Source organism: Triticum aestivum, chromosome 5D (genome assembly GCF_018294505.1).
Source record: "Triticum aestivum cultivar Chinese Spring chromosome 5D, IWGSC CS RefSeq v2.1, whole genome shotgun sequence".
NCBI classification, from domain to species: domain Eukaryota; kingdom Viridiplantae; phylum Streptophyta; class Magnoliopsida; order Poales; family Poaceae; genus Triticum; species Triticum aestivum.
The window spans coordinates 351,702,066-351,774,154 of record NC_057808.1 but is presented as its reverse complement, the minus strand read 5'-3'; the positions used below and the strand labels follow the sequence as shown (position 1 = coordinate 351,774,154).

Below are 72,089 nucleotides of genomic sequence, written 5' to 3'. Positions count from 1 at the left end.
GCGTAATACTTTGCTTTAATAACTTGTAGATTTTTGCAATAAATATATGAGTTCTTTATGACTAATGTTGAGTCCATGGATTATACGCACTCTCTTCCTTCCACCATTGCTAGCCTCCCTAATACCGCGCACTTTTCGCCGGTATCATACACCCACCATATACCTTCCTCAAAACAGCCACCATATCTACCTATTATGGCATTTCCATAGCCATTCTGAGATATATTGCCATGCAACTTACCACCGTTCTGTCTATTATGACACGCTCCATCATTGTCATATTGCTTCGCATGATCATGTAGTTGACATCGTATTTGTGGCAAAGCCACCGTTCACAATTCTTTCATACATGTCACTCTTGATTCATTGCATATCCCGGTACACCGCCAGAGGCATTCACATAGAGTCATATTTTGTTCTAAGTATTGAGTTGTAATTGTTGAGTTGTAAGTAAATAAAAGTATGACGATCATCATTTTTAGAGCATTGTCCCATGTGAGGAAAGGATGATGGAGACTATGATTCCCCCACAAGTCGGGTTGAGACTCCGGACTAAAAAAAGAGGCCATAAAAAAGGAGAAAAAGGCCCAAACAAAAAAAAGAGAGAGAAAAAGAGAGAAGGGACAATGCTACTATCCTTTTACCACACTTGTGCGTCAAAATAGCACCATGATCTTCATGATAGAGAGTCTCCTATGATATCACTTTCATATACTAGTGGGAATTTTTCATTATAGAACTTGGCTTGTATATTCCAATGATGGGCTTCCTCAAAATGCCCTAGGTCTTCGTGAGCAAGCGAGTTGGATGCACAGCCACTTAGTTTCTTTTGTTGAGCTTTCATATACCTATAGCTCTAGTGCATCTGTTGCTTGGCAATCCCTACTCACTCACATTGATATCTATTAATGGGCATCTCCATAGCCCGTTGATACGCGTAGTTGATGTGAGACTATCTTCTCCCTTTTTTGTCTTCTACACAACCACCATTCTATTCCACATATAGTGCTATATCCATGGCTCACGCTCATGTATTGCGTGAAGATTGAAAAAGTTTGAGAACACCAAAAGTATGAAACAATTGCTTGGCTTGTCATCGGGATTGTGCATGATTTAAACACTTTGTGTGGTGAAGATAGAGCATAGCCAGACTATATGATTTTGTAGGGATAACTTTCTTTGGCCATGTTATTTTGAGAAGACATAATTGCTTAGTTAGTATGCTTGAAGTATTATTATTTCTATGTCAAGATTAAACATTTGTCTTGAATCTTTCGGATCTGAATATTCATACCACAATTAAGAGAATTACATTGAAAATTATGCTAAGTAGCATTCCACATCAAAAATTCTGTTTTTATCATTTACCTACTCGAGGACGAGCAGGAATTAAGCTTGGGGATGCTTGATACGTCTCCAATGTATCTATAATTTTTGATTGTTCCATGCTATATTATATTCTATTTTGGATGTTAATTGGCTTTATTATACACTTTTATATTATTTTTGGGACTAACCTATTAACCTGAGGCCCAGCCCAAATTGCTGTTTTTTGCCTATTTTAGTGTTTCGCAGAAAAAGGATATCAAATGGAGTCCAAACGGAATGAAACCTTCGGGAATATGATTTTCAGAACAAACATGATCCAGAGGACTTGGACCCTATGTCAAGAAAGCAACCAAGAGAGCACGAGGCAGGGGGCGCGCCTACCCCCCTGGGCGCGCCCTCCACCCTCGTGGGACCCACGTTGCTCCACCGACGTACTTCTTCCTCCTATATATACCTACGTACCCCCAAACTACCAGATACGGAGCCAAAAACCTAATTCCACCGCCCGCAACCTTCTGTACCCGTGAGATCCCATCTTGGGGCCTTTTCCGGCGCTCCACCGGAGGGGGCATTGATCACGGAGGGCTTCTACATCAACACCATAGCCTCTCCGATGATGTGTGAGTAGTTTACCTCAGACCTTCGGGTCCATAGTTATTAGCTAGATGGCTTCTTCTCTCTCTTTGGATCTCAATACATTGTTCTCCCCCTCTCTTGTGGAGATCTATTCGATGTAACCTTCTTTTGCGGTGTGTTTGTTGAGACCGATGAATTGTGGGTTTATGATCAAGTTTATCTATGAACAATATTTGAATCTTCTCTGAATTATTTTATGTATGATTGGTTATCTTTGCAAGTCTCTTTGAATTATCAGTTTGGTTTGGCCTACTAGATTGATCTTTCTTGCAATGGGAGAAGTGCTTAGCTTTGGGTTCAATCTTGCGGTGTCCTTTCCGAGTGACAGCAGGGGCAGCAAGGCACGTATTGTATTGTTTCCATCGAGGATAAAAAGATGGGGTTTATTTCATATTGCATGAGTTTATCCCTCTACATCATGTCATCTTGCTTAAAGCGTTACTCTGTTCTTATGAACTTAATACTCTAGATGCATGCTGGATAGCGGTCGATGTGTGGAGTAATAGTAGTAGATGCAGGCAGGAGTCGGTCTACTTGTCATGGACGTGATGCCTATATACATGATCATACCTAGATATTCTCATAACTATTCTCAATTCTATCAATTGCTCAACAGTAATTTGTTCACCCACTATAATACTTATGCTCTTGAGAGAAGCCACTAGTGAAACCTATGGCCCTCGGGTCTATTTTCCATCATATTAATCTTCCAACAGTTAGTTATTTCTTTTGCCTTTTACTTTACTTTGCATCTTTATTTCTCTTTATCATAAAAATACCAAAAATATTATCTTATCATTTCTATCAGATCTCACTCTCGTAAGTGACCATTGAGGGATTGACAACCCCTTTATCGCGTTGGTTGCGAGGTTCTTATTTGTTTGTGTAGGTACGAGGGACTCGTGCGTGATCTCCTACTGGATTGATACCTTGGTTCTCAAAAACTGAGGGAAATACTTACGCTACTTTACTGCATCACCCTTTCCTCTTCAAGGGAAAACCAACGCAGTGCTCAAGAGGTAGCAAGGGTTTTGGAGCAATATCACTAAGCATTTGTGCAAGCAAGCCATTAAGCAACACCACATCCCCTTTTAATAGTATTGGCTTTCCTATGGACTCAATGTGATCTTGGATCACTAAAATAAAGATGAAGAGTCTTGAGCTTTTGCCAATATTTGTCCTTAGCACCTTGAAGGGGTTCCACTCTTGTCCTTTCCACACCATTGTTGAACTTGTCTGAAATACACTAGATAAAACTATTAGTCCAACAAGAGAGATATGTTGACATTAATTACCAAAATCACCCAGGGAGCACTTGTGCTTTCACATATACTTCTTCCTCAAGCTTACCATTGAGGAATGCACTTTTCACATCCATTTGATAAAAGAGAATATTTTGATGGTTAGCATATGCAAGCAGTATACGAATAGCTTGAAGCCTAGCAAACAGGTGCAAATGTTTCACCAAAATCAATACCCTCAACCTGTGTGTAGCCTTGTGCTACAAGACGAGCCTTATTTCTTACCACTTGGCCATTTTCATCTTGCTTGTTGCGGTAGATACACTTAGTGCCAATGATATTGTGCTTGCGTGGATCAGATCAATTCACAAGCTCCCACACATTGTTGAGCTCGAATTGTTGCAATTCTTCTTGCATGGCTTGAATCCACTCAGGCTCTAGAAGTGCTTCATCAACTTTGGTGGGCTATGTGATTGAGACAAAAGCATAATGCCCACAAAAGTTAGCTAGATGTGAAACCCTTGAGTGGGTGAGGGGACCAGGTGCATTGATGTTGTCGAGGATCTTCTCAATCTGCACTTCATTCGCCACTCGTGGATGAGCTGGACGAGGGCCTTGTTGAGGTTGAGCATTTTCCTCATAATCATTTTCTTTAGGAGCAGCAGTTTCTTCGGGGCGAGGAATGAATACTTCTTCTTCAGCTATTTCTTCACTGGGCACTATTTCACCAGTGCCCATCAGCTTGATAGATTCCTCAGGAGGCATTTCATCTAGCACAGGAGGCAGGTGCTCTCTTTGCGAGCCGTTAGTTTCATCAAACCGCACATCTACAGTTTCAACAACCTTGTTGTGATAGGTGTTGAAGACTCTGTAGGCATGCAAGTCCTTTCCATAACCAAGCATAAAACCCTCATGTGCTTTTGGTGCAAATTTAGAATTGTGATGAGGATCTCTAATCCAACATTTAGCACCGAAGACTTTGAAATAACTTACATTGGGCTTTTTTTGTCAGTGAGAAGCTCATATGAAGTTTTCTTGAGGAATTTGTGAAGATATACCTGATTGATGATGTGACAAGCAATGTCAATTGCTTCAGGCCACCACCGACGAGGTGTCTTGTATTCATCAAGCATAGTGTGGGCCATCTCATTGAGAGTCCTGTTCTTGCGCTCAGCAATTCCATTCTGCTGAGGAGTATAAGGAGCAGAGAGCTCATGAGAAATACCAAGTTCATCAAGATAGTCATCAAGGCCTGTGTTTTTGAACTCGGTGCCGTTGTCGCTTCTGATATGCTTGATCTTGATGCCATAATTCATCATGGCACGGTTAGCGAATCGTTTGAAGACACCCTGCACTTCAGTCTTGAAGGTAATGATATGCACCTAGTGTAACGAGAATAGTCATCCACAATGACGAATCCATAGAGTGATGCTGCATTGGTTAGTGTGGCATAATGAGTGGGACCAAAGAGATCCATGTGAAGTAATTCAAAGGGACGGGAAGTGGTCATGATTGTCTTCGCGGAGTGCTTGGATCTGGTCATCTTTCCAGCTTCACAAGCACCGCAAAGGTGATCTTTGATGAATTTGACGCCCTCGACGCCAATGATATGCTTCTTCTTGACAAGTGTGCTCAAATTCCTCATGCCAGCATGTCCAAGTCGTCGATGCCATAGCCAGCATTCTGAAGCTTTTGCCAGTAGGCATGTGGCTGGTTGAGGACCTAGAGAGAACTCTACAATATACAAATCACCTCTCCTAAAGCCTTCCAAGACTTTGGACTTGTCAGATTCCATTAGCACAATGCATCTATATTTGCCAAAGATGACAATCATACCAAGATCGCAAAGCATTGAGACAGACATGAGGTTGTACCCTAAGGACTCGACAAGCATCACTTTTTCCATGTGTCGACCCTTTGAGATAATAACTTTACCTAGACCCAATACCTTGCTTTTTTCCTTTGTCAGCGTAGGTGATATGCTTCAGATAAGACGGAGTAAAGGGAGCATTGGTGAGGAGATTCCTATCACCAGTCATATGATTTGTGCAGCCACTGTCCAGAACCCATTCAATAGCTTTTGGAGTATCATCATGTAGAAGCATTAATCTCACTTACAAATTTATATACTTTAGTTGAAGAATATGATGATCAATTTTGTCAGTGAATTTCATTAGTAAGCATATAACAAGCAGCATGGGGATGTGTGAAACGAGGAATTCATCTCATCATGATTAGCTTGCATCCCAACAAGCATTTATGTCAGGCCTTCAGTAAATTCATCACACATTTATTGTGTCTGAAGACCTGACCCTGCAGAAGAGATTAGTTCTTCTTCTTAACCACCCACATCTGAATGGGTGGCTGAGAAGCAATGTAGCGCAAGGCATTGATAGAGAACTTAGGCATTGAATAGTATGCATTTCTATTCACAGGAGGAGTATAGTACTTACAAGAATATGCAGAGGAATTCTTAGCAGTTTTGTGCACATATCGATTTGAAGAATAATGCACATATTCATTAGATTGTTGTTTGTTTCCCTGCATTGAAGTGTTAGTACGAGCATGGGTTGACTTGCGTCCATTTGACGACTTTGGTCCATGTGAAGAATTTGCCCTGGGATGGTTCCTTTTCTTCGGTGGTTTCATGATGACATTCACCTGAAGATTTTGAAGAGCAGTTTTGGGCACCCAGATTTTTCTTCACGGGGGAACCATTCCTGCAGTTAGTACCAACAAATCTAGCAAATACTTCACCATTCTGATTTTTGAATAGCTTATAGTTGGAGTCAAATGACTCATCAGAAGAATGTGGAGTATCAAAGTTAAAGCCAGATAGAGTGGATGGATCAATTGGAGGTCCTTTCGCAGAAACCCATGTGGTTTTGGGATACTGCTCAAGTTTCCAATAAGAACTATCAGCATTCAGCTTTCTCTCAAAAGCAATACTCGCTTTCCTAGGGTTCCTGTTGAGAATCTGTTTCTTGAGCACATCACAAAGAGTGTGGTGCCCTTTGAGGCTTTTGTACATGTTTGTGACGTACAATTCCTTTAGACCTGCATTTTCGTCAGTAAAACTTGTGGTTTCTTCAGAAGAGGGAATTGAAACCACAGAGACAGTTGAAGATATAGCCGCAGTCAAAGCATTTGAACATTCAACTATAGAATTTGCATTATCACGTTCAAGGCATGTTAAGCATGGAGCAACAAATTCTTCCTGAGAAGCGTTGATCTGTTGAGTGAGTAAGAATCTTTGTCTTTTTGAAGATCATCATGAGATGCTCTCAGCTTCTCAAGTTCCTGCTTCCTTTGAAGAAATTCATAGGACAGATTCTCGTGCTCGGCAGAGAGGGACACATGACGACTTTCAAGTTCGTCATATTGCGACTTTAGGCGTCTGAGATCCTCGGAAAAACCTTGATTGTGATCCATTTCCTCATCTAACAGATCATCACTTTTGTCTAGCAGTTTTTGAATCTTTTCCATGGCATTTTGTTGTTCAGTTACAATTTTAACAAGATTCTTGTAGCTAGGTTTTGCTTCACATTCAGAGTCATCGTCACTGGAAGTATTAAAATAAGCTTCTCGTGAGGTTACCTTGGCACCTCTTTGAAGGAAATATGCCCTAGAGGCAATAATAAAGTTGTTATTTATATTTCCTTATATCATGATAAATGTTTATTATTCATGCTAGAATTGTATTAACCGGAAACTTAGTACATGTGTGAATACATAGACAAAACTGAGTGTCCCTAGTGTGCCTCTACTTGACTAGCTCGTTAATCAAAGATGGTTAAGTTTCCTAACCATAGACATGTGTTGTCATTTGATGAACGAGATCACATCATTATAGAATGATGTGATGGACAAGACCCATCCATTAGCTTAGCATAATGATTCTTTAGTTTTATTGCTATTGCTTTCTTCATGACTTATACATGTTCCTCTGACTATGAGATTATGCAACTCCCAAATACCGGATGAACACCTTGTGTGCTATCAAACGTCACAACGTAACTGGGTGATTATAAAGATGCTCTACAGGTGTCTCCGAAGGTGTTTGTTGAGTTGGCACAGATCAAGATTAGGATTTGTCACTCCATGTATCGGAGAGGTATCTCTGGGCCCTCTCGGTAATGCGCATCACTATAAAGCCTTGCAAGCAATGTGACTAATGAGTTAGTTACGGGGTGATGCATTACGGAACAAGTAAAGAGACTTGCCGGTAACGAGATTGAACTAGGTATGATGATACCGATGATCGAATCCCGGGCAAGTAACATACCGATGACAAAGGGAATGACGAATGTTGTTATGCGGTTTGACCGATAAAGATCTTCATAGAATATGTAGAAGCCAATATGAGCATCCAGGTTCCGCTATTGGTTATTGACCGGAGATGTGTCTCGGTCATGTCTACATAGTTCTCGAACCCGTAGGGTCCGCACGCTTAACGTTCGATGACGATTTGAATTATGAGTTATGTGTTTTGGTGACCGAAGTTTGTTCGGAGTCCCGGATGAGATCACGGACATGACGAGGAGTCTCAAAATGGTCAAGAGGTGAAGATTGATATATTGGAAGGTTATATACGGACACCAGAATGGTTCCGATAAGGTTCGGGGATTTTTCGGAGTACCGGGAGGCTACCGGAACCCCCCGGGAAACTTAATGGGCCTATTAGGCCATAGTGGAGGAGAGGAGGCAGGCCGCGGGAGGTGGAGCCCCCCACCCCTTGCCCAATCCGAATTGGACAAGGGGAGGGGGCGCGGCCCCCCTCTTTCCTTCTCCCTCTCTCTCATTTCCCCTTTCCCTCTCTCCGTTGGAAGGAAAAGGGGGGGCCGAATCCTACTACGAACAGAGTCCTAGTAGGACTCCCCCCTCTTGGTGCGCCCCCCTTGGGCTGGCCTCCTCCTCCCCCCTCCTTTATATACGTGGGCAAGGGGGCACCCCAAAGACACAACAGTTGTTTCTTAGCCGTGTGCGGTGCCCCCCTCCACAGTTTACCACCTCGGTCATATTGTCGTAGTGCTTAGGCGAAGCCCTGTGATCACATCACCAACATCGTCGCCATGCTGTCATGCTGACGGAACTCTCCGTCGACCCTCTACTAGATCAAGAGCTCGAGGGACGTCATCGATCTGAACGTGTGCTGAACACGGAGGTGCCGTACGTTTGGTACTTGGATCGATTGGATCGTGAAGACGTTCGACTACATCAACCGTGTTAACTAAATGCTTCCGCTTTCGGTCTATGAGGGTACGTGGACACACTCTCCCCGCTTGTTGTTGTGCTTCTCCTAGATAGATCTTGCGTGATCGTAGGAATTTTTTTGAATTACTACGTTCCCCAACAGTGGCATCCGAGCCAGGTCTATGCGTAGATGATATGCACGAGTAGAACACAAAGAGTAGTTGGCGATAATAGTCATACTGCTTACCACCAACGTCTTACTTTGATTCGGCGGTATTGTTGGATGAAGCGGCCCAGACCGACATTACATGACCGCGTTCATGAGACCGGTTCTACCGACGTGCTTTGCACACAGGTGGCTGGCGGGTGTCTGTTTCTCCAACTTTAGTTGAATCGAGTTTGACTACAGCCGGTCCTTCTTGAAGGTTAAAACAGCACACTTAACGAAAAATCATTGTGGTTTTGATGCATAGGTAAGAACGGTTCTTGCTAGAAGCCCGTAGCAGCCACGTAAAACTTGCAACAACAAAGTAGAGGACGTCTAACTTGTTTTTGCAGGGCATGTTGTGATGTGATATGGTCAAGACGTGATGAGATATAAATTGTTGTATGAGATGATCATGTTTTGTAAAAGTTATCGGCAACTGGCTGGAGCCTTATGGTTGTTGCTTTATTGTATGAAATGCAATCACCATGTAATTGATTTACTTTATCACTAAGCGGTAGCGGTAGTCGTAGAACCAATAGTTGGCGAGACGACAACGACGCTACAATGGAGATCAAGGTGTCAAGCCGGTGACGATGGAGATCATGACGGTGCTTTGGAGATGGAGATCAAAGGCACAAGATGATGATGGCCATATCATGTGATGAGGACATCCCAACCATGGGCACCACACCACCAACCATCAACGGTACAATCACAAGAAGTCGCGCAATGCAAATACATGATCAGGTGAACGCTAACTTAAGTCTATCATTTGACCTTGAAAACATGGTTGTGCCTTCACCTCCTTTGTTGTTGGTTGAACTCAGGTGCGATGTCGAAGAAGGCCAAACACATTTCAGTCCGTGCAAAACAATGTTTTATGGCGATGAAACAAAGTTAGGAATTCATGAAGAATGAGTTGTCTGCTGAAGAAACATTGTTCTGATTCTGATGAAACAATGTTTTGCACGAGTTTGGATATCCCAACTTGCGGAAGGTTCCCAGAAATTGAGTCTTCTGCTGAAGGAAACATTGTTCGACCCTAGTGAACAATGTTTGGTCAGGAACTGCCAACCACCTCCAACGAGAGTTTTCCAGAAGCTACCTCATTAAGTCTTGAAGCCATTTAGTCAAACAAAGCTAATTCACTTTCACACCTAAGATGGTTCCAGAAGCTAATTCTCTTTCACACCTATCCAGGGGGGTTGTCCCGATTATAAATAGGCTAGCTCTTCCCTTCGTTGGGGACTTTTGCCTTTTCTATCAAAGACAAAAAACATAGACTACTCCTGAGATTGGAGAGCTCTTGTTATCCTTATTCTCGTGATTCCTTGAGAAATTGCTCCTAATTCGTGCTTCACGACTAGATCGTGTTGTGTGGGTTAGAGTTTGTGGTTTCCCTTGCGGATTGCACCTATCCCGTGCTCCATGACTTGAGCGTGGTTGTGTGGGGTAGTATTCCGGGTTGTGGATCGGCAAATGTTCGGATTGTAAGCTTCGGTGAGCACCCTCCTCGTCGGGTCATAATCTCTTATTTTTCATTTCCCGGCTGCTTGCAGCTAGTTATCCCCATCCATTTATCGATCCTACACCATGAAGATCAGACCTCCCCGTGTACTCCCTCTTCTCCAAAGACGGGGTCGCATCTGGTATTCAGAGCAAGGTTTACACGGTAGGGTCTGTATCTTTGTTGCTAGATCTATCCTTTTTAGTTTGGTTTTCCCCGTCCTAGAGTCCAAAGCCAAAAAGCCACACAAAAATCCAAGCCTTTGTTTGCTGAGATATAGTTGTTTGCTTTCCTCTTTGTGTTTGCACCAAGTTCTATCCAAAGTTGCTGCTATTTTTCTTTGAGTATTGTTGTTGGATCTTTTGTGCTAGAGAGAGAGAGAGAGAGAAAGCAAAAAAAGAGTGAAAAAAAGAGCAAAAAAGAGAGAGAAAAAAGTGTGAAAAAAAGAGCAAAAAAAGAGAAGAGAAAGTGTTGAGCAACTGTGCAATCATATTCAGTTTGGTGAGAAATTTCAGAAGTTGAAGTGGCAAGTGTTGCAGCTCAAACATGGTACAAGGATCTACAATTTTTTTCTTGTTCATTTGGTTTGCATCGATTGGATCTCAGCACTAGCCCTCCCTTTTTACCCCACCCAGATCCACCTAGAAACCGTCAGCTTCCTTCCTTTCATTCGCCCGTCCACTCCTGATTTGCTACTTCCGCACAGCCGCCAAGGAATCATTAGAATTTGGGTAAGCAAGAAGGTGAGCTGAGTGTTTTCCACATATATTTTTCTATTGTCCACTTGTTTCCAAGAGTTAACATGACAAGATCCAACTCGAGTGTACATGGACATCAACATGTGGAAGATGATCTCCAAAAAACTCGCGCAACACTTGGTGATACGATTGAGGAGAGTATAGTTGTAGCTATGCGAAGGATGTTCGGTGGTCGTCTTCCTATCGGGGGTAATGGGGATCAACATCAACACAGCCCCGCTGCCTCGCTGGTTGCCGACAACCGGCAACGTCAAGGAAACAACGATCACCATGTTGATCGTGGAAGAGAGACAGGAGCTGCTGCCCACGGCGCCCCTGCTGTTGGTGCTGAACGGAGGCGTGGCAACTTTGCTGCCCCCCGTGAGGGTGGGCTGCATGGAGGAGAAGCTCGTGGGCGAGGCCATGACCCCCGCGGGTTTGCTGCTGATCACCAGCGACGAGCAGCACATGATGATGATGCCATCTTCCTTGAAGATCTCTCCGAGCATGGTAACGAAGATGAAGGCATGGGGGACTATGAACCCTACTCCCCGCCTCGCCGTGGTGCTGTTTTTGGTCGCAATGGTCATCATTGCGACCGTCGTGATCAGGATGATCGTGACAACCAAGCGAGAGTGAAGCTACATGTGCCATCATTCACGGGAAAAGAGGATCCGGATGCATATATTGAGTGGGAAGAGAAGTGTGATCAAATATTTTGCATCCATGGTTTTTCTGAAGCCAAGAGAGTTGATCTTGCTGTTATGGAGTTCTCTGGTTATGCTCTTACATGGTGGAATCAGCTGCAAAACGATCGGTTGATGTCAGGAAATAATCATATCCGCAACTGGACTTTGATGAAGGAAGTCATGAGGCGCCATTTTGTTCCATCATACTATGAGAGGCAATTGTACAAGCGGTTGCAGGGGCTCACTCAAGGTTCCCGCACTGTTGAGGAGTACTATAAAGAGATGGAGGTGCTGCTAATTCGGACAAGAACCCGTGAAAGTGATGAAGCAAAGATGGCGAGATTTTTACATGGGTTGAATGATGAAATATCAGATTTTGTGGAGATGTTTCCTTATGATACATTACAAGATGTGGTACATCAAGCTATAAGAGTTGAGAAGAAGAATATGCATAATGGTCATACTCATGCTTTCCAAGGCCGCACCACCACACGCTCATGGCAGCGAGCACAACAGCCATATGGTTCTCAGTTTGAGGGTGCACCACCTAGACATCCACATGCCTCGACGGCTTCCTCACCTACTATTCACAATCAAGATAAGAGGTCCTCAGCTACACCAGGAGTATCCTCTGCTCCACTTACAGAAAATAGTTCTACACGCAGCAGCAACAGAGGGTATGTAAGAGAAAATCTTTCTCCTTGTGCTGTTCCCATACTTTTTAGTTCCAAAGAAAGATGGTACCATGCGCATGTGCACTGATTGTAGATCCATTAACAACATAATTGTGAGATATCGACACCCTATTCCTAGGCTCGATGAACTTTGTGGTTCCACCATATTTTCCAAAATTGATTTGCAAAGTGGTTACCACCAAATAAGAATGAAAGAGGGTGACGAATGGAAACTGCATTTAAGACAAAATTTGGCTTGTATGAATGGTTGGTTATGCCTTTTGGATTAACAAATGCACCTAGTACTTTCATGAGATTGATGAATCATGTGCTTCGATCCTTCATTGGCAAGTTTGTAGTGGTTTACTTTGATGACATATTGATTTATAGCAAAACTTTGGAGGATCATGTTGTACATATAAAATGTGTGCTTGCTGTCCTACGGGAGGAAAAGTTGTATGCTAACGTGGAAAAGTGCACATTTTGCACAAACAAGGTTGTGTTTCTTGGCTTTGTTGTTTCAGCAAAAGATATGGAGGTCGATGAAGAGAAGATCAAGGCTATTCGTGAGTGGATGCCTCCACAAAATGTGAGCCAAGTACGTAGCTTCCTCGGACTTGCAGGTTTCTACCGCCGGTTCGTGAAGGATTTCAGCACCATTGCTGCACCAATGAATGAGTTAACGAAGAAAGACACTCCATTCCAATGGGGTGATGCCCAAGACAAGTCCTTCCAAGAACTGAAGATGAGATTGACATCGGCCCCATTGCTTTCACTTCCTGTTTTGGTAAGACATTTGAGATTGAATGTGATGCAAGTGGTGTTGGCATAGGTGGAGTACTAATGCAAGAAGGTAAACCCATCCCCTATTTTAGTGAGAAGCTTAATGGTCCAACTCTTAATTATTCTGTCTATGATAAAGAATTGTATGCACTTGTTCGATCTTTGGAAACATGGCAGCATTACTTGTGGCCAAAAGAGTTGTAATACATTCTGACCATGAATCTTTAAAACATCTAATGGGCCAACTAAAACTGAACCGTAGACATGCAAAATGGAGTGAGTTCATAGAGTCTTTTCCTTATATTGTCAAGTACAAGAAAGGGAAGGATAACGTTGTTGCCGACGCATTGTCTAGGCATCACATTTTACTTTCTCAACTTGATGTTAAAATCCTTGGTTTGGAAAGCATCAAAGAATTGTATGCTAACGACTCATACTTTGCTGAACCACTTTCAAAGTGTAACAAGGGAAAAGGATGGGAGAAGTTTCACTTGTATGATGGAATTCTATTTTGAGCTAACAAATTGTGCATCCCAGATTGTTCTGTTCGTTTGTTGCTCTTGTAGGAGGCTCACGCTGGTGGTCTCATGGGACATTTTGGAGCCAAGAAAATTGAAAGTGTGCTCGTTGATCACTTCTTTTGGCCGCGCATGAGACGTACGTGGAACGCTACGTGATGAGATGCGAGATTTATCACAAAGCTAAGTCACGCTTGAATCCTCATGGTTTACATACTCCTCTATCTATCCCGAATACTCCGTGGGAAGATATTTCTATGGATTTTGTTCTTGATTTACCACGGACTAAGAGGGGGAGTGACTCGGTGTTTGTGGTAGTTGATCGATTTAGCAAAATGGCACATTTTATCCCATGTCATAAGAGTGATGATGCTTCACACATTGCTGATCTGTTTTTCATGGAAGTTGTGCGGCTACATGGAGTACCACGCACGATTGTGTCAGACCGTGACACCAAATTTCTGAGCTACTTTTGGAAGACCTTGTGGGGAAAACTCGGCACCAAGCTCCTATTTTCCACGACATGCCACCCACAAACTGATGGACAGACTGAAGTTGTCAACCGGACGTTGTCCATGATGCTGCGAGCAGTCCTGAAGAAGAATTTGAAGATGTGGGAAGATTGCCTACCTCATGTGGAGTTCGCGTATAACAGGGCGGTACATTCGACCACTAAACTTTGCCCATTTGAACTTGTTTATGGCTTCAAACCTATTGCTCCCATCGATCTTTTGCCTTTGCCACTGCAGGAACGAACTAGCCTTGATGCCAGTAAGCGTGCTGATTTCTTCAAGAAACTTCATGCCTAAGCAAAGGAGAACATTGAGAAAATGACTGAACACTATGCGAAGCGGGTAAACAAGACCAGGAAGAAGCTGGTGTTCGAGCAAGGCGATTTGGTATGGGTACACCTTCGGAAGGACCATTTTCCTGAGCAACGCAAGTGCAAGTTGCAGCCACACGGTGATGGACCATTTGCGGTGCTCGAGCGAATCAACGACAATGCTTACAAGATCAATCTTCCAGAAGAATATGGTGTTAGCCCAACCTTCAATGTCTCTGATCTTTCCCCATACTTTGGGCCTTTAGAGTCGAGGACGACTCCTTCTCAAGAGGGGGAGGATGATGAGGACATCCCAACCATGGGCACCACACCACCAACCATCAATGGTCCAATCACAAGAAGTCACACAATGCAAATACATGATCAAGTGAACGCTAACTTAAGTCTATCATTTGACCTTGAAATCATGGTTGTGCCCTCACCTCCTTTGTTGTTGGTTGAACTCAGGTGCGATGTCGAAGAAGGCAAAACACATTTCAGTCCGTGCAAAACAATGTTTTATGGCGATGAAACAAAGTTAGGAATTCATGAAGAATGAGTTGTCTGCAGAAGAAACATTGTTCCGATTCTGACGAAACAATGTTTTGCGCGAGTTTGGATATCCCAACTTGCGAAAGGTTCCCAGAAATCGAGTCTTCTGCTGAAGGAAACATTGTTCGACCCTAGTGAACAATGTTTGGTCGGGAACTGCCAACCACCTCCAACGAGAGTTTTCCAAAAGCTACCTCATTAAGTCTTGAAGCCATTTAGTCAAACAAAGCTGATTCACTTTCACACCTAAGCTGGTTCCAGAAGTTAATTCTCTTTCACGCCTATCCAGGGGGGTTGTCCCGATTATAAATAGGCTAGCTCTTCCCTTCGTTGGGGACGTTTGCCATTTCTATCAAAGACCAAAGACATAGACTACTCCTGAGATTGGAGAGCTCTTGTTATCCTTATTCTTGTGATTCCTTGAGAAATTGCTCCTAATTCGTGCTTCACCACTAGATCGTGTTGTGTGGGTTAGAGTTCGTGGTTTCCCTTGCAGATTGCAGCTATCCCGTGCTCCACGACTTGAGCGTGGTTTTTTGGGGTAGTATTGCGGGTTGTGGATTAGCGAATGTTCGGATTGTAAGCTTCGGTGAGCATCCTCCTCGTTGGGTCATAATATATTATTTTCCATTTTCCGACTGCTTGCAGCTAGTTATCCCCATCCATTTATTGATCCTACGCCATGAAGATCGGACCTCCCCTTGTACTCCCTCTTCTCCGAAGACGGGGTCGCATCATCATGTCATATATTTTGATTGCATGTGATGTTTATCCTTTATGCATCTTATTTTGCTTAGTACGGCGGTAGCATTATAAGATTATCCCTCACTAAATTTCAAGGTATAAGTGTTCTCCCTGAGTATGCACCATTGCTACAGTTCGTCGTGCCGAGACACCACGTGATGATCGGGTGCGCTAAGCTCTACGTTCACATACAACGGGTGCAAGCCAGTTTTGCATGTGCAGAATACTCGGGTTAAACTTGACGAGCCTAGCATATGCAGATATGGCCTCGGAACACTGAGACCGAAAGGTCGAACATGAATCATATAGTAGATATGATCAACATAGAGATGTTCACCATTGAAAACTACTCCATCTCACGTGATGATCAGACATGGTTTAGTTGATATGGATCACGTGATCATTTAGATGACTAGAGGGATGTCTATCTAAGTGGGAGTTCTTAAGTAATATGATTAATTGAAATTTAATTTATCATGAACTTAGTACCTGATAGTTTTTGCATATCTATGTTGTTGTAGATCAATGGCCCGATCTACCGTTCCCTTGAATTTTAATGCGTTCCTAGAGAAAGCTAAGTTGAAAGATGATGGAAGCAACTACACGGACTGGGTCCGTAACTTGAGGATTATCCTCATTGCTGCACAGAAGAATTACGTCCTGGAAGCGCCGCTAGGTGCAAGACCCACTGCAGGAGCAACCCCGGACGTTATGAACGTCTGGCAGAGCAAAGCTGATGACTACTCGATAGTTCAGTGTGCCATGCTTTACGGCTTAGAATCGGGACTTCAAAGACATTTTGAACGTCATGGAGCATATGAGATGTTCCAGGAGTTGAAGTTAATATTTCAAGCAAATTCCCGAATTGAGAGATATGAAGTCTCCAATAAGTTCTATAGCTGCAAGATAGAGGAGAATAGTTCTGTCAGTGAACACATACTCAGAATGTCTGGGTACCACAACCACTTGACTCAACTGGAGTTAATCTTCCTGATGATAGTGTCATTGACAGAGCTCTTCAATCACTACCACCAAGCTATAAAAGCTTCATGATGAACTATAATATGCAAGAGATGGATAAAACAATTCCCGAGCTCTTCGCGATGCTAAAGGCTGCGGAAGTAGAAATCAAGAAGGAGCATCAAGTGTTGATGGTTAACAAGACCACTAGTTTCAAGAAAAGGGGCAAAGGGAAGAAGGGGAACTTCAAGAAGAACGGCAAGGAAGTTGCTGCTCAAGTGAAGAAGCGCAAGTCTGGACCTAAGCCTGAAACTGAGTGCTTCTACTACAAAGGGACTGGTCACTAGAAGTGGAACTGCCCCAAGTATTTGGCGGATAAGAAGGATGGCAAAGTGAAAGGTATATTTGATATACATGTTATTGATGTGTACCTTACTAATGCTCGTAGTAGCGCCTGGGTATTTGATACTGGTTCTGTTGCTCATATTTGCAACTTGAAATAGGGGCTATGGATTAAACGAAGATTGGCTAAGGAGGAGGTGACGATGCGCGTGGGAAATGGTTCCAAAGTTGATGTGATCGCCGTCAGCACGCTACCTCTAGATCTACCTTCGGGATTAGTTTTAGACCTGAATAATTGTTATTTGGTGCCAGCGTTGAGCATGAACATTATATCTTGATCTTGTTGATGCGAGACGGTTATTCATTTAAATCAGAGAATAATGGATGTTCTATTTATATGAGTAATATCTTTTATGGTCATGCACCCTTGATGAGTGGTCTATTTTTGTTGAATCTCGATTGTAGTGATACACATATTCATAATATTGAAGCCAAAAGATGCAAAGTTAATAATGATAGTGCAACTTATTTGTGGCACTGCCATTTAGGTCATATTGGTGTAAAGCGCATGAAGAAACTCCATGCTGATGGGCTTTTGGAATCACTTGATTATGAATCACTTGATGCTTGCGAACCATGCCTCATGGGCAAGATGACTAAGACACCGTTCTCCGGAACAATGGAGCGAGCAACAGACTTGTTGGAAATAATACATACTGATGTACGCGGTCCGATGAGTGTTGAGGCTCGCGGCGGGTATCGTTATTTTCTGACCTTCACAGATGATTTGAGCAGATATGGGTATATCTACTTGATGAAACATAAGTCTGAAACATTTGAAAAGTTCAAAGAATTTCAGAGTGAAGTGGAAAATCATCGTAACAAGAAAATAAAGTTTCTACGACCTGATCGTGGAGGTGAATATTTGAGTTATGAGTTTGGTCTTCATTTGAAACAATGTGGAATAGTTTCGCAACTCACGCCACCTAGAACACCACAGCGTAATGGTGTGTCCGAACATCGTAACCATACTTTATTAGATATGGTGCGATCTATGATGTCTCTTACTGATTTACCACTATCGTTTTGGGGTTATGCTTTAGAGACGGTTGCATTCACGTTAAATAGGGCACCATCTAAATCCGTTGAGATGACACCATATAAACTGTGGTTTGGCAAGAAACCTAAGTTGTCGTTTCTTAAAGTTTGGGGTTGTGATGCTTATGTGAAAAAGCTTCAACCTGATAAGCTCGAACCCAAATCAGAGAAATGTGTCTTCATAGGATACCTAAAGGAGACTGTTGGGTACACCTTCTACCACAGATCTGAAGGCAAGATATTCATTGCTAAGAATGGATCCTTTCTAGAAAAGGAGTTTCTCTCGAAAGAAGTGAGTGGGAGGAAAGTAGAACTTGATGAGGTAATTGTACCTTCTCCCGAATTGGAAAGTAGTTCATCACAGAAATCAGTTCCAGTGATTCCTACACCAATTAGTGAGGAAGCTAATGATGATGATCATGAAACTTTAGATCAAGTTACTACCGAACCTCGTAGGTCAATCAGAGTACGTTCCGCACCAGAGTGGTACGGAAATCCTGTTCTGGAAGTCATGTCACTAGACCATGACGAACCTACGAACTATGAGGAAGTGATGATGAACCCAGATTCCGCAAAATGGCTTGAGGCCATGAAATCTGAGATGGGATCCATGTATGAGAACAAAGTGTGGACTTTGGTTGACTTGCCCGATGATCGGCAAGCCATAGAGAATAAATGGATCTTCAAGAAGAAGACTGACGCTGACGGTAATGTTACTGTCAACAAAGCTCGACTTGTTGTGAAAGGTTTTCGACAAGTTCAAGGAGTTGAATACGATGAGACCTTCTCACCCGTAGCGATGCTTAAGTATGTCCGAATCATGTTAGAAATTGCCGCATTTTATGATTATGAAATTTGGCAAATGGATGTCAAAACTGCATTCCTTAATGGATACCTTAAAGAAGAGTTGTATATGATGCAACCAGAAGGTTTTGTCGATCCTAAAGGTGCTAACAAAGTGTGCAAGCTCCAGTGATCCATTTATGGACTGGTGCAAGCCTCAAGGAGTTGGAATATATGCTTTGAAAGTGTGATCAAAGCATATGGTTTTATACAGACTTTTGGAGAAGCCTGTATTTACAAGAAACTGAGTGGGAGCTCTGTAGCATTTCTGATAGTATATGTGGATGACATATTGTTAATCGGAAATGATATAGAATTTCTGGATAGCATAAAAGGATACTTGAGTAAGAAATTTTCAATGAAAGACCTCGGTGAAGCTGCTTATATATTGGGCATCAAGATCTATAGAGATAGATCAAGACGCTTAATTGGACTTTCACAAAGCACATACCTTGATAAAGTTTTGAAGAAGTTCAAAATGGATCATTCAAAGAAAGGGTTCTTTCCTATGTTACAATGTGTGAAGTTGAGTCAGACTCAATGCCCGACCACTGCAGAAGATAGAGAGAAAATGAAAGTCATTCCCTATGCCTCAGCCATAGGTTCTATCATGTATGCAATGTTGTGTACCAGACCTGATGTGTGCCTTGCTATAAGTTTAGCAGGGAGGTACCAAAGTAATCCAGGAGTGGATCACTGGACAGCGGTCAAGAACATCCTGAAATACCTGAAAAGGACTAAGGATATGTTTCTCATTTATGGAGTTGACAAAGAGCTCGTCGTAAATGGTTACGTCGATGCAAGTTTTGACACTGATCCGGATGGCTCAAACTCGCAAACCCGGTATTTATATTGAATGGTGGAGCTGTCAGTTGGTGCAGTTCCAAGCAAAGCATCATGGCGGGATCTACGTCTGAAGCGGAGTACATAGCTGCTTCGGAAGCAGTAAATGAAGGAGTCTGGATGAAGGAGTTCATATCCGATCTAGGTGTAATACCTAGTGCATCGTGTCCAATGAAAATCTTTTGTGACAATACTGGAGCAATAGCCTTGGCGAAGGAATCCAGATTTCACAAGAGAACCAAACACATCAAGAGACGCTTCAATTCCATCCGTGATCAAGTCAAGGAGGGAGACATATAGATTTGGAAAATACATACGGATCTGAATGTTGCAGACCCGTTGACTAAGCCTCTTCCACGAGCAAAACATGATCAGCACCAAGACTCCATGGGTGTTAGAATCATTACTATGTAATCTAGATTATTGACTCTAGTGCAAGTGGGAGACTGAAGGAAATATGCCCTAGAGGCAATAATAAAGTTATTATTTATATTTCCTTCTATCATAATAAATGTTTATTATTCATGCTAGAATTGTATTAACCCGAAACTTAGTACATGTGTGAATACATAGACAAAATTGAGTGTCCCTAGTATGCTACTTGACTAGCTCGTTAATCAAAGATGGTTAAGTTTCCTAACCATAGACATGTGTTGTCATTTGATGAACGGGATCACATCATTAGAGAATGATGTGATGGACAAGACCCATCCATTAGCTTAGCATAATGATCGTTTAGTTTTATTACTATTGCTTTCTTCATGACTTATACATGTTCCTCTGACTATGAGATTATGCAACTCCCGAATATCGGATGAACACCTTGTGTGCTATCAAACGTCACAACGTAACTGGGTGATTTAAAGATGCTCTACAGGTGTCTCCAGAGGTGTTTATTGAGTTGGCATAGATCAAGATTAGGATTTGTCACTCCGTGTATCGGAGAGGTATCTCTGGGCCCTCTCGTTAATGCACATCACTATAAAGCCTTGCAAGCAATGTGACTAAGGAGTTAGTTACGGGCTGATGCATTACGGAACGAGTAAAGAGACTTGCCGGTAACGAGATTGAACAAGGTATGATGAAACCGACGATCGAATCTCGAACATACCGATGACAAAGGGAATGACGTATGTTGTTATGCGGTTTGACCGATAAAGATCTTCGTAGAATATGTAGGAGGCAATATGAGCATCCAAGTTCCGCTATTGGTTGTTGACCGGAGATGTGTCTCGGTCATGTCTACATATTTCTCGAACCCGTAGGGTCCGCACGCTTAACGTTCGATGACGATTTGTATTATGAGTTATGTGTTTTGGTGACCGAAGTTTGTTCGGAGTCCTGAATGAGATCACGGACATGATGAGGAGTCTTGAAATGGTCGAGAGGTAAAGATTTATATATTGGAAGGTTATATACGGACACCGGAATGGTTCCGATAAGGTTCGGGGATTTTTCGAAGTACTGGGAGGCTACCGAATCCCCCGGGAAACTTAATGTGCCTATTGGGCCATAGTGGAGGAGAGGAGGCAGGCCGCGGGAGGTGGCACCCCCCCCCTTGCCCAATCCGAATTGGACAAGGGGAGGGGGCGTGGCCCCCCTCTTTCCTTCTCCCTCTCCCTCCTTTCCCCTTTCCCCCTCTCCGTTGGAAGGAAAAGGGGGGCCGAATCCTACTACGAACAGAGTCCTAGTAGGACTCCCCCCTCTTGGCGCGCCCGCCTTGGGCTGGCCTCCTCCTCCCCCCTCCTTTATGTACGTGAGCAGGGGGGCACCCCAAAGACACAACAGTTGTTTCTTAGCCGTGTGCGGTGCCCCCCTCCACAGTTTACCACCTCGGTCATATTGTCGTAGTGCTTAGGCGAAGCCCTGCGCGGATCACATCACCAGCACCATCGACACGCTGTGCTGACGGAACTCTCCCTCGACCCTCTACTGGATCAAGAGCTCGAGGGACGTCATCGAGTTGAACGTGTGCTGAACACGGAGGTGCCGTACGTTCGGTACTTGGATCGGTTGGATCATGAAGACGTTCGACTACATCAACCGCGTTAACTAAACGCTTCCGCTTCCGGTCTACGAGGGTACGTGGACACACTCTCCCCGCTCATTGCTATGCTTCTCCTAGATAGATCTTGCGTGATCGTAGGAAATTTTTTGAATTACTATATTCCCCAACACTCTTGCCATGAAGCAATAGGTGGGAGCGTAGTCATCAGCATAGTCTTCAGTGTTGGTGGAGTCACCCTTTTCTTCATGGTCGAAGATGGACTTGCTGACGAACTCTATAGCGAGGGCCAAACTTGCAACCCCAGAGTCATATTCCTCCTCAGATTCCTCAGCTTCCTCAGATTGTTTGTTAGAATCCATTTCCTTACCTATGAAAGCGTGAGCACTGCTGGAGGTGCTTTTCTTCTTTGATGAGGACTTTGATGACTTCTTCTTCTTCTTGTCATCAGAATAGTCATCCTTGCTAGATCTTTTCTTCTTTGACCCCTTTTTCTAGAGGGGACAATCAGCGATGTAATGGCATGTCTTCTTGCATTTGTGGCAAGTCCTTTTGTCGTAGTCACGAGAAGAAGCTTCAGTGTTATTTGAATTATACTTTGAAGACTGTCGAAAGTGGTTCCTTTTGGAGAACTTCCGAAACTTCCTCACGAGCATAGCCAGTTCTCTGCCAATTTCCTCAGCATCATCTGTATGCATTCAGATACTTCTTCTTCTTCAGATGAAGAAATTGCATTTGCTTTATCCTTTGCCTTCAGAGCGCGAGGTCATCCATAGCTGGGACCATACATATCTCTCTTCTCAGCTTGCTAGAATTCATGAGTGTTGAGCCTCTCAAGAATATCAATGGGATCAAGTGACTTGTAATCAGGATGCTCTTGTATCATCAGGGCCAAGGTATCAAAAGAGCTGTCAAGAGACCTCAGTAATTTCTTCACCACCTCGTGGTCAATGATGTCAGTAGCACCTAGTGCTTGTAGCTCATTGGAAAGATCTGTGAGGCAATCGAAAGTTTGCTGAACATTTTCATTATCAAGCATCTTGAAGCGGTTGAAGAGATTTCGAAGCACATCAACTCGAGAGTCACATTGAGTGGAAACTCCCTCATTGACCTTGGAGAGCCTATCCTAGATCAGCTTTGCAGTTTCCGGTGCACTCACTCGGCCATACTGCCCTTTGTTGAGATGTCCACATATGATGTTCTTCGCTTGAGAGACGAGCTGCTTGAATCACTTCACATCAGCAGCATTGATGCTAGGAGCGACAGAGGGAACGCCATTCTCAACAAAGAACCAGATATCGTTGTCAATTGCCTCAAGATGCATGCGCATCTTGTTCTTCTAGTAAGGATAGTCTGTGCCATCGAAGATGGGGCACACAGCAGAAACCTTGATCATACATGTGGTCGACATAACTAAAACTCCAGGTGGTTAAACCAATATCACACAGAACAAGGGAGTATCTTGCTCTGATACCAATTGAAAGCGCATGTTTACTCCCAGAGGAGGGTGAATGGGAGATTTTTAGAAATTCGTCAAACTTCGATAATTTGACGAAGATCAGAGTGAAGAAATAGAAACACAAGGGAAGCTAAGTCATCACTGAATCAGAGTACATGCAATCAGGATATGTAAGGGTGAAGAATATGCAATCATACATTCATACATGCATGAAGAAAATGAACCGAGGAAATAAAGATAGCGTGATGAAATTCTTCAGTTCAAATTCGTCAGAGCACAGATCACAAATTCATCAGCAGTGGAATAAAGTAAGAGAGGGTTCAGGAATTTGAAACCAGGTTGGCTCGGTGAAGACAATGGAATTTGGTAGACCTGTTCAAGTTGCTGCATCAATTGTACGTCTAGTTGAGGCGGCTGAGTCGCTCAGAGTACACATAGTCCTCACAATAGTCCTCTTGAGCTAAGATCACTTAGTTCTCGCCCAATCACTCGTGGTAAGTCTTCAAGGTAGACTTCCAAAACCTTCACAGACTTGTTCACACGCACACCACAATGACTCTTGGTGCACTCAGAACTTGATGCCTAACCGTTTGGAAGAATGACAGTCTTCAAAGGTAACAGGCGTCGGATCACACAGATCAATCTCTTCAGTGATGCTCAATGACTTTGGCTCCGGGTTTTTCCTCACTTAGGATTCTCTCAAAGTCATCGGAGGATGGGTTGCTCTCTTATGACAAGTGTCAAGTTCTCTCAGAGCAGCCAACCAACAAGTGGTTGTGGGGGCGGCTATTTATAGCCAGGGGCAACCCGACATGAAATGTCATAAATGCCCTTCTCCGATTCGACCGTTTTTAGGACAAGGATCCACTCGACAGCTGGCACGCAGCGCAGCAACGGTCAGAATTTGAACTCTTAAATTCGTCGAGGCACTCAATTTTCTCACTTTTAGGAAGAACGTACTGGCGACCTCCTAACTCCTCAGCGTGACCAAATTCGTCAGCGACCAAATGAACCTCGTCACTATTGCTAGCAATTGCATCAGCTGTACTGGAGATTTCCAAAGGCTTCACTCGAAGCGGCTTTTGTGTATAGGTTTGAGCATTACTTTGGAAATGTGAAATATGATTCACCTAGACCCCCTTTAACAGTACGGTTTTTCCTATGACTCAAAGAAGAAGAAAAGAAACTATGAAAACAAAAGTCTTCAAGCTTTAAAGTCTTCACATCAATTTCTTCAAAGGCCGTACCAATTTCATCACCAATTTCTTCACTTGAAGAAATATATTTTTAGGGGTCGTCTTCCATGTGCTAAACCAAATCTTTTGTGACTCTGTCACGTGTGTATAGTCAAAAGCTCATTAGTTCCTCAACCTATTTGTCGTCAATACTCCAAAACCACTAAGCGGGCACTTGATGCAATTATAGCCCCCACCATCAATGACCTGTGGCGCATGAAGCAACGCCCTGGCCAGACCCTCCGCAAGTACATTCAGCGCTTCACCCAAGTGCGCCACAAGATCTCGAAGGCCTCGGATGAAGCCATCATCTCGGCGTTCACCAATGGCGTCACGGACGTCAGGATGTGCGAAAAGCTCACCAACAATGACGACCTGAGTTCTCGGGAGTGCCGAAGACCACATATAGACTGATTTTCCCCTTGCATCGCACCTCTCTTACGGGGATAACGCCCTTGAAAGTGATAAAGCTATGCTAGATGTGAGTTTTGTCAAATTCCATCTTTTCCAGCATGTCCTCGTAGATGAGGTTCAAACTGCTACCACCGTCCATTAGCACCTTATGTAGCCGACATCCATCCACTATGGGGTCGAGGACCAGGGTGGCTGGGCATCTGCTTAGGTTGATCGCCAGTTGATCATGTTGATCAAATGTGATCGATGTGTCCAACCACGCAGCTGGAGGTGTTCGTATCTGGACGTGGCCGAGCTCATGCAGAGCCCATTTTCTTTGATTCCTTGATGTGTATGTTTGATAAACCATCCGGACCTCGGCCTTGTCCAAGGATTTTGTGAAATAAGTAGTAGTGTGCCTACTTACAAGGAGGGCCTCGCCACCCTTAGCCACCTGTTTCACGACCCAACAAGCTCGAAGGTTGTGGGTTGGGTTGGTGTTTAGCAAAACGGAGTGTATTGGGCACGGTTGGTCCAGCAGTCCGTCTAGGGCGGTCTGAGATCATGTCTTCCTTCTTTTTCGAGATGACTCATTAGCGCGGGGCGCCTAGATGGCTCCCCTTGTGCGAGGTCATAGTGTTTCAATTTGTCTGAGCAGACTAGTTCTGATTGTTCGCCCTGAGCCAACCAAGCATCTTCGATGGCGCAAAATTTTGACACCAGTTCCGAGAGTTCAGAGAAAGTTTGAACTCAACGCCGGGTGAGGGCGTTTAACACACCCTCGTCGTGACAACTGTGACGAAAGGCGGCCAGTATTTCTGCATCGGGGCAGTCAGTTATTCTGTTCTTGACGAATAGGAATCGCGACCAAAATTGCCGGACTGTCTCGCCGGCTTGTTGCTTTACATAGATTAGGTTCCCCCATGTTCGTCATGGGGAAAGTGCACGGAGAAGGAGGTATCCAGGCTCGGCTTAACATCCGAAGTGCCCGCCTCTTCTAACTAATTGATCTCGTGCTCGTCCCTCAGACGGGAGCCCGGATCTGAGGTTTCCTCAAATCGGATTCCGTCGGCCGAGCTCATCAGGGGAGCGTGAAGCTCCGGACAGAGTTCCCAATCGCACCCCGATGCCTTGAAGGGAGAGTGCGATTTGAGACCTGTCAAGCCCTCAGACGGCCCGTTGGTGGGAGTCACCGATGCACCGATGGCGCTGAGGGGACTTAAATTACCGATTGGCGAAGCCACCGTTCCAAGTTGATCACACAGCAAGCTCTCAATGAAAGCACCAATGTGGGTGGCAAAACTGGCAGACCTCGGGTAGGGAGGCCCAAGCTGTGAGATCGGATTGATGGGTAACAAGAGACAAGGGACACAGTGTTTTACCCAGGCTCGGGCCCTCTTGAAGAGGAAAAACCCTACATCCTGCTCTTGCTTATATTGTGGGTGTACCAAAGTACAAATTTGATCTACCTCGAGATCGTATGTCGTGGCCTAAACCCTAAGGCTAATGATGATGATAATCGACGTCCCTCTACGGGCTAAACCCTCCGGTTTATATAGGGGGGTATCTAGGGTTATACATGGTTGATTGCCATCTAAGGGTACATGGCGACGGCCGAAGTAATGCTTGGAGTACACGTCAAGTCTTTGGCAAAGTCCCCATTGATTATGCCAGAGTGCAAAGCTTCCGGAGTCCTTTCTTTATGAGAACGGTGGCCATAAGGCCAGCCCATAGACTACGGGTCAACTAGGTTGGTACCCCTAGTGTACACCGTCAATATTTAACAACAAAAAGAGTGATGAAAGAAGTAAGAGAATAAATAAAAGCAAAGAAAGGCACAAGAAACTCAAAACCAGGAACGTAAAGCAAAGGAAAACCGGCGTACCTGGCCTGCCAGGGTGAGCAAGTCTTGTACTCCCTCCGTTCCTAAATAAAAGTCTTTTTAGAGATTCTAATATAGACTACATACGGATGTATATCGACATATTTTAGAGCGTAGATTCACTCATTTTGTTCCGTATGTAGTACATATTAGTAGAATCTTTAAAAAGACTTATATTTAGAAATAGAGGGAGTATACAGATTTAAAATAAGTGGTAATTGCACTCGAGATACATAAACTTGGTCGGTGGGAGTAGATTGGTACAAGAACTTAAAAAAGGTTTACCGCGGGTACACAAACTCGGCTTTTGGGTTCATATCAGGTACAAATCGCTCCTAGATTGACGTGTGTCTTGTTCTTTTTTCGAAAAATAAATTTGGCTATTATTTTTTCATGGTCGTCGCCCTCTCCTCTTTCTGTCTGTGGACCGAGCCGCCGCTCTCTAAAATCAACATGCCTTGTAGGCGTCAAAAGCAATACCGCGCTTCTGGATCCGTGTTGCCGCCACCGGGGGAAAGAGGAGAGGGCTACAACCGTGGATAAAAAATATATGAGTTTTTTTTTTGTAAGAATCGGACACGTGTTGATCCAGCAGCAATTTGTACGTGATATGGACACGAAAGCCAAATTCATATACCCGCGGTGACCTTTTTTTCAAGTTTATGTACCAATCTGCTCCCACCGGCCAAGTTTATGTATATGGAGTGCAATTACCTCTTAAAATAACAGGCTAACAAAGGCGAGACTAGTGCGCCGGGAAAAGGAGGAAAATAAAACTGTGTTCCCTACTTCGAGCTCACGACAAACAAGAAATAATTTTTGCTTGTTCAGGTGACCAAACGCGCACTTTCGTGCGCATAGTGGTTGCACCCACTTTCGTCGGTTTAAATTTTTACTCGTGCTATACTCTTACTGCTACAGGAGACATAATAAGTCTAAAAACTGGCTAATGCAAAATATTTTAAAATGTTATGGAATTTGAAAAAATGATTGTGAATTCAAAAAATAGTCGTGATTCTGACAATTATTAATGAATTTTAAAAATATTCACGATTTTAAAAAAATACTCCTGTATTTAAAAATGTTCGTGGATTTGAAAACAATTCGCAAATACAAAAAAGGTTCGCGAATTAGAGAAATGTTCATGTACTTAACACAATGTTCGATTATTAGAATTTGTTAGTCAATATAAAAAAATGTTCACTAATATAAAATCCTTCATGACTTTTAAAAATATTTGCGAATTTTAAAATTTTCATGTACTTCAAAAATTGACGAAATTTAAAAAATATTGTTGAATTTAATAAAATGGTTTTAATTTCGAAAAATATTTGTGAATTTAGAAGATATTCCAGCATATGAAAAATTATTCACAAAACTTGAAAATGTCTATGAATTGAAAATATATTTGTGAATTAAAAAATTCTTCATGACTTCAAATTGTCTTCTTATTTGTTTTACATTTTCTACTTTTATTTTGTTAATTTTAAAAAGTTTAGTTATTTAAAATAACATAAAATAAAAAATCATAAAATTGGAAATTGGAAAGGTAATAAAATTAAAATAAGAAAGAAGGGAATCAGAAAAGATGAAATACATAAGGACAAATAAGGAGAAATTTGGGTAAAATGGGTGAAAAGAAGAAAAATACAAAAAACCGTACCTTCTAAGACTTCCTTAAAATCGAGAAAAATCTTAGGCCATCCCGTCACTGTAGAAATTTTTTGTGCACCGGTGCTTTGCTTTTTTCACCCCGTGGCCCGTGCAGTGTCAAGTGAAGAAGGGACAAGGAAAACCAAGAACTTGGGTCGTGCCATGTAGATGGGGTGTACGCAATTGGTCACTGTTGTGTGCTACACGCAGAATATTATCTGCCATTGCCCTATTTGAAACAAATTATTATATATTCCCTTCGTATTTTTTACTCATTGTATTAGGATTTTCTGGAGTCAAACTCTTCAAAGTATGACTAAGTTTATACGACACATTATTAACATTCACAATGCAACATCAATATTATTAGACCCATCATTGAGTATTATTTTCATATTATATTTATTAGGTGTTGCAAATGTTGTTATTTTCTAATATAAATTCGGCCAATGTTTGTAAGGTTTGACTTTCGACAAATCAAATACTCCTACACAGGGTAATAAGCAGAGTAAAAAGAAACAAAGGAAGTACCGATTAGCTAACAACCCTCCTACACAGTTCTCTTGTTTGTACGGTTTTTCTGTTTTTCTTTTCTTTGTTTCTTTTTTTTTATCTCATGTTTCCCTTATCTTATTTTTTCTCACTTATATTCTTTCTATGTTTTACTTTTATTTCTATATTTCTACTTTAATTTTTTACTTTTACTTATTTTTAATAAATATTTTTTTAAAACACACGAGTATTATTTTTTAAAGATATGCACTTTTGAAATTACATGAACATATTTTTAAATAGTTGAATAATTTTCCAAATTAAATGATCAGATTTTAAAATGGTTTAACAATTTTCAAAATCAAATGATTTTCCAAGGACATGAACATTTATAAATTATAAGAACATTTTAAAAAGTACATCAATGCTTTTAAATTTACATGAAAATCTTTTTTGAATATGTGAACATTTTTTGAAAAGTGCATACAAATTATATGTGAGAATAATTTTATAGCATATTTTTTCTTATCTTATTATTACTAATAATTTCGTTATAATTTATTAACACAATTACCGATGATTGGATGAATGAAGTGACTTGGAATGGTTATGAATCATTGGATGGATGAACGGACATGGAATGGTTATGGGTGATTAGATGATTGGCTTTATTGCTTGCAGGTGCAGCTATGAAGGTGTATGTGAGGCCGACAGCTATGGAATATCTGGAAAATAACTAGCCTGAAAGCTCTGGAAGAAAAAGTAGCGGAGGATCCAAAATTTTGAACCGCAATAGCATGTTCTGGAACCAAACGAAAAATACAGTAATCGGATGTACAGGGTGAAACTAAAGTGGTGGTTTCAAACAGAAAAGGTGGCTACTTCATGCGAATCTAAACTGGCTAAGAAGTAGCGAGCAATTTCAATTACTTGGAATTACTGTAGTAGACATAGTATCTCTTAGAAAGGATTGTGCAGAAAAGGCCTAACTCACAGCTTGAGAAAAAATATGGTGGTACCGAAACCTATATTGTGACTCCGTAGAGAAGGAAACAGAGAAGGGTAGAAAGAAATGTTCTGCTCGGAAGTGTGAGAGTTCTTTTTTTAAAAAAGGAGGTTAAAACCCCCGGCCTCTGTATCAATTGATGTATACGGCCATCTTTATTTATTATTTAACAAATGTCTAATAAGAACATACATTAAGGCATCCGAAGCCACCACTCACACCTACAAAGCTGTCGCCCGAGGCAGGGCCGGCCACCACGCCGCCGCGCCGCATAGATTGGATCGGCCGTGCCACCACGCGTTTAGGGGCTCCGCACCACCCCTAAGACGCGGGAGAGAGGGAGTCCCCGCCACCGCCATCGGCTTTCGAGCTTAGCCCGGCGGCGTCCTCCGGCGGCGGGGGGAGGGAAAGAGGGAGATCTCGCCCCCGGCGGCTAGGGTTTGGGTGCCACCCGAGTTGCCTTAGTGGGGACGACGCGGGGGAAGTGCGAGAGTTAAGTTAAAGATGTATCAAATGTATAGGCTCAGTAGCATTGGACAAAAAGGTGCGTCAATTCTAACACTGTGAAAAATTGGGTGTGAGTTCTATGAAGATACTAACCCTAAGTGTTGTGTAGTACCGAAAAAAGTTTTGGAGGTATCGGGACTTAGTAATACTTACAATCGAGGTGGCTAGAGTGATTTTTTGAGGACTTTGGGTTTCAGATATTTCATGAAGTGTCATGCTGAAGTACCTTTGCTTGTGCCCATCTTCACAGTATGGTTGTCCTACACTCAATAAATTGAGCACGGAGACTAGGGTAGCGAGAACCACCATGTCCATCATCATTCACGCCATCATCGTCGACTCTCACATCCATCTCATTGTAATCGCTAAACTCTTTCATTGTGATTCCGGACTTTTTGTGAATCTATACGAGGATTGCTTTAGTCATTCATCTTCGATCCATATGACTATCGCTTTGTGTCTTGTGCCTTAATGTCTGAGTAGTTCCCTAGTTCTTGGTGGTTGTGCATGAAGGGTGTTAGTGTCATTGAAATGAGGGGTTGAAGGCACCGTGGTGACATAAGTTATCTATCTCCTTAGCAGACTTTGGGTACAAGAGGCCCCTATGCTTTTGCCACATCCACGGGGAAATCACCACCGTACTCAGGAGACAACTATGGGGGTGATGGTGGTTCTACATGATATGGAACTAAGACATTACTACATATCTTATTATTGATTTTGCTCTCACAAATATACATATTGCAATGATAGAACATTTTCCATTCAGTATCATCATACACATATTGCAATAGTTTCCTGAGTTCTCTCACATTCTTTACTTTCATTGCTATGCAATCGAGTCCTTTACTTTTAATCGATCTCTGTTAATTCCATCACCATTATGCCTTTGCTTGGAATCAAGAAATAACTTGCAAGCACATTACGACGAACCTCTACAAAGGGCAACCAACAATTTACTCAACTCTTTGTGATATCCATATTATTACTTCAAAAAGCAACTACAACTAACATTGTGCACTTGAAGGACATCAAGCTATGCCATGTAAACGGGGATAGAGAAACCACCCATACCTTGCCAGGCTTGCCTAATCTGGTTGGGAAAATTATTCTGGTCCTAGGGACGTCTGTTCTTAGGATCTAGGCCATTGATATGCTCTCTCACTTGATATGCCAAAATAAAAAGGACAACAAGTTTTTAAGTGCGAGCCAAATACATGTACACCCAGCACATTCACGTGGAGTCCACATACGCATGTTGGGGACAAAGGCCACTTGCCTTGGCAGCTTGGCTACCCCGCTGCCAACTATCTCAATTTTGACCGATGACATATATCAAGTCAACCTCATGTGACTGGCACTCTGGCAATTTGTAGAAGATGATCAATAGAGTATTTGAAATTACACGGTTAACACCGAAACATTCCTGTTTAGGTTAACAACAAAACTTGCCCTGAATTTGTTTTTAACTTGTTGATGAAAATATCTGACATCTCCCTCCAAACATGGGTTCCACGGGCACATATTTCTGCTTACTACGGAAAAAAATCTCTCACTCCGACTCAAAGTTGCTGTAAAGGGTTGATGCTTACAAAGATATTTTTTTTCAATATGACCCAATTCATTGTTGGGAACGGCAATATCGTTAGGTTTTGGAAGGATACATGGCTAGGGGACACGCCACTGGCCATTCAATATCCTACTCTTTACAACATTGTACAGTGGAAAGAGGCTTTCGCCAGTACAATTCTAGGATCGGTTCCCTCGAACATTTAGTTCAGAAGATCACTAGTAGCTAGGTGAGCGATGAGATAGATGGCTACATCTCGTGCGTAGGTTGAGGGAGATTAAATTGTCGGACAAGCCAGATACACAACATTGGAGACTTTTGGTGTCAGGGGCATTCTCAGTAAAGTCAATGTATATTGATATGATAAACACTGGCCCAATCCCAAACTCGCTCCTCATTAGGGAAACTGAGATGCCTCTAAAAACATGTGGTCTGTCCATAAGAAAGTAGTCTTGACTAAAGATAACCTAGCAAAACATTGTTAGGAGGGCAGCAAAAAAGGTGTTGTTTTTGTGATCATGATGAGTCGATTCAACATCTCTTTATCGATTGCTAGCCAGACTATGGCGCACAGTACACGTGGTCTTTAATGTTAGTCCACCTAGTAGCATTGGTACCTTAATTTGGGACTCGGTTAAATGGGGTGGAGCCTAAACTAGCGGTGTATATTCGAGTCAGAGTGTGTTCATTGATTTGGGCCACATGGAACTGTCGAAATGACATCATTTTTAACAGACAGAACATTACAATTTTTTTGCAGGTCATCTACAGAGCAACTTCCTGGATCCGTACGTGGTCGTTACCCAGTCGTGTGGAAGCCAAGGAGCATATGGCTCATGAGTGCACCGTTGGGAGACGGTAGCACGGGATACGGGAGAATATCTGGTGCTCCCACCCCTAGGGTGCTCCCAGTGCTCCAAACTCGGCATAACATTTTTAAATGTTCAAAAAAATCTAGAATTTTTTTAGCACATTCACACAACATCAATGTATATTGTCACAAAATTTAGAATAAGAATTTGAAAAATAGCTCGAGAAAAACATATATGAAGAATTCGACAATAAATAGTACATAACATAAGTTGGGCTTGAGATTTGGCCCACTATCACATTGATGTGAAATTTGTCATTTTTGTATCTCGAGTAATATTTTGAATTTTGATTTAAAATTTTGTGACAACATGAATTGATGTTGTGTGAATGTGCTAGATTTTTTTTCAAAAAATTTATGAACATTTTAAAATGTGTGAAGCACTCGGGAGCACTCCAAGGGTTGGAGCACCCAATACATTCCCCACAGAATACCTACAACATGTTTGGATGGCAGTCCAACAATAGGATAGCTGTATAGGCACCTTGTCTTTTTTTGCCGGTTGTGGCTTTGTTTTTTTTTTTTTTACAACTTTTTCGAGTTTTTGTAACGTACTGCATACTTACTGGAGACTTCAGTTAATAATATTGTTGCATGCATCATTGTGATGCAAAGGCCGGGGCAATCCTCCTTTTCGGAAATAATAATAAAAAGGGTCTGTCTAGGACACATCTAGATGTGACATAGTTATGTCACATCTAAGCTCATGTCCACTCTATTTGTGGTCTATTTTTCTGTCCTAATTTTTTTGTTTCTTGTTGCTGCATTATATATTTGTGGGAGCTTAGATGTGACATCCTTAAAAAACATCTACATGTGAATTAGTCAAACTGTAATAAAAAAGACAATATAAACAGTTGAAGTCCTCGGTTATACTACATGTAGATAGACTAGCAGCGATTGTGGTATGCCGTACCGAGCATGCCTGGAGCAGCTTCTAGCAGTTCAAGGCCGGGAACGAAGCCACGTCGTTGTCGCACCGGCTGCAGAGGAAGACGTGCGGGACGTCCTCCGTGTCCGCGACCCCGGCACACCGCGTGTGCTGCCATGCCTCGCAGATGTCGCAGCACGCCATGCGCTCGCCGTCGTCGTCGTCCGCTCCACACACGCAGTCTACGACCCTCTCTCCGACGTCGCCGCTCCCCTCGCACACGGCCGCCGCTTTCTTCCTCTCGTCGCCCTCCTCGAACGGTTCCTGCTGCTCGCCGACCACCCCTTCGACTACGACGGTGCTCCCCACGCCGATCAGCCCGAGCGCCGGGCTGGCCTCCAGGCCGGCGCCGATCCCCACGACGCACTCGGCCGTGAAGGTCCTCAGGCCGAGGTACATATCCCTGAACAGCCTCTGCACCTCCCACTTGAGCTCGCCCACGGTGGCATGCGCCGGCACGGTCACCGTCTCGTACGGCGGAACCAGCTCCGGGCTCCCGTTCCTCACGATCAAGGTGCAGCAAAGGCTGATGTAGACATGCCCGACTACGCCACTGTTGGTAGCGGTCATCCCTTCGTGGTAGTCCTTGACGAAGTGTTTGATGTCCAAGATCATTCTTACCGCCACTGGGATCGCGCCGAACGCGCCGGTGGTGAGCGCCTGGCTCGGCTCCTTGAACACGTGCCTGTACAGGTGCACAAGGTCTCTCATGAGCTGTGCCCTGGTGAGATGGAACCGCACCCTCATCTTGCCGTGGCCCGGCGGCACGCCGGCGCCGGCTCCGACCGCCGCCGGGAGCACGCTGGACACGTCCTCCAGGCAGTACTCGAGCACCTTGGTCACCGGGTTCATGGCGCGCCGCACCACGTAGTTGCCAACGATGTGGTTGCCGAGGGACTTGAGCACGAAGTCGAGGAGGCCCGTGTCGCCGATGTAGGTGCGCGCCGCGTCGCGCACCTCTTGCCGCGTGACCCACCGCGTGGCCGGCGCCTCGGACCGGCGGAGCGCGTCCACGACGGCGCGGGCCGCCATGTCCACGCGCTTGGCCGACCACCGGCACGACGCGTCGGACATGATGCCGCGGTAGTCCATCGCCGTGACGGAGGTGGCCGGCAGGCGGGTCCGGAGCTCGAGCATGAAGCGGAGGAGGTCGCCGAGGTTGAGCAGCTTGTGCCCGCTGATGGCCTGGTACTTGGTGACCACCATGGGGAGCTCCTGGCTGAAGCAGGAGAGGTGCGGCACGAGCACGCAGAGCGGTATGGACTGGAGCGCGTGGAGGGACTGCTGGTACGACTGCAGCGCGACGCCGTAGCTCGGGCGGCCGTACCTGAAGCCCCACCGCCCGAACCATGTGTCGCCGTACGCGACGCCGTGCAGCAGCCTGAGCACCATGTGCCCTTTCCTCGCCGTGTCCACAAGGCTCACCGTCCTTGCAACACACAGCATAGGTTTGGTTGAGTGAGTGCACGTGAGAACTCATCGCTCGCTCATGCAGAGCATATACACATACGTTTGCGATCGATATATACCACGTACGTACGTTGCAACGTCACAGACATACGTACGTACCTTACGTGTAACGCTGAGCATATGCGGTCCCAGAGGTCCATGATCTGGTGGCCGGAGACGAAGTCGGAGCCGCCCTCGAAGCCGTGGAGGGCGACGAGGTGGCCGTAGCCGTTGAGGTGCACGACGCCGTGCAGCAGGTGGCCCCTGGAGGTCGCCGTCCCTTTGGACGCCTTCTCGGCGCCGCCGCCACCGTGGCCGATCCCGTAGCACAGCCCATCGGTCTCCACGGAGGATTCCCTCTTGGGCAGCACGAAGTGAAACCTCTTGCTGCATATCAGGTGCCGACCCCAACCTGCAACACGGCACGACACACATACGCGACCGATCATCTCCCCGTGACAGACTGATCACGCGCGTTCGTGCGTGCAATGGTTATGTAAAGCCTATATGTACCGATGACACGGCAGAGGTGGCACTGGCGGTGCGGCGAGGCGGCGACCTCCTCCTCGACGACGAAGAGCCTGACGACGGTGGGCGGGTGGCGGTGCAGCTCGAGCTGGAACGACCAGCACCTTGTCTCCCCCTGGACGCCGGCCTCCAGGTGCGCGAGCCCGAGGAGGGTCCTGACGTTGTCCCGGAACGCGCCGGCGAGCTGCGCCGGGTAGCCGGGCTGGCAGAAGGAGTCGAACCGGAACAGCACCTCGCCGCGCTTCCGCCGCCGCGAGCCCCCCAGGCTGATCACCATCTTAGCAGCCATGTCGCACCACCCCTAGAGAAGACGGGTGTTGGCGTGGGCTGGACCGCGCCGCACTTTATGGTGCCGATCATGCAGCGGTTCCTTCGGCTCCTTCTCACGCGGTAAGTGCCCGGGATTTAGAAAGCTTCGGCGGTCTGGTGAGAGCCGAGCTCTATAAACAATGGACCATGCATCCTTCTAGACCACTAGACATGGCGCTCATTCACATCATGGCTCTCGTCTCCTATTGAAACTTTGCACACAGCACCTCGCGTTCTCACATGTAAAGTTTAGGAAAAACTTTGCACGACCATCTTCAGGTTGCCAAAATCACCAGTGCACTTGTTGATGGTGAGGCAAATATCACAGATATCTTATGTCCTAAGCAAAACCAGCATCCAAACCAGTAATAAGTAGATAGATACTGCTCCAATGAACGTCGCGAGGGAAAAAAACATCGATGATCAGCGCAGGGTGCTATATGCAAATGCGATGCAACCATATCATGTGTCTAAGATATATGGATGGCTGGTATAAGCATGAAGTAATGCCAACGAAGTACGCCTTGGCTAACTGAAAGGTAGGGCGCAGTAGTTTAAGATGAGGGGAGCCGTTATTTTACATTGTTTAACCGGGACAGAATGGAATGCATGTTCTACAACTTCGGACCCCGTGGAAGTGTGAAGTCGATGTATATTCATCCGCAACTACCGCCTTCGGAGAGTAGGTGGCCCAAATGTCTATCGTGAGCTATTTGTCAAGTACTACTAATACACAGTTTCAATCCTGACACTATGCTGTTTTTCCTAAGCTTCACAATCAAATTCCCACATATGAAGCAGCTATGGGCCTTCTGAAATTCAAAGCGGTGAAAATGCTGCTCTTCTTATCTGTCCTTGCTACCTACCATCAGCCAATTGCTCTGTTATCTATGCTCTGCAAAAAGCTGCAGAGTTTACCGTGGAGTACTGCGACCGGGAATGATCTGCGCGATCAGAATGTACACTATGGAGCTGTAATGGTAGACAAGATCAGAGTGCCCAGTTAGGCTTGTCCGGTGATGATTCTGCTCTGGTCATTCTTCATGAGATTCTAGGTAACACGACCGAGTAAGCCGAATCTGTAAGAAAGGCGACGTATGCATCAATGCAGCTGCTGAGACTAAACAAGGAGATAGAGTGAACCTCACCTGAGCAAAAGCGTAGATTGCCTGCACGATCCTAGCATAATCTGTCCCGAGCATTTGGATCACAATATCAGCCAAGAGTGTGCCCCACATTCTGTGTGACAGTCAAGTGTAAGCACAGAACAGTTAGTAGGCGACTTACAGGCAAAATACTCCATGTGCAAAGGGAAATTTAATTTGATCAGATCATGGTGTAAGATAGATATTGACAGCCAGAAAAATAAGGCGGTAACAGCAAGGAAAGGTTTATGAAAATATACTAGAGAATATTTGAATAAACATACATTGGTCCAAGTAAACTCATGAAACTCCTAAGGCCAACATATCTAGATGCTGCACGAGCCAAACCCTGCATACATTCAAGATTATTGTTAAAACTTGACATCTGTATGTACGATCTTCGACAAAAAACGTGGGTACAATGCCAATATTGATGTACAAAAGCAGCTGCCTCCTACACACTTTGGGCATACTAGCTCACTGAGGAATAGAATGAAGATAAAAAGATGGTATTACCTGCCTAGCTGCAAGCAAGCCAGCTCTGGATTCAAGGTTAACAGCAGCTAATCGGCCACCCTGGAAATGGTAAAGACATTACTTCTGGAGGTTATTATATTAAGATAGTAGTGAATATCAGTTGCAACATGCAAACATGGTTGGTCTAAATATCAAGCTTTGCCAATGCATTTTCCAGATGGGGAAAAAGAACAAGAGCTTATACTAGGCAAACGCAGATATGAAGTTCTATCTATTGCGCTAGCGATGACCACACAATAACTAAAAATTCAGGAGTAGCAAACCAAAAGAATCAATTAAAATGGGTATACCTGCTTAACAAGTTCTTTCTTAATCTCATAATTAGCTGTCTCCATCAGCAGCTTTCCAGATAGTCTCTTGGCTAACTACCATAATGGTAAGTAACATTAATTAACAACGGTGTTGTGTCTAGAAGTAGCAGAATTTGATCTTCCAACAAATAAACTTTATTTCATACCGATTCATAGATTGTTTTCACAGTCAATGCACTGCCACCCTTCCATATCAAAGAAAAAATGAAATTAGCCAAAGAAGTGAAATGTCACAAAGAAAAGAAAAGAAATAACCACAAATAACCTTCAAGAATGTACTTTCCAGACCCTTTGATCCAATCCTCCAAGCAGCGTCAGTAAGCACCTTCCAGTTGTTTACTTCAATGCTAGGGTTTTCTTTTGGAGATTTCTGTTTATCCCATGGAAATGAAAATGATCCTTTCTGACGGCTAAATGCAGAAACAATTTAGTATTCAAGACCACTAGTGTGGCAAAGAGAGAGTATAGGTCTTAGAAGTTTTCAAACACAAAAGAAATTAATGAATATGAAACTGCAATAGCGCCAATTACTAGTTAATAGATTGCAATGTATATATCCGTTTAAAAGGAAAATAGATTGCAGCGTATCTGGTTACATAGTTTACAACTATTTTCATATATCCCAGGGAAATTTGTGTTCGGGCATCCTTATACTTCCCAAAATAAAATTTATATACCTCGAATATTCATCCAGGAGGTGTAGAAATATTTCTGCCTCCAGGTCTGCACTACATAATTTACTGGAGCATTGAACACCAAGTTCTCTTCTTACTTGAAGTAAGACATTCCTGTATGATGGCCTCCAGCCCCTATGAAGAAAGATTGTACAAGTACAAAACGTTCAAAAAGGTGGCAAACCATATCAGGTCGACTTCTACAGGGTAACTAATCTAATCAGGGATACATTTTTGTATGATACAGGGATAAAAGCCTACTTGACTGACCTTAGAACTGAGCGTGCATCTGCAGCAAGATACAAGAACCTCGACTCCAGTTTTGAGATGAAAAGATCTCTCTCCTCGATATCATCCAAAACAACAACAGAAACGGTGTTCGGCCTTTTTGCAATTGATTTTAGCACTGGGCTGAAATAGCTGCAGAATAAGGAGACACAGAACCAAAGCTTATGCTCACAATTTGAAACATTGGAATATGATGACAGTTAGATATTGCGCCACAGCTTTTTGTGGCAGTCCCATTATGCGAACACAGGAAAGTGATCAGGTCTAACTGAATCAGTCAGCACAATAAAGAAAACTCAAGAGAAAAACCATGATGGTTTCAAAAATCAGTAGATGGAAAAAGAAACAAAGGAGATGAAATTTTAACCATTTACAAATAAATATGATCTAGTTAGCGTTACAAAAGTAAATTCACAGATCTGATCCTCTTTGGCCATAATTAACTCTTTTGCCAAAGAGTTTGATTAAATTATTTCTAAAACAAAAGTAACACTATTCTGTGTAAATTCATAGATCTGATCCTCTTTGTCCATAATTTGAATGCGGTTAGCGTTACTACTTTGTGCAGCAAAGCATGCTTACCGTCATAACCAACGGTAGGAACCGAAAGAGGCAGCCAAAAACTCCAAAACAACTAGTACATCGCAGCAGATTATATATGCACACTATTAACCAAACTCGAAACAAACGAATCCAACTCTGTCTCGTGATACCCATCACTATGATCTAAACCAAACAATCAGTTATCTCAGTGCTAAACAGCATTGGAACAATCAGCAAGCTCGAGCCCCAGACCTGGTACCATAGAGGATCTCCTCCAGTTCCAGCAGCTCCTCATCGGTGGCAAGCTCCAGCACCAGCCTCAGCTCCGGGTCAGACATGCCTTCATCCCCTTCAAAAGCATACAACTGTAACAGTTACAAGAGCTCAAGCCAATAGCACAGCCCCAATTTAATTACGGACAGTACCTTCTGCCGCGCTCGCCGAGGAGTACGAAGCGGCAGCACGGGCAGGGAGAACGGACCGGGCAGCCTGAGTCCTGTGGGTTCCACCGGGGCGAGGACAGGACGCGACGGCGGGAGCAGGGCGGCCGGCGTAGGTCAGCGAGGTTGGGGCCCGCCGTGCTGTGGGCAGGAAGATAAGCGAGGACTGGAAAGTGGAGGCGGTGAGGAATGGGAGGGTTTGGGCCGTCGAGACGGCGGCCATTGACGGCGGCTGCTATCGCCGGCGGGCGGTTCGGTGGGTGGTCCAGAATCCAGACCCGCGACGAGGTTTTGTGGAGCACACCTGTATAAGATACGGCCACGCCACACATGGAAATCGTATGGTTTTCCCAGTTTCATGGCAAAGACTATCACAGATTAGAATTTCTAGAATTTTTGAACCCTAATGGACCCGAATATCACTGTCCACCTAACCATCCCAACTACAAGTTGATTCCAGATTAGTTTTAAAATATAAAATAAATAAATTTAACAAAAAAATGTTTTTTAAACCAGAGTCTAATGGGTTCTATTTGAAGAGGACTGCCAGGTTATTAATTTTAGAAAAAAAGGACGAAAATTGTAACAACATGCCCACACGCTGGCAAAGACAACTCCAAGTCTGAATAAACTTATTGTTTCTTTGCGATGGCATGAACAGGAGAAAGAGCAACTCTGTTTGATCCATATTAAATATTGCTTACTTAGCACGAGCGACAATTAATTTGGATCGGAGGGAGTATCTATTTTGGCACGGCCATGGGCTCATGATATATACTCTCTATACAGTCGGTCTTGTTGACTAAATTTATGGTCAAACTTAGATCTCGGATAGCGCGGCACATTACATTGTGAAACAGAGGGAGTATGTTTTAGTTTGTTCCTAGGGTTGGCATCCATCCGGCATGACCGATCTTACACCCAACAGGCAACACAGCCTTCGAGTTGTGATCACTGGCATATTGCTACATGATAGGTTATGTGTATATCGTTTCCTAAGGCCACGCTCCGCATGTTCACACTATGTTTTATGTGTTGTTCTTGAAATTGGCTTTAGGAAAATAAATATAGCTTTTTTAGAATTGTTGCAAAAATTTGACATTTAATGACAAATTTGTGTACTCTTGTAAAACAAAATCAAATTTAGTCTTAGATTAAAATGAAAACAACTTTAGTATTAGCTGGTAACAACGGGTTTAAGGCTCATGGAGTTGCAGAGGTAGGAGTAGATCAATTCGTTGATATGTATGGTGGTGAACGATGAGGTGGTGTTAGCGTCGTCAAGGACGTGCTTGGTTGCATGCATACTCCTCAGCCAGGCCTTGGGGATGCGACGTTGACCCGTTCGGTTGCCTGGCCTGCACCAAAATCTCGACCCGCACGAAACTTAAAGCACCTCCTAACCAAGCCCGCTTAGAACGGCTGAATCGACGGTTTCCTCTCAGCCAGGCTCCTGGCATGCATGGAAAGGGAATGTGGCATCGAAATCACGCATGTTTCCGAAAAAACGGCGGGAGGAATTGGGTCACCTCCCGTTGGTTCGGTCGCCCCCCTCGAGCTCCCCATCCCGAGCGGCTTCTTCACCGACAAGCACGCAAGCGGCACATCTTCTCCGGTCGGCGGTGGTTGCAGTGGTGATCATTCTTCCTCCTCTTCTCTCGAGTTGTTCCGTGCCTCCTCCTTGTCGCTTTGATAGTTGTAAGTTCATTCACCCCCTACTCGTTCAATCCAAGATCTGTGAGCATGTGGTATGAGTAGATCTGCAGGTGGTGTTCTAGTAGCATGCTTGATGATCAGACCATGTGTAGTATGGTAGATAGATAGACATGGTACTATGTTGAACTTCATGATTAGTCAATGCTAGTTCAATAGATGTGCTAGTGTGTTGAGCTTGAAGATGAGTCCATGCACAGTATGCATTGTCCTTGTTCAGTAGTCATGATGCTAACCATTGCGGGACATGACCACCAATACCGAAGACCTTAGTCAGGCCATTGTTCTGTCCGAGAACCTGTTTTGTCCCTCCTATGTGAGGACTCCCAAACGCTTTTCGAGCAGATGCCTCCTGATACATATCTATTCAAGGGGGCTATTGTGCAACCATCTTTAGTGGTGGCGGTGCTTGATACGTCTCCAACGTATCTATAATTTTTTATTGTTCCATGCTATTATATTATCTGTTTTGGATGTTTTATATGCATTAATATGCTATTTTATATTATTCTTGGGACTAACCTATTAACCTAGAGCCCAGTGCCAGTTCCTGTTTTTTCCCTGTTTTAGAGTTTCGCAGAAAAGGAATACCAAACGGAGTCCAAACGGAATAAAACCTCCGCGACGATTTTTCTTGGACCAGAAGACAACCAGGAGACTTGGAGATGAAGTCGGAAGAGCCACGAGGTGGCCACAAGGACGGAGGGTGCGCCAAGGGGGGTAGGGTGCGCCCCCACCCTTGTGGGCCCCTCATGACTCCCCTGACCTAATTCTTTTGCCTATATATTCCCATATACCCCCAAACCAACAGAGGCATCCATGAAAACACTTTTCCACCGTCGCAACCTTCCGTACCCGTGGGATCCCATCTAGGGACCTTTTCCGGCACCCTGCCGGAGGGGGATTCGATCACGGAGAGCTTCTACATCAACACCATTGCCCTTCCGATGAAGCGTGAGTAGTTTACCTCAGACCTACGGGTCCATAGCTAATAGCTAGATGGCTTCTTCTCTCTCTTTGATTCTCAATACCATGTTCTCCTCGATGTTCTTGGAGATCTATTCGATGTAATACTTTTTTCCTGTGTGTTTGCCGAGATCCGATGAATTGTGGATTTATGATCAGCTTATCTATGAATATTAATTGAATCTTCTATGAATTCTTTTATGCATGATTTGATATCTTTGTAATTCTCTTCGAACTATCGGTTTGGTTTGGCCAACTAGATTGGATTTTCTTGCAATGGGAGAAGTGCTTAGCTTTGGGTTCAATCTTGCGGTGTCCTTTCCCAGTGACAGTAGGGGCAGCAAGGCACGTATTGTATTGTTACCATCGAGGATAAAAAGATGGGGTTTTCATCATATTGCTTGAGTTAATTCCTCTACATCATGTCATCTTGCTTAATGTGTTACTCCGTTCTTTATTAACTTAATACTCTAGATGCATGCTGGATAGCGGTTGATGTGTGGAGTAATAGTAGTAGATGTAGAATCATTTAGGTCTACTTGACACAGACATGATGCCTATATTCATGATCATTGCCTTAGATATCGTCATAACTTTGCGCTTTTCTATCAATTGCTCGGCAGTAATTTGTTCACCCACCGTAATATTTTCTATCTTGAGAGAAGCCTCTAGTGAAACCTATGGCCCCCGGGTCTATTTTCCATCATATAAGTTTCCAATCTACTATTTTGCAATCTTTTACTTTCCGATCTATAAACCAAAAATACCAAAAATATTTACTTTACCGTTTATCTATCTCTATCAGATCTCACTTTTGCGAGTAACCGTGAAGGGATTGACAACCCCTTTATCGCGTTGGGTGCAAGTTTGTTTGATTTTTTGTGCAGGTATTCGGTGACTTGTGTGTTGTCTCCTACTGGATTGATACCTTGGTTCTCAAACTGAGGGAAAAACTTATCACTACTTTGCTGCATCACCCTTTCCTCTTCAAGGGAAAAACCAACGCAAGCTCAATAAGTAGCAGGAAGAATTTATGGCGCCGTTGAGGGAGTCCTGGATTCATGGCTCCTCAGAGTGTCCGGCCCAGGAGTATGGGCCGGGTTGGATGGGCCGTACAAGATCAAGCTGAAGACCGTCCAACATGTCCGGGTGGGACTTCTCCATACGTGAACGGCGAGATTAGAGTCCGGGTGTATCGTTTCCTTCCCTGATGAACCGACCTTGTACAAACCCTAGGCCCCTCCGGTGTGTGTATAAACTAGAGGGGTTAGTCCGTAGAGGCTATCCTCATTACCGTCATCGAAATATTCATAGGCTAGACATCTAGGGTTTAGCCGCCACGATCTCGAGGTAGATCAACTCTTGTAATCTCTATACTCTTCGAATATAATCAAGCAAGAGTAGGGTTTTACCGCCTTTAAGAGGGCCCGAACCTGGGTAAACATTGTGTCCCTTGGTCCCCTGTTACCATCGATCCCTAGACGCACAGCTTGGGCCCCCCTACCTGGGATATGCCGGTTTTGACACCGACAACCGTTGTCGGGGAGATCTACGCCAAGTCAAGCCATACCAAGTACCCATCATACACTCTCGTCTCTTGCATTATGTTATTCGCCATTCGCCTCTCGTTTTCCTCTCCCCCACTTCTAAAATGATTTTCGAAAAGATTCGCCCTCTTCTTTGCCTCTTTCTCCGCCTTCTTTCTGTATGTCTTTTTGTTTGTGTTTCCAGGTGCCTTCTATTTGCTTGCATCTTTGCTTGCTAAAAATCTACTGATATGGATCCACTTAAATTTTTCTACTTGGATCATCTTCGATCTATTTGTGCTCGTGCTGAAACCCCAACTAGTTTAGTTGAGGGAAAATCTTTAGATGAGCATGCTCATTTTGTGCGTCACCGTTTGTCTGAAAAAGGGAGACTCTTATGGAATCAAATAAATAGGTTGCTGTGTTATGCTTGGAATCCTTATGAAATTTATAATTTTACTTGTTGCTCTAAGAACCCTAAAAAACACCTTCCCTACCTATGTGAGTTTAATGATAATGAAATCTTATCTTCTTATGAAAAGGGTGTTTATAGTTACTATGATACCGAACAAATTGAAGAATTTGATGCTTTTAAGGGTGCTCATGAAGTTGCTTCTTTGATTGAAAAGTATGATATTATTCTCTACAAATCTGAAAATTCCGACATACTTAAATATTGCTATGAAAACTATGCTCATAATGCCTATGTTAAGGAATTTATCGAGAGAATGATCGTTGCCTTGGAAGAAAATAATGATATGCATGAATCTATAGATTATTATGATTCCGATGATTTGATTGCAATATCCCTTGATGAACATGATGCTTGCTATTCTTATGGCCATCATGCCAATGTTTATGGAGATGAATTTGCTATAGTTCCTTATGTTAAACATGAGATTATTGCTATTGCACCCATACTTGATAGTTCCTTGAATCAAAAGCATGATTGCAATGATGTTATCATAAATTCTATTAATGTCAATTGTGTTAATGATATGACAAACCCTAAGCTTGGGGATGCTATTTTTGCTATGCCTACTATTTGTTGCAATGATCATGATTGGGGTGATTCTTCTTATGATCTTGAGAATTTATTTAAGCCCCATGATGGATATGAGATTGATAGTAATGTTTGCAATGATATTGAAAGTGGGTTTGGAAGAGTGTCAACTTTAGATCCCACATATTTGGAGAATGTTCAATCTTATGAATTTTGTGATAAAAGTGGGTTTGGAGAGGTCATGACTTTAGTTAATGTTAATCCCACTATTTTGGAAGAGTGTCAACTTCGCATGCATGCGGATCGTGTTGAGAATATGTTATGTGATAGCTATATTGTTGAATTTTCTTGTGATCCTACATGTAATTATTATGAGAGAGGAAAATATGGTTGTAGAAATTTTCATGTTACTAAATTACCTCTCTTCATGTTGAGATTGCTATCGTCTCTTTCTTCTTCCTTGCATATGCTAGTTTTTGTTTGCCTTGATAATTTGTTTGCTTATAAAATGCCTATGTATAGGAAGTATGTTAGACTTACATGTGTTTGTCACGTGTTTTATGATGCTCTCTTTGTGCTTCAATTCTTCTCTTTTATGTGAGCATCATTGAAATTATCAATGCCTAGCTAAAAGGCTTTAAAGAAAAACGCTTGTTGGGAGACAACCCAATATTTTTTCTTGCTGTTTGGCAATAAATAATTCATATAGCCTCTGGCTAGATGTGGTTTTGTGTTTTAATTAGTGTTTGTGCCAAGTAAGACCTTTGGGATAGCTTACGGTGATAGTTGTTTTGATCTTGCTGAGAAACATAAACTTTTGCGCCCAGGAAAATAATTTTCATAATTCACAGAAACGTGCTTTTGATCTGATTATTTTTTCAATGGATTGGTACACAAATTTCCCAGGTTTTCCTATTTTTTTCAGAATTTTTGGAGTTACAGAAGTATTCGAGAGTTACATATTTCTACAGACTGTTCTGTTTTGGACAGATTCTGTTTTCTATGTGTTGTTTGCTTATTTTGATGAATCTATGGATAGTATCGGGGGGTATGAACCATGGAAAAGTTGGAATACAGTATATATTACACCAATTTAATTAAACAATGAATTTACAACAGTACCAAAAGTGGTGATTTATTTTATTATACTAACGGAGCTTATGAGATTTTCTGTTGAGTTTTGTGTTGTGAAGTTTTCATGTTTTGGGTAAGGATTTGATGGACTATGGAATAAGGAGTGGCAAGAGCCTAAGCTTGGGGATGCCCATGGCACCCCAAGGTAATATTCAAGTACCACCAAGAGCCTAAGATTGGGGATGCCCCGGAAGGCATCCCCTCTTTCATCTTCGTCTATCGGTAACTTTACTTGATGCTCATTTTTATTCACCACATGATATGTGTTTTGCTTGGAGCGTCTTGTATGATTTGAGTGTTTGCTTTTTAGTTTGCCACAATCATCCTTGCTGTACACACCTTTTGAGAGAGATACGCATGAATCGTGATTTATTAGAATACTCTTTGTGCTTCACTTATATCTTTTGAGCTTGGCAATATTGCTCTAGTGCTTCACTTATATCTTTTTAGAGCACGGTGGTGGTTTTGTTTTATAGAAATTGATGAACTCTCATGCTTCACTTATATTATTTTGAGAGTCTTTAAATAGCATGGTAATTTGCTTTGGTTATAAATTTAGTCCTAATATGATAGGCATCCAAGAGGGATATAATAAAAACTTTCATATAAAGTGCATTGAATACTATGAGAAGTTTGATTCCTTATGATTGTTTTGAGATATGAAGATGGTGATATTAGATTCATGCTAGTGAGTATTTGTGAATTTGAGAAATACTTGTGTTAAGGTTTGTGATTCCCATAGCATGCACGTATGGTGAACCGTTATGTCATGAAGTCGGAGCACGATTTATTTATTGATTGTCTACCTTACGAGTGGCGGTCGGGGACGAGCGATGGTCTTTTCCTACCAATCTATCCCCCTAGGAGCATGCGCGTAGTACTTCGTTTCGATAACTAATAGATTTTTGCAATAAGTATGTGAGTTCTTTATAACTAATGTTGAGTCCATGGATTATACGCACTCTCACCCTTCCACCGTTACTAGCCTCTCTAGTACCGCGCATACACCTACTATACACCTTCCTCAAAACAGCCACCATACCTACCTATTATGGCATTTTCATAGCCATTCCGAGATATATTGCCATGCAACTTCCACCGTTCCGTTTATTATGACACGCTTCATCATTGTCATATTGCTTTGCATGATCATGTAGTGGACATCGTATTTGTGGCAAAGCCACCGTTCATAATTCTTTCATACATGTCACTCTTGATTCATTGCACATCCCAGTACACCGCCAGAGGCATTCACATAGAGTCGTATTTTGTTCTAAGTATCGAGTTGTAATCCTTGAGTTGTAAGTAAATAAAAGTGTGATGATCTTCATTATTAGAGCATTGTCCCATGTGAGGAAAGGATGATGGAGACTATGATTCCCCCACAAGTCGGGACGAGACTCCGGAAATAACCAATGTTACTATCCTTTTTCCACACTTGTGCTTCAAAGTAGCACCATGATCTTCACGATAGAGAGTCTCCTATGATGTCACTATCATATACTAGTGCGAATTTTTCATTATAGAACTTGGCTTGTATATTCCAATGATGGGCTTCCTCAAATTTCCCTAGGTCTTCGTGAGCAAGCGAGTTGGATGCACACTCATTGCTCTCTGACTATGGCACCAGAAAAGCTCATGTCTGCTAGGACTACGTCGGTATTTCCCCAAAGAGGAAGGGATGATGCAGCACAACAACGGTAGGTATTTCCCTCAGTGATGAAACCAAGGTTATAGAACCAGTAGGAGAACCAAGCAACACAACGTAAACAACACCTGCACACAAATAACAACACCTCGCAACCCGACGTGTTAAAGGGGTTGTCAATCCCTTTCGGGTAACGATGCTAGAAATTTGTAATAGATTGAATTAATAGATCGCAAATAAAATAAAGTGCAGCAAAGTATTTTTGTATTTTTGGTTTAATAGATCTGAATAAAAATGCAAAGGAAAAGTAGATCGCAAGCAAATATATGAGAAAGAAGACCCGGGGGCCGTAGGTTTCACTAGTGGCTTCTCTCGAGAAAAATAGCAAACGGTGGGTAAACCAATTACTGTTGGGAAATTGATAGAACTTCAAATAATTATGATGATATCCAGGCAATGATCATTACATAGGCATCACGTTTAAGATTAGTAGACCGACTCCTGCCTGCATCTACTACTATTACTCCACACATCGACTGCTATCCAGCATGCATCTAGTTTATTAAGTTCATGGAAAAACGGAGTAATGCAATAAGAACGATGACATGATGTAGACAAGATCCGTTTATCTATTGCGTAGATATAGATCCCATCTCTTTATCCTTAGTAGCAACGATACATATGTGTCGTTTCCCTTTCTGTCACTGGGATCAAGCACCGTAAGATCGAACCCACTACCGGGCACCTCTTCCCATTGCAAGATAAATAGATCAAGTTGGCCAAACAAAACCCAAATATCAGAGAAGAAATACGAGGCTATAAGAGATCAAAGAAACTCAAATAACTTTCATGGATATAAAAAGATATAACTGATCATAACTCGAAGTTCATCAGATCCCAACAAACACTCCGCAAAAGGAGTTACATAATATGGATCTTGAAGAGACCATTGTATTGAAAATTCAGGGAGAGAGAGAGAGAGAAAGCCATCTAGCTACTAACAACGGACCCAAAGGTCTACAAAGAACTACTCACGCATCATCGGAGAGGCACCAATGGAGGTGGTGAACCCCATCCGAGATGGTGTCTAGATTGGATCTGGTGGTTCTAGACTCTGCGGCGGCTGGATGAATATTTCGTCGATTCCCCTAGTGTTTCTGGATTTTTGGGGTATTTATAGAGCAAAGAGGCGGTCCGGGGGGCACCCGAGGTGGGCACAACCCACCAGGGCGCGCCTGGGCCTCCTGGCGTGCCCTGGTGGGTTGTCCCCTCCTCGGGGCTCCCCCCAGGTGCAACCAGGGCCCAACATCTTTCTTTTGGTCCATAAAAAATCATCATGGAGTTTCGTGGCATTTGGACTCCGTCTGATATTGATTTCCTGCGATGTAAAAACATGAAAAAAACAACAACTGGCACTTGGCACTATGTCAATAGGTTAGTACAAAAAATGATATAAAATGATTATAAAACATCCAAGATTGATAACAAAACAACATGGAACAATAAAAAATTATAGATACATTGGAGACGTATCGGCATCCTCAAGCTTAACTCCTGCTCGTCCTCGAGTAGGTAAGTGATAAAAACAGAATTTTTGATGTGAAGTGTTGTTTATCAAGTCATATCATATTCTTTTCTTTATAGCATGGATATTTGGACTTTTATGTGATTCAAAGCAATAGTCTAGTTTTGACATAATAATTTAGATACTCAAGCATATCAACAAGCAACCATGTCTTTCAAAATATCAACACTAAAATAAGTTATCCCCAGCCCATCATGCTCAAACATTGATCCATTCATGAAACACACTCGAATATTAGCTATACCCAATACTTAAGCACGATCATATTGCCTCTTAGTTGGTGCTTTTATAAGAGAAGATGGAGACACAAATTCAAAAATAAAAATGGCACGAAGTAAAAGAAAGGCCCTTCGCAGAGGGAAGTAGGGATTTGTAGAGGTACCAGAGCTCAAAGCGAAAAAATAGAGATAAAAACATTTTGGGAGGTGTATCCATCCCACCAACGAAAACGACGTAGAGCTACGAACACTTTCCATGCTAGATATGCCATAGGCGGTTCCCAAATAGAAAATGAAGTTTATTCCTTTTTCCACCATACTTTCACTTTCCATGGCTAACCGTATCCACGGGTGCCTTCCATACCAACACTTTCCAAGGAATTTATTATTTGACAACATAAAGTAAATTCATTTTTGCATTTCGGGACTGGGAATCCCTAAAACCTTTGCCTTACTCTCGTGCAATGACAAGTGAATAAACACTCATCGTGAGAATAACACATCCAGCATGGAAAATATTAGCCACCCGTTACCGTTCCGCGAGCGAAACAAATACACAAAGAGAAGTTTATTTTGAAAATTAGAGATGGCATGATACGTCTCCAACGTATCTATAATTTATGAAGTATTCATGCCATGTTTATAGCAATTTTATATGGTTTTGCTATGATTTTCACGGAACTAACCCGGACTGACGCTATTTTCAGCAGAACTACCATGGTGTTGTTTTTTGTGCAGAAATAAAAGTTCTCGGAATTGGACGAAACTTTTTGATGATTTTTTTGGAACAAAAGAGACCCCCAAAGCTTTGTGGGAGGGCCAGAAGAGCCACGAGGAGGGCTCAACCCACCAGGGCGTGCCTGGTGGGCCGTCCGTGCCTCGGTGGGTTGTGCTCACCTAAAGGCCCATCTTACCGTGAAACCGACGCCCAAAAATCCTATAAATAGAGAAACCATCAGAAGTTTCGCCGCCACAGGCCTCTGTAGCCACCGAAAACCAATCTAGACCCTTTCCGGCACCCTGCCGGAGGGGGGAATCATCTCCGGTGGCCATCTTCATCATCCCGGCGGCCACCACGATGAGGAGGGAGTAGTCCACCCTCGGGGCCGAGGGTTTGTACCAGTAGCTATGTGTTTGATCTCTCTCTCTCTCTCTCTCTCTCTCTCCCCCTCTCTCTCTCGTGATCTATATCATGGGCTTTGTTAATATAGTTGGATCATATGATGTTTCTCCCCTCTATACTCTTGTTATGATGAATTGAATCTTTACCCTTCAAAGTTTTATCTTGTCGGATTGAATATTCAGAGATTAGAACACATGATATATGTCTTGCAATGTGAATACTTGAGGTGACAATGAGGTATCCTATTAATTCACTTGCTATGTGTTATGGCATTCAACTCGCGTATTCCCGTGGTGATATTGGGCTAATCTATGCATAGGGGTTGATGCACGTTTTTCTCCGACGGAAACTTTGGGGTCTCTTTATAGTTCTTTGTGTGGATTGAGTATTATAAATATGAATTTGCTTTGGTGTTGTTCTAGTACGAACTCTAGGATAGATCGAACGGAAAAATAGCTTTGTGTTATTTTAGTACGAACTCTTGAATAGATCGAACGGAAAGAATAGCTTTGAGGTAGTTTCGTGCCCTACAAACAATTCCTATCCTTTGTTCTCCGCTAACAGGAACTCGGAAGTGATTCTTTATTGCACTTTTGAGGGATAATCATATGATCCAACTATGTTAGCATTGTTGAGAGGTTGCACTAGTGAAAGTACGGACCCTGGGCCTCATTTTTAAGCATTGCAATACGGTTTTTGTGCCCGTTTACTACTTGCTACCTTGCTGTTTTTATTTATTCAGATTATAAAAATATATTTCTACCATCAATATTACACTTTTATTACCATCTCTTAGCCGAACTAGTGCACCTATACAATTTGCCATTGTATTGGGTGTGTTGGGGACACAAGAGATTTCTTGTATTTGGTTGCAGGGTTGTTCAAGAGAGACCATCTTCATCCTACACCTCCCACGGATTGATAAACCTTAGGTCATCCACTTGAGGGAAAATTGCTACTGTCCTACAAAACTCTGCGCTTGGAGGCCCAACACGAGTCTACAAGAATAAAGTTGCGTAGTAGACATCAAGCTCTTTTCTGGCGCCGTTGCCGGGGAGGTGAGTGCTTGAAGGTATATCTTTAGATCTTGCAATTGAATCTTTTAGTTTCTTGTTTATCACTAGTTTGTTCTATAAAAAAACTATATAAAAATGGAATTTAGGTTGCATCATATTATTGATCATCTTTATAATATATTTATTGAAAATGATGGATCGGAAAATTGTGCTCAATTGTTAGAAGAAGAAGTCAATAAAATGTTTGGCACAAAATATTTGAATGATGAGCATGATTGCAATGTTGTTAGTATGAATTCTTTGAATATCCATAATGCTAATGATATGCAAAGCCATAAGCTTGGGGATGCTATATTTGATGAAGATGATATTTTTAGTCCCCCAAGTTTTGATGAGAAAGTTTATTATGATGAAAGCTTGCCTCCTATTTATGATGATTATATTGATGAAAGTGGATTTGGAGAGGTCATGACTTTATTTAATGATGATTCCACTATGTTGGAAGAGGTTTCAATTGATTACGATTACAAAGTTGCTATCTATGATGATTATGGTGATGACATGTATGCTATAAAGGATAATGATAACCATGAATCTTGTCATCATGATTTTAATTTTCACTCTCATGATAGTTATTTTGTTGAGTTTGCTCCCACTACTATGAACGAGAATAAATTTGCTTATGCGGGGAGTAACAAAATTTTATGCTTTTGTGTCATGAAAATAATGCTTTATGTGATGGTTATATTGTTGAATTTCTTCATGATGCTACTGATAATTATTATGAGGTAGGAACATATGCTTGTAGGAATTGCAATAATATCAAGTTTCCTCTTGATGTGTTGAAAATGTTGAAGTTATGTTTGTTTTGCCTTCCTATGCTAGATGATTCTTGTTCCCATGAATTATTTGCTCAAAAAATCCCTATGCATAGGAATTGGGTTAGGCTTAAATGTTCTAGTCATATTCTTCATGATTCTCTTTTTCATGTTTCAATTCTTATCTTTTATGCGAGCATCATTGAAATCATCATGCCTAACTAAAAGGCATTAAAGAAAAGCGCTTGTTGGGAGACAACCCAACACTTTTACCTACTATTTTTGTGTGTTCACATGATTATGCTACTGTAATAATCATGTTTTATAGCTTTTTTTCAATAAAGTACCAAGTAAAGCCTTTGGGATCATGTTGGGTGATAGTTGATTTGACCCTGCTGAAAAATAGAAACTTTTGCACTCACGAAAATAAGTCTCATTTTTAACAGAAGAGTTATTTTGAGTTGATTCTTTTTGCAGAAGTTTAATATACAAATTTATCACGTGGTCATGATTTTTTAATAATTTTTGGAGTAGCAGAAGTATGGTAGTTATCTAGATCATTACAGACTGTTCTGTTTTTGACAGATTCTGTTTTCAATGCATAGTTTGCTTGCTTTCTAGTTTCTATGGCTTATATTGCTCAATATAAATTGTGTAAATGATATGATACAGTAGGATTTCTGTGGAAACAATTATGAATCTTGTCTTTGACAGTACCAAGGTGAAATGGTTTGCTCTTTATCATACTATCCTATCTCACGAAGTTCCGTTAAGTTTTGTGTGATTGAAGTTTTCAAGTTTTGGGTGAGATATCGATATGAGGAGAATAAGGAGTGACAAGACCCTAAGATTGGGGATTCCCAAGGCACCCCAAGGTAATATTCAAGGAATATCCAAGCAACTAAGCTTGGGGATGCCCCGAAAGGCACCACCTCTTTCGTCTTCAACATTTTCGGTAACCTCACTTGGAGCTATGTTTTCGTTCGTCACATGATATGTGTTTTGCTTGGAGCGTCAATTTATTTTGTTAGGATTTGCTTGCTGTTATTTATAATAATGTTTTGCACCTTTTATTTCAATAAAAGTGGCATTGATAGCCTTTGCCATGCTTATCATGCAAGTATACATGTTTCTATTTGAAAACAGAAAGTTTACCGATGTTGCAAAAATTCCCGAGGAAAGTCAGAATGTGATAAGATGTTGAAACTTTTTGCATAATAAGCTCTGATAAATTTTCTACAGTGTGGTAGAATTTCATAATGTTTGGAGTTGAATAAGTATTGATACTCTTGCATTCTTTGCAGACTGTACTGTTTTGGCAGATTGCTGTTATGTTTGCATTGTTTGCATATGCTTGCTTGTTTAATGATTCTATTTGAGGATAGGAGTATTAAATATTCAGAGGCATTTAGTATGCAATGTTGAATAATAATTTTAGTGATTTGCTACAGTAGAGAATGATAAAGTTTTTGCATTGGTTTATACTAACTTATCTCACGAGTTCTTGTTGAGTGTTGTGTGGATGAAGCTTTTGAGATTTAGGAAACCGTGATATGAGAGGAATTAAGGAGATACAAAAGCTCAAGCTTGGGGATGCCCAAGGCACCCCAAGATAATATTTCAAGAAGTCTCAAGCATCTAAGCTTGGGGATGCCCCGGTAGGCATCCCACCTTTTTTCTTCAACAATTATGGGTTTGTATTGGTTGAGCCTAAGTTTTTGCTTCTTCACATGAGTTGTGCTATTCTTAGAATGTCATTTTAGTTTTGTTTTGCTTGATGTTTTAATAAAATACTTAGAACTGAAAGTTTTTAAATAAAATAGAGTCCTCAAATAGTTGCCAGAGAGGCTAGGTAAGCGGCACTCACATCCCGTCAACGAAGCTCTTTTCTATGGAATTGCTCTAGTGCTTCACTTATATGTTTTTGAGCATGGTGGGCTTTAGTATTTTTGAAGAAATTCTCTCTTGCTTCACTTAAATTAATTTGATAGAAATAAATATTATGCTCATGATCTTCACTTATATTTGTTTGAGCTTATCAAAAGCAACACATGAAAATTAGTCCCAAAGTGATAAATATCCAAGAAGGATATAATAAAAACTTTAATGAAGATCAATGGAAAAAATAAACTTGATTCCTTGTAATAGTTTTGAGATATGATGATGTGATATGTCAGTCATGTTGATGAGTAATTATGCTTTAGTAAGAATATTGGTGTTAAGGTTTGTGATTCCCTATGCAAGCACGAAAGTTAATAGTTATGCAATGAAATTACATCCTACTTGTGGTGCATTATTCGGTGTTAATTATGATCAATGCTCTCTTATGAGATTATTCGTTTCTTGGTTGGTCGCTTCTCAATCTTTTGCTAGCCTTCATTTTGCACTAAGTATGATCACTACTTGTGGATCCAAAATCCTTTAAACCAGTTTTGCCACATGAGTCCACTATACCTACCTATATGCGGTATTCTTTTGCCGTTCTAAGCAAATTTGTATGTGCCATCTCTAATTTTCAAAATAAATTTCTCTTTTGTGTGCTTGTACCACTCGCGAGGTGGTGAGGAGTGGCCAATATTTTCCGTGCTAGATGTGTTATTCTCACGATGAGTGTTTATTCACTTGTCATTGCATGAGAGTAAGGCAAAGGTATTAGGGATGCCCAGTCCTAAAATGAAAAATGAATTTACTTTATGTTGTCAAATAATAAATTCCTTGGAAAGTGTTGGTATGGAGGGCACCCGTGGATACGGTTAGCCATGGAAATTGAAAGAATGGTGGAAAAAGGAATAAACTTTATTTTCTTTTTGGGAACCGCCTATGATATATCTAGCATAGAAAGTGTTCGGAACTCTAAGTCATTTTCGTTGGTGGGAAAAGCACACCTTCCAAAACTAAGTTTTTCGCTTTGAGCTCTGGCACCTCTACAAATCCCTACTTCCCTCTGTGAAGGGCCTTTCTTTTACTTTATGCAAATTTTATATTTAATTTGAGTCTCCATATTCTCTTATAAAGGACCAACTAGGGGGCACTATGATCGTACTTGAGCATTGGGTGTAGCTAATATGCGAGTGTGTTTCATGAATGGATCAATAATTGAGCATGATGGGCTAGGGATAACTTATTTTAGCGTTGATATTTTGAAAGACATGGTTGCTTGTTGATATGCTTGAGTATTTAAGTTTCATGTCAAAACTAGACTATTGCTTTGAACCATATAAAAGTCCAAATGTCCATGCTACAAAAGAAAAGAGTATATGATGAATATGATAGGTAGCATTCCACAACAAAAATTCCGTTTTCAATTGCTACATTATCATGATAAGTTTTATGAGAAAGAGTTGTTGTTATGATACTAGGAAAAGTGATTGAAATTATCATTGATCAAACTTATGCACTTTGCTAGCATTCACACTTCATAAATTATTTCTTTTATCATTTACCTACTCGAGGACGAGTGGGAATTGAGCTTGGGGATGCTGATACGTCTCCAACGTATCTATAATTTATGAAGTATTCATGCCATGTTTATAGAAATTTTATATGGTTTTGGTATGATTTGCATGGAACTAACCCGGACTGACGCTGTTTTCAGTAGAACTACCATGGTGTTGTTTTTTGTGCAGAAATAGAAGTTCTCGGAATTGGATGAAACTTTTTGACGATTTTTTTGGAACAAAAGAGACCCCAGAAGCTTTGTGGGAGGGCCAGAAGAGCCACGAGGAGGGCTCAACCCACCAGGGCACGCCTGGTGGGCCGTCCGTGCCCCGGTGGGTTGTGCTCACCTCGAGGCCCATCTTACCATGAAACCGACGCCCAAAAATCCTATAAATAGAGAAACCATCAAAATTAACCCTAGATCAGAAGTTCCACCGCCGTAGGCCTCTGTAGCCACTGAAAACCAATCTAGACCCTTTCCGGCACCCTGCCGGAGAGGGGAATCATCTTCGGTGGCCATCTTCATCATCCCGGCGGCCACCATGATGAGAAGGGAGTAGTCGGGCTGATGGTTTGTACCAGTAGCTATGTGTTTGATCTCTCTCTCTCACGTGATCTATATCATGGGCTTTGTTAATATAGTCAGATCATATGATGTTTCTCCCCTCTATACTCTTGTTATGATGAATTGAATCTTTACCCTTCAAAGTTTTGTCTTGTCGGATTGAATCTTCAGAGATGAGAACACATGATATATGTCTTGCAATATGAATACTTGAGGTGACAATGAGGTATCCTATTGATTCACTTGATATGTGTTATGGCATTCAACTCGCGGATTCCTGCGGTGATATTGGGGTAATCTATGCGTAGGGGTTTATGCACGTTTTTCTCCGATGGAAACTTTGGGGTCTCTTTATAATTCTTTGTGTGGATTGAGTATTATGAATATGAATTTGCTTTGGTGTTATTCTAGTACGAACTCTAGGACAGATCAAACGGAAAAATAGATTTGTGTTATTTTAGTACGAACTCTTGGATAGATCGAACAGAAAGAATAGCTTTGAGGTAGTTTCGCGCCCTACAAACAATTCCTATCTTTTGTTCTCCGCTAATAGGAAGTCGGGAGTGATTCTTTATTGCACTTTGAGGGATAATCATATGATCCAACTATGTTAGCATTGTTGAGAGGTTGCACTAGTGAAAGTACGGACCCTGGGCCTCATTTTTAAGCATTGCAATACGGTTTTTGTGCCCGTTTACTACTTGCTACCTTGCTGTTTTTATTTATTCAGTTTATAAAAATATATTTCTACCATCAATATTACACTTTTATTACCATCTCTTCACCGAACTAGTGGACCTATACAATTTGCCATTGTATGGGTGTGTTGGGGACACAAGAGATTTCTTGTATTTGGTTGCAGGGTTGTTCGAGAGAGACCATCTTCATCCTACACCTCCCACGGATTGATAAACCTTAGGTCATCCACTTGAGGGAAAATTGCCTCAAGTAGTTGCCAGAGAGGCTAGGTAAGCGACACTCACATCCCGTCAACGAAGCTCTTTTCTATGGAATTGCTCTAGTGCTTCACTTATATGTTTTTGAGCATGGTGGGCTTTAGTATTTTTGAAGAAATTCTCTTTTGCTTCACTTAAATTAATTTGATAGAAATAAATATTATGCTCATGATCTTCACTTATATTTGTTTGAGCTTATCAAAAGCAACACATGAAAATTAGTCCCAAAGTGATAAATATCCAAGAAGGATATAATAAAAACTTTAATGAAGATCAATGGAAAAAATAAACTTGATTCCTTGTAATAGTTTTGAGATATGATGATGTGATATGTCAGTCATGTTGATGAGTAATTATGCTTTAGTAAGAATATTGGTGTTAAGGTTTGTGATTCCCTATGCAAGCACGAAAGTTAATAGTTATGCAATGAAATTACATCCTACTTGTGGTGCATTATTCGGTGTTAATTATGATCAATGCTCTCTTATGAGATTATTCGTTTCTTGGTTGGTCGCTTCTCAATCTTTTGCTAGCCTTCATTTTGCACTAAGTATGATCACTACTTGTGGATCCAAAATCCTTTAAACCAGTTTTTGCACATGAGTCCACTATACCTACCTATATGCGGTATTCTTTTGCCGTTCTAAGCAAATTTGTATGTGCCATCTCTAATTTTCAAAATAAATTTCTCTTTTGTGTGCTTGTACCACTCGCGAGGTGGTGAGGAGTGGCCAATATTTTCCATGCTAGATGTGTTATTCTCACGATGAGTGTTTATTCACTTGTCATTGCATGAGAGTAAGGCAAAGGTATTAGGGATGCCCAGTCCTAAAATGAAAAATGAATTTACTTTATGTTGTCAAATAATAAATTCCTTGGAAAGTGTTGGTATGGAGGGCACCCGTGGATACGGTTAGCCATGGAAATTGAAAGAATGGTGGAAAAAGGAATAAACTTTATTTTCTTTTTGGGAACCGCCTATGATATATCTAGCATAGAAAGTGTTCGGAACTCTAAGTCATTTTCGTTGGTGGGAAAAGCACACCTTCCAAAACTAAGTTTTTCTCTTTGAGCTCTGGCACCTCTACAAATCCCTACTTCCCTCTGTGAAGGGCCTTTCTTTTACTTTATGCAAATTTTATATTTAATTTGAGTCTCCATATTCTCTTATAAAGGACCAACTAGGGGGCACTATGATCGTACTTGAGCATTGGGTGTAGCTAATATGCGAGTGTGTTTCATGAATGGATCAATAATTGAGCATGATGGGCTAGGGATAACTTATTTTAGCGTTGATATTTTGAAAGACATGGTTGCTTGTTGATATGCTTGAGTATTTAAGTTTCATGTCAAAACTAGACTATTGCTTTGAACCATATAAAAGTCCAAATGTCCATGCTACAAAAGAAAAGAGTATATGATGAATATGATAGGTAGCATTCCACAACAAAAATTCCGTTTTCAATTGCTACATTATCATGATAAGTTTTATGAGAAAGAGTTGTTGTTATGATACTAGGAAAAGTGATTGAAATTATCATTGATCAAACTTATGCACTTTGCTAGCATTCACACTTCATAAATTATTTCTTTTATCATTTACCTACTCGAGGACGAGTGGGAATTGAGCTTGGGGATGCTGATACGTCTCCAACGTATCTATAATTTATGAAGTATTCATGCCATGTTTATAGAAATTTTATATGGTTTTGGTATGATTTGCATGGAACTAACCCGGACTGACGCTGTTTTCAGTAGAACTACCATGGTGTTGTTTTTTGTGCAGAAATAGAAGTTCTCGGAATTGGATGAAACTTTTTGACGATTTTTTTGGAACAAAAGAGACCCCAGAAGCTTTGTGGGAGGGCCAGAAGAGCCACGAGGAGGGCTCAACCCACCAGGGCACGCCTGGTGGGCCGTCCGTGCCCCGGTGGGTTGTGCTCACCTCGAGGCCCATCTTACCATGAAACCGACGCCCAAAAATCCTATAAATAGAGAAACCATCAAAATTAACCCTAGATCAGAAGTTCCACCGCCGTAGGCCTCTGTAGCCACTGAAAACCAATCTAGACCCTTTCCGGCACCCTGCCGGAGAGGGGAATCATCTTCGGTGGCCATCTTCATCATCCCGGCGGCCACCATGATGAGAAGGGAGTAGTCGGGCTGATGGTTTGTACCAGTAGCTATGTGTTTGATCTCTCTCTCACGTGATCTATATCATGGGCTTTGTTAATATAGTCAGATCATATGATGTTTCTCCCCTCTATACTCTTGTTATGATGAATTGAATCTTTACCCTTCAAAGTTTTGTCTTGTCGGATTGAATCTTCAGAGATGAGAACACATGATATATGTCTTGCAATATGAATACTTGAGGTGACAATGAGGTATCATATTGATTCACTTGATATGTGTTATGGCATTCAACTCGCGGATTCCTGCGGTGATATTGGGGTAATCTATGCGTAGGGGTTTATGCACGTTTTTCTCCGATGGAAACTTTGGGGTCTCTTTATAATTCTTTGTGTGGATTGAGTATTATGAATATGAATTTGCTTTGGTGTTATTCTAGTACGAACTCTAGGACAGATCAAACGGAAAAATAGATTTGTGTTATTTTAGTACGAACTCTTGGATAGATCGAACAGAAAGAATAGCTTTGAGGTAGTTTCGCGCCCTACAAACAATTCCTATCTTTTGTTCTCCGCTAATAGGAAGTCGGGAGTGATTCTTTATTGCACTTTGAGGGATAATCATATGATCCAACTATGTTAGCATTGTTGAGAGGTTGCACTAGTGAAAGTACGGACCCTGGGCCTCATTTTTAAGCATTGCAATACGGTTTTTGTGCCCGTTTACTACTTGCTACCTTGCTGTTTTTATTTATTCAGTTTATAAAAATATATTTCTACCATCAATATTACACTTTTATTACCATCTCTTCGCCGAACTAGTGGACCTATACAATTTGCCATTGTATGGGTGTGTTGGGGACACAAGAGATTTCTTGTATTTGGTTGCAGGGTTGTTCGAGAGAGACCATCTTCATCCTACACCTCCCACGGATTGATAAACCTTAGGTCATCCACTTGAGGGAAAATTGCTACTGTACTACAAAACTCTGCGCTTGGAGGCCCAACACGAGTCTACAAGAATAAAGTTGCGTATTAGACATCATGGCACATGCAAATTTGCTTAGAACGGCAAAAGAATACCGCATATAGGTAGATATAGTGGACTCATGTGGCAAAACTGGTTTAAAGGATTTTTGGATGCACAGGTAGAGGTCGTACTTAGTGCAAAATGAAGGCTAGCAAAAAAGATTGAGAACTGACCAACCAAGAAATGAATAATCTCATAAGCAAGCATTAAGCATAATTAACACCGAATAATGCACCACAAGTAGGATATAATTTTCATTTCATGATTATTGACTTTCGTGCATGCATAGGGAATCACAAACCTTAACACCAATATTCTTACTAGAGCATAATTACTCATCAACATAACTCACATATCACATCATCATATCTCAAAACTATTACTAAGAATCAAGTTTATTTTGTCCAATGATCTTCATGACATTTTTTTCTTTATCCTTCTTGGATATCTATCACTTTGGGACTAATTTTCATGTGTTGCTTTTCATAAGCTCAAACAAGTATAAGTGAAGATCATGAGCAAAATTTAAGTGAAGTAAGAGAGAATTTCTTCAAAATTTAACTAACTCTCAAACAAATCTAAGTGAAGCAAGAGAGCATTTCTTCAAAAATAGTAAGCACACCGTGCTCAAAAAGATATAAGTGAAGCACTAGAGCAAGTCCTAGCTTATAAAAGATTTAAGTGAAGCACAGAGAGCAATTCTAACAAGTCATGATATAATTTTGGATCTCTCGTATAGGTGTGTCCATCAAGGATTGATGACTTAAAACACAAAATAAAACAAGCAAAGACATATATCATACAAGATGCTCCAAGCAAAACACATATCATGTGACGAATAAAAATATAGTCTCGAGTAAAATACCGATGGTCGTTACAGGAAAGAGGGGATGCCACTCGGGGCATCCCCAAGCTTAGTTGGTTGCTCATTCTTGGATAATAGCTTGGGATGCCGGGGCATACCCAAGCTTAGGCTCTTCTATCCTTCTTTCATCCATCGTAAGATAACCCAAAACTTGAAAACTTCAATCACACAAAACTCAACAAAACCTTTGTGAGATCCGTTAGTAAAAGAAAGCAAACCACTACTATAAGTGTTGTATCAAACCAATTCATATTTTGTTTTTGTATTATATCTACTGTATTCCAACTTTTCTATGGCAAAAACTCATCAAAGAAAACCATAGAGCCATCAAAATAAGCACACAACACAAAGAAAACAGAATATGTCAAAACAGAACAGTCTGTAGCAATCTGAATTTTGATAATACTTCTGTAACACCAAAAATCCTACCAAATTAGGACGACCAGGGTAATTTGTATATTAATGTTCTGCAAAAAGAATCAGGGCAAAAGCCCTTTTCTGTGATTTATGAAAATTATTTTCGAGAGCACAAAGTCTCTGTCTTTTTCAGCAAGATCAAACAACTATCACCCAAGAAGATCCTAAAGGCTTTACTTGGCACAATACTAATTAAAACACAAAACCCACAATCATACCAGTAGCATAATTGTGCAAACACACAAAAACTGAAAGTAAAAAGGCAAAAATAAATTTTATTCACTGGGTTGCCTCCAAACAAGCGCTATGGTTTTACGCCCCTAGCTAGGCATAAGATTTCAATGATGCTCACATGAAAGATAGTAATTGAAACACAAAGAGAGCATCATAAAACATGTGACAAACACATATAAGTATAACATACTTCCTATGCATAGGAATTTTATAGGCAAACAAATTATCAAGACAAGAAACATCTAGCATATGCAAAGGAGAGGAATAAAACATTGACAATCTCAACACAACAAGAGGAAATTTAATAACATGAAAATTTCTACAACCATATTTTCCTCTCTCATAATAATTGTATGTAGGATCATAATCAAATTCAATAATATAACTATCATATAAAATTTTCTCTTTATGATCCACATGCATGCAAAGTTGACACTCTTCCAAAATAGTGGGATTGTCATCAAATAAAGTCATGACCTCTCCAAACCCACTTCCATCAAAAATTTCATAAGATTGAACATTATCCAAATATGTGGGATTATTTTTAGCTAAAGTTGACGCTCTTCCAAACCCACTTTCAATATTATTGCAAACATATTCATCATGAGGCTTAAATAAATTTTCAAGATCATACAAAGAATCACCCCAATCATGATCATTGCAACAAGTAGTGGACATAGCAAAATTAGCATCCCCAAGCTTGGGGTTTTGAATATTATTAGCACAATTAACATTAATATAATTTATAGTAAAATCATTGCAATCATGCTTTTCATTCAAGGAGCTATCATGAATCACTTCATAAATTTCTTCATCACAATTTTCAGATTCATGATTCTCAAGCATAACTTCATAGTGATAATCAAGTACACTCAAATCACTAGCAACTGGTTCAACATGATTGGATCTTTTGAAAAGATTAGCAAGTGGATGAGGATCCATAACAATAGATTTTTAGCAAGCAAAGATGCAAGCAAATAAAAGGCACATGGTAACACAAGCAAACAAGATTGCACACAAAAACAGATTTGACGAGAAAACAGCGAACGAAAAAGAGGGCAAATAAAGCGGCAAATATTTGTGAAGTGGGGGAGAGGAAAACGAGAGGCAAATGGCAAATAATGTAAATTGCGAGGAGATGAGATTTGTGATTAGGAACCCAGTATATGTTGAAGATCCTCCCCGACAACGGTGCCAGAAATTCTTTTGATTGCTCTCTGACTATGGCGCCAAAAAAGCTCCAGTCTGCTAGGACTACGTCGGTATTTCCCCAAAGAGGAAGGGATGATGCAGCACAGCGACAGTATGTATTTCCCTCAGTGATGAAACCAAGGTTATCGAACCAGTAGGAGAACCAAGCAACACAACGTAAACAACACCTGCACACAAATAACAACACCTCGCAACCTGACGTGTTAAAGGGGTTGTCAATCCCTTTTGGGTAACGATGCCAGAAATTTGTAATAGATTGAATTAATAGATCGCAAATAAAATAAAGTGCAGCAAAGTATTTTTGTATTTTTGGTTTAATAGATCTGAATAAAAATGCAAAGGAAAAGTAGATCGCAAGCAAATATATGAGAAAGAAGACCCGGGGGCCGTAGGTTTCACTAGTGGCTTCTCTCGAGAAAACTAGCAAACGGTGGGTAAACAAATTACTAATTGATAGAACTTCAAATAATTATGACGATATCCAGGCAATGATCATTACATAGGCATCACGTCCAAGATTAGTAGACCGACTCCTACCTGTATCTACTACTATTACTCGACACATCGACCGCTATCCAGCATGCAGCTAGTGTATTAAGTTCATGGAAAAACGGAGTAATGCAATAATAACGATGACATGATGTAGACAAGATCCGTCTATCTATTGCGTAGATATAGATCCCATCTTTTTATCCTTAGTAGCAACAATACGTACGTGTCGTTTCCCTTTCTGTCACTGGGATCAAGCACCGTAAGATCGAACCCACTACCGGGCACCTCTTCCCATTACAAGATAAATAGATCAAGTTGGCCAAACAAAACCCAAATATCGGAGAAGAAATACGAGGCTATAAGAGATCATGCATATAAGAGATCAAAGAAACTCAAATAACTTTCATGGATATAAAAAGATATAACTGATCATAAACTCGAAGTTCATCAGATCCCAACAAACACACTGCAAAAAGAGTTACATCATATGGATCTCCAAGAGACCATTGTATTGAGAATTCAGTGAGAGAGAGAAAGCCATCTAGCTACTAACTACGGACCCGAAGGTCTACAAAGAACTACTCACGCATCATCGGAGAGGCACCAATGGAGGTGGTGAACCCCATCCGAGATGGTGTCTAGATTGGATCTGGTGGTTCTGGCTCTGCGGCGGCTGGATGAATATTTCGTCGACTCCCCTAGGGTTTCTGGATTTTGGGGTATTTATAGAGCAAAGAGGCGGTCCGGGGGGCACCCGAGGTGGGCACAACCCACCAGGGCGCGCCTGGGCCTCCTGGTGCACCCTGGTGGGTTGTCACCTCCTCAGGACTCCCCCCAGGTGCAACCAGGGCCCAACATCTTTCTTCTGGTCCATAAAAAATCATCATGGAGTTTCGTGGCATTTGGACTCCGTCTGATATTGATTTCCCGCGATGTAAAAAACATGGAAAAAATAGCAACTGGCACTTGGCACTATGTCAATAGGTTAGTACCAAAAAATGATATAAAATGACTATAAAATGATTATAAAACATCCAAGATAGATAACAAAGCAGCATGGAACAATCAAAAATTATAGATACGTTGGAGACGTATCACACACCCACTTAGTTTATTTTTGAGCTTTCATACACTTATAGCTCTAGTGCATCCGTTGCATGGCAATCCCTACTCACTCACATTGATATCTATTTATGGGAATCTCCATAGCCCGTTGATACGCCTAGTTGATGTGAGACTATCTCCTTGTTTTTGTCTTCTCCACAACCACCTTCTATTCCATCTATAGTGATATATCCATGGCTCACGCTCATGTATTGCATGAAAGTTGAATTTTTTTGAGAACATCAAAAGTATGAAACAATTCCTTGGCTTGTCATCGAGGTTGTGCATGATTTAAATATTTTGTGTGATGAAGATGGAGCATAGCCAGACTATATGATTTTGTAGGGATAATCTTTCTTTGGCCATGTTATTTTGAGAAGACATAATTGCCTTGTTAGTATGCTTGAAGTATTATTGTTTTTATGTCAGTATTAAACTTTTGCTTTGAATCATACGGATCTGAACATTCATGCCACAATAAAGAAATTACATGGATAAATATGTTAGGTAGCATTCCACATCAAAAATTCTATTTTTATCATTTACCTACTCGAGGACGAGCAGGAATTAATTTTGGGGATGCTTGATACGTCTCCAACGTATCTATAATTTTTTTAATTGTTCCATGCTATTATATTATCTGTTTTGGATGTTTTATATGCTATTTTATATTATTTTTGGGACTAACCTATTAACCTAGAGCCCAGTGCCAGTTCCTGTTTTTTTCCCTATTTTAGAGTTTTGCAGAAAAGGAATACCAAATGGAGTCCAAATGGAATAAAACCTTCGCGATAAGTTTTCTTGGACCAGGAGACTTCGAGATGAAGTCGGAAGAGCCACGAGGCGTACACAAGGACGGAGGGCACGCCCAGGGGGGTAGGGCGCACCCCCACCCTTGTGGGCCCCTTGAGACTCCTCTGACCTATTCTTTCGCCTCTATATTCCCATATATCCCCAAACCAACAGAGGCATCCACGAAAACACTTTTTCACCATCGCAACCTTCTTTACCCGTGAGATCCCATCTAGGGACCTTTTCTGGCACCCTGCCGGAGGGGGATTCGATCATCGAGGGCTTCTACACTAACACCATTGCCCTTCCGATGAAGCGTGAGTAGTTTACCTCAGACCTACGGGTCCATAGCTAGTAGCTAGATGGCTTCTTCTCTCTCTTTGATTCTCAATACCATGTTCTCCTCGATATTCTTCGAGAACTATTTGATGTAATACTTTTTGCGGTGTGTTTGCCGAGATCCGATGAATTGTGGATTTATGATCAGCTTATCTATGAATATTAGTTGAATCTTCTCTGAATTCTTTTATGCATGATTTGATATCTTTGTAATTCTCTTCGAACTATCGGTTTGGTTTGGCTAACTAGATTGGTTTTTCCTGCAATGGGAGAAGTGCTTAGCTTTCTGTTCAATCTTGCGGTGTCCTTTCCCAGTGACAGTAGGGGCAGCATGGCACGTATTGTATTGTTGCCATCGAGGATAAAAAGATGGGGTTTTCATCATATTGCTTTAGTTAATTCCTCTACATCATGTCATCTTGCTTAATGCGTTACTCCGTTCTCTATGAACTTAATACTCTAGATGCATGCTGGATAGCGGTCGATGTGTGGAGTAATAGTAGTAGATGCAGAATCGTTTCAGTCTACTTGACACGGACGTGGTGCCTATATTCATGATCATTGCCTTAGATATCGTCATAACTTTGCGCTTTTCTATCAATTGCTCGGCAGTAATTTGTTCACCCACCGTAATATTTTCTATCTTGAGAGAAGCCTCTAATGAAACCTATGGTCCCCCGGGTCTATTTTCCATCATATAAGTTTCCAATCTACTATTTTGCAATCTTTTACTTTCCGATCTATAAACAAAAAATACCAAAAATATTTACTTTACCGTTTATCTGTCTCTATCAGATCTCACTTTTGCGAGTAACCGTGAAGGGATTGACAATCCCTTTATCGTGTTGGGTGTTGTTTGATTGTTTGTGCATGTATTCAGTGACTTGTGCGTTGTCTCCTACTGGATTGATACCTTGGTTCTCAAACTAAGGGAAATACTTATTCTCTATTTTGCTGCATCACCCTTTCCTCTTCAAGGGAAAAACCAACACAAGCTCAAGAAGTAGCAGTGCTTTTGGTGGCTACTAAGGCGACCATTAAGGTTGCAAAGGCATTGATTACTGGGGTTGCCAAGGGGAACACAATGAAATGGCAGCCTTTCATGTCCACGTTCATGCTCAACAAGATGTGTGAGGTCATCGTCAGTAGGGTGAGGACTGGCAAGGGCTTCAAGGAGGTGCATCTCAACGTTGTTGCCAAGAAGGTCTGAGTTATATGGCACGAAGGTGACCTCAACCGAAGTCTATAACCACTACATGAAGTGGAGAGCCAGGTGGATCCATGTGTCCAAGCTCAGAGACCTCAATGGTGCATAATTGGATCAGGAGACCTTCATGATCCTGTTGGAGGTAGAGCACTACAAAGGCTACATCGTGGTTTGCTAACATACCACTTGTTTCACTTACTTCGCTTCCCTGGCATGCCAAGCACAACTACTAACAGTGATGTGTTTCTTGCTTAGGACCACCCCAAGGATGTTGAGTTTCTCAACACTCCCATCCAGAACTACTCTCATATGTAGACCATCTCCTCCTGCAGTCTGGCTACCGGCAAGCATGGCATGGTCTCTAGTGAGCCTCTCGGTTCGCCCATGCCTGAGTATCCAAAGACCCAGGAGTCAGAGGCCATCATGCTTGATGGCCCTGAGAAGGTTGGTGCTGGCAATCATTGTCTTGTTCATGAGAGAAGAGGAGGATGTGCCTTGATGGGGGAGGATCTCAATGTATTTCCAGCATGATCGATGTCGTGAAGGAGGTAGCATCTTCCATCAGGGAGAGCAAGCCTGTCAACGTCCACCATTCCCTCTATAGTGTTTTCATGAACATGGGTAGCATCAGTGAGGAGGCTTTGATGGCGGATCTTAGCCATCAACTGTACAATAGGGCACAAGGTCTTGGGTTCATTGGGATAGGAGAGCATCATAGGACCCTCTTGCTTAGGACATGGTTTGACAAGTGCTACTACTAGTGATAAGTGAAGGAAATATGCCCAAGAGGCAATAATAAAGTTTTATTGATCGGATTATTCATAATAAAGGTTTATTATCCATGCTAGAATTGTATTGATCGAAAACTTAAATACATGTGTGAATACATAAACAAATACCATGTCCCTAGTAAGCCTCTACTAGACTAGCTCGTTGATCAAAGATGGTTAAGGTTTCCTCACCATAGACATGTGTTGTCATTTGATAACGGGATCACATCATTAGGAGAATGATGTGATGGACAAGACCCATCTGTTAGCTTAGCAAATTGATCGTTCAGTTTATTGCTATTGCTTTCTTGATGACAAATACATATTCCTTCGACTATGAGATTATGCAACTCCCGGATACCGGAGGAATACCTTGTGTGCTATCAAACATCACAACATAACTGGGTTATCATAAAGATGCTCTACAGGTATCTCCAAAGGTGTTTGTTGAGTTGGCATAGATCGAGATTAGGATTTGTCGCTCCTAGTATCGGAGAGGTATCTCTAGGCCCTCTCGGTAATACTGAAGGAAATATTCCCTAGAGGCAATAATAAAGTTGTTATTTATATTTCCTTATATTATGACAAATATCTATTATTCATGCTAGAATTGTATTAAACAAAAACTTGATACATATGTGGATACATAGATAAAACAGTGTCCCTAGTAAAGCCTCTACTAGACTAGCTCGTTAATCAAAGATGGTTAAGTTTCCTAACCATAGACATGTGTTGTCATTTGATGAATGGGATCACATCATTAGGAGAATGATGTGATGGACAAGACCCATCCGTTAGCTTAGCATAATGATCATTAAGTTTTATTGCTATTGCTTTCTTCATGACTTATACATGTTCCTTTGACTATGAGATTATGCAACTCCCGAATACCGAAGGAATACCTTATGTGCTATCAAACGTCACAACATAAATGGGTGATTATAAAGATGCTCTACGGGTATCTCCGAAGGTGTTTTGTTGGGTTGGCATAGATCGAGATTAGGATTTGTCACTCTGAGTATCGGAGAGGTATCTCTGGGCCCTCTCGGTAATGCACATCATGATAAGCCTTGCAAGCAATGTGACTAACGAGTTAGTTCCTGAATGATGCATTACGGAACAAGTAAAGAGACTTGCCGGTAACGAGATTGAACTAGGTATGTGGATACCGACGATCGAATCTCGGGCAAGTAACATACCAATGACAAAGGGAATAACGTATGTTGTCATAACGGTTCGACCGATAAAGATCTTCATAGAATATGTGGGAGCCAATATGAGCATCCAGGTTCCGTTATTGGTTATTGACCGGAGAGATGTCTCGGTCATGTCTACATAGTTCTCGAACCCGTAGGGTCCGCACGCTTAACGTTCGATGACGATTTGCATCATGAGTTATGTGTTTTGGTGACCAAAGTTTGTTCAGATATTTATTGGAGTACCGGGAGGTTACCGGAACCGGGGAAAGTAATGGGCCAACATGGGCCATAGGGGAGAGAGAGGGCAGCCCACAAGGGGTGCCACCCCATGGGCAGTCCAAATTGGACATGGGGAGGGGCCGCGGCCCCCGTTTCCTTCTCCCTCTCCCTCCCCTTCCCCCTTTCCCCCTCCGAAAGAAGGAAGGGGGGCCGACTAGGACTAGGAGTCCAAGTCGGTTTCCCCCCACTTGGCGCGCCCCCTAGGGCCGGCCTCCTCCCTCTCTTCCTTTATATACGGGGGCAGGGGGCACCCCAAAGCACATCATGTTTCTTAGCCGTGTGCGGTGCCCCCCTCCACCGTTTACTCCTCCGGTCATATTGTCGTAGTGCTTGCGTGAAGCCCTACGGATCACTTCACCATCACCGTCACCGCGCCGTCGTGCTGATGAAACTCTCCCTCGACACTTTGCTGGATCAAGAGTTCGAGGGACGTCATCGAGCTGAACGTGTGCTGAACTCGGAGGTGTCGTATGTTCGGTACTTGATCGGTTGGATCGCGAAGACGTTCGACAACATCAACCGCGTTAAACTAACGCTTCCGCTTTTGGTCTACGAGGGTACGTGGACACACTCTCCCCCTCTCGTTGCTATGCATCTCCTAGATATAGATCTTGCGTGATCGTAGGAATTTTTTTGAAATTGCATGCTACGTTCCCCAACAGTGGCATCCGAGCCAGGTCTATGCGTAGATGATATGCACGAGTAGCACACAAAGAGTTGTGGGCTATGATAGGCATACTGCTTACCTCCAATGTCTTATTTTGATTCGGCGGTATTGTTGGATGAAGCGCCCCGGACCAACCTTACATGACCGCGTTCATGAGACCAGTTCCACCGATAGACATGCAACTTGTTTTGCATAAAGGTGGCTGGCGGATGTCTGTTTCTCCAACTTTAGTTGAATCAAATTTGACTACAGCTGGTCCTTGTTGAAGGTTAAAACAACAAACTTGACAAAACATCATTGTGGTTTTGATGCGTAGGTAAGAAAGGTTCTTACTAGAAGCCCGTAGCAGCCACATAAAACTTGCAACAACAAAGTAGAGGACGTCTAACTTGTTTTTGCAGGGCATGTTGTGATGTGATATGGTCAAGACATGATGTGATATACGCTGTTGTATGAGATGATCATGTTTTGTAAAAGTTATCGGCAACTGGCAGGAGCCTTATGGTTGTCGCTTTATTGTATGAGATGCACACGACATGTAATTGCTTTACTTTATCACTATGCGTTAGTGATAGTTGTAGAAGCAATAGTTGGCGAGACGACCACGACGTTATGATGGAGATCATGGTGTCAAGCCGGTGATGATGGAGATCATGACGGTGCTTTGGAGATGGAGATCAAAGGCACAAGATGATGATGGCCATATCATGTCACATATTTTGATTGCATGTGATGTTTATCTTTTATGCATCTTATTTTGCTTGGTACGGCGGTAGAATTATAAGATGATCCCTTACAAAATTTCAAGATATAAGTGTTCTCCCTGAGTATGCACCATTGCGACAGTTCGTCGTGCCGAGACACCAAGTCATGATCAGGTGTGATAAGCTCTACGTTCACATACAACTGGTGCAAGACAGTTTTGCACGTGCGGAATACTCGGGTTAAACTTGACGAGCCTAGCATGTACAGACATGGCCTCGGAACACTGGAGACCGAAAGATCGAGCGTGAATCATATAGTAGATATGATCAACATAGAGATGTTCACCTTGAAAACTACTCCATCTCACGTGATGACCGGACATGGTATAGTTGATTTGGATCACGTGATCATTTAGATGACTCGAGGGATGTCTATCTAAGTGGGAGTTCTTAATTAATATGATTAACTGAACTTAATTTCTCATGAACTTAGTCCTGATAGTTTTTGCACATCTAAGTTGTAGATCAAAGGCCCGTGCTACTGTTCCCTTGAATTTTAATGTGTTCTTAGAGAAAGCTAAGTTGAAATATGTAGGCAACAACTACATGGACTGGGTCCATAACTTGAGGATTATCCTCATTGCTGCACGGAAGAATTATGTCCTTGATGCACCGCTAGGTGTGCCACCCCCTCCAGCAACTGCGGACATTGTGAATGCCTGGTAGTCGCGTGTTGATGACTACTCGATAGTTCAGTGTGCCATGCTTTACGGCTTAGATTCGGGACTTCAAAGACGTTTTGAACGTCATGGATCATATGAGATGTTCCAGGAGTTGAAGTTAATATTTCAAGCAAATTCCCGAGTTGAGAGATATGAAGTCTCCAACAAGTTCTATAGCTGTAAAATGGAGGAGAATAGTTCTGTCAGTGAACACATACTTAGAATGTCTGGGTACCATAACCAGATGGGAGTTAATCTTCCGGATGA

General features: G+C 42.0%; 2 protein-coding genes across 2 annotated transcripts; both read right to left on the bottom strand.

Annotated features, from left to right (window-relative positions):
- Positions 1 to 33,610: 33,610 nt before the first annotated feature.
- On the bottom strand, positions 33,611 to 36,111 carry LOC123121697 (PHD finger protein PERSISTENT TAPETAL CELL 1). The gene is made up of 3 exons (XM_044541713.1): positions 35,687 to 36,111; positions 35,294 to 35,585; positions 33,611 to 35,153 (listed from the first exon to the last, which is right to left on the bottom strand). Exons 1-3 carry the CDS (start codon positions 35,988 to 35,990, stop codon positions 33,731 to 33,733), a joined length of 2,019 nt encoding a protein of 672 aa, XP_044397648.1. The 5' UTR covers positions 35,991 to 36,111; the 3' UTR covers positions 33,611 to 33,730.
- Positions 36,112 to 36,539: 428 nt separating this feature from the next.
- LOC123121698 (uncharacterized) lies at positions 36,540 to 40,292 on the bottom strand. Its single transcript, XM_044541715.1, has 11 exons — positions 39,934 to 40,292; positions 39,761 to 39,857; positions 38,948 to 39,097; positions 38,681 to 38,812; positions 38,269 to 38,413; positions 38,150 to 38,188; positions 37,983 to 38,057; positions 37,672 to 37,731; positions 37,440 to 37,504; positions 37,159 to 37,249; positions 36,540 to 37,089 (listed from the first exon to the last, which is right to left on the bottom strand). The coding sequence occupies exons 1-11, from the start codon at positions 40,169 to 40,171 to the stop codon at positions 37,045 to 37,047; spliced, it is 1,137 nt and encodes a 378-aa protein (XP_044397650.1). The 5' UTR covers positions 40,172 to 40,292; the 3' UTR covers positions 36,540 to 37,044.
- Positions 40,293 to 72,089: the final 31,797 nt, after the last annotated feature.

Bases quoted from the DNA above. Each gene is read 5' to 3' on its own strand.
- LOC123121697 (XM_044541713.1), bottom strand. From the start codon at position 35,990: ATGGCTGCTAAGATGGTGATCAGCCTGGGGGGCTCGCGGCGGCGGAAG. The intron at 35,586-35,686 runs GTACATATAGGC...GCCGTGTTGCAG, and splicing joins CCACCTCTGCCGTGTCATCG to GTTGGGGTCGGCACCTGATA. The intron at 35,154-35,293 runs GTACGTACGTAT...GTGTGTTGCAAG, and splicing joins TGCTCAGCGTTACACGTAAG to GACGGTGAGCCTTGTGGACA.
- LOC123121698 (XM_044541715.1), bottom strand. From the start codon at position 40,171: ATGGCCGCCGTCTCGACGGCCCAAACCCTCCCATTCCTCACCGCCTCC. The intron at 39,858-39,933 runs GTACTGTCCGTA...ATGCTTTTGAAG, and splicing joins CTCGGCGAGCGCGGCAGAAG to GGGATGAAGGCATGTCTGAC. The intron at 37,732-37,982 runs GTATACCCATTT...TACCATTTCCAG, and splicing joins AGAAAGAACTTGTTAAGCAG to GGTGGCCGATTAGCTGCTGT.